At 46.4% G+C, this 72,089-nt stretch overlaps 1 protein-coding gene and 2 long non-coding RNA genes across 3 annotated transcripts; all 3 read right to left on the bottom strand.

The window, feature by feature from the left end:
- Nucleotides 1-31,755: 31,755 nt before the first annotated feature.
- On the bottom strand, nucleotides 31,756-36,702 carry LOC115402428 (NACHT, LRR and PYD domains-containing protein 12-like; the record flags this gene model as incomplete). Its single annotated transcript, XM_030110974.1, has 5 exons — nucleotides 31,756-32,268; nucleotides 32,352-32,525; nucleotides 33,814-33,996; nucleotides 34,219-34,392; nucleotides 34,922-36,702. Coding segments are annotated over 5 exons (2,523 nt in total), but the record flags the coding sequence as incomplete, so codon positions are not given.
- Nucleotides 36,703-36,821: 119 nt separating this feature from the next.
- Nucleotides 36,822-54,109, bottom strand: LOC115402460 (uncharacterized). Its single transcript, XR_003933107.1, has 5 exons — nucleotides 53,930-54,109; nucleotides 40,552-40,604; nucleotides 40,105-40,179; nucleotides 37,027-37,128; nucleotides 36,822-36,876 (listed from the first exon to the last, which is right to left on the bottom strand). It is a non-coding gene; the product is annotated as an uncharacterized LOC115402460 (long non-coding RNA).
- A 2,674-nt stretch (nucleotides 54,110-56,783) lies between these two features.
- LOC115402466 (uncharacterized) lies at nucleotides 56,784-62,664 on the bottom strand. Its single transcript, XR_003933115.1, has 5 exons — nucleotides 62,606-62,664; nucleotides 57,796-57,879; nucleotides 57,491-57,577; nucleotides 57,385-57,413; nucleotides 56,784-56,921 (listed from the first exon to the last, which is right to left on the bottom strand). It is a non-coding gene; the product is annotated as an uncharacterized LOC115402466 (long non-coding RNA).
- Between the last annotated feature and the right edge of the window lie 9,425 nt (nucleotides 62,665-72,089).

The following is a 72,089-nucleotide window of genomic DNA, read 5'->3' as shown; positions in this document are numbered from 1 at the left end:
AAACCAAAAAGAACAAAAACCACACCATCAATCACTGGGCACACAAACACACACACACAGAGACAGACAGACAGCCGGCTGCACACAGGACTGTGGGACAAACATCAGAAGAATCCTGTCCACTGCTGCTGTGCAGGAGACGTCATGAGGAGCGTTGTGATGTTTCTGCAGGATGTTTTGTTTTTCATATTGATACCAGCAATAACACTCGAGCGTCTAGCGCGGCGCAATTTTGTCGCGCAAATGAATTCACACGCCAGCCATAGAACTCACGCATCTAGTGCGGCGCAAATTTATTTGTCGCCTGAATGCAGTCGCGTTCACTGCGTCCGGTGGAAACAGCGTTAAAGCAGAGGATATAATCTGCTGTTGGTCCCTCCTTTGGAGCTGGAACACTGTTGTAGCCATTTTTCTGCTTTAATATAATTTGTAGTTATTGTAGTTTTGTGAAGTGATTAATGTATTTTGAAGTGAAGACATCTGCCGCTTTGGTGTGCACAAATCCAGACAAGTCTGCAGATCCATTGAACCAGCTTGTTGAGTATTACTCCAGCTGGCACAAGCTTAAAAAAGCCACTGCCTGGATCTTGCGCTTAAAGGAGATGCTGCAGCACCTCAGTGACAAAAGGAAAGAGTTTGAACAGCTCGTGCTGCAGACTGAAAAGGATCCTGAAAAACGCAGCTCTATGGTTGAACAGCAGATTGTGATGTGCAAGAGGAACCTGGACTAGAAACATCTTACAAGTGAGGCTCTTTCCAAAGCTGAGACAGAGCTCATCAAATACAGCCAGAGCCAGACTTATGCTGAAGAGATTAAAACTTTGAAGCAAGGTTCAACTCAAGTGAAAAGAAACAGTTCAACCTTCCAACTAGATCCATACTTGCATGATGGCGTGTTGAGAGTTGGAGGACGTTTGAGCAAATCAACTATGCCTGAAGAATCCAAGCATCCTGCTATTCTGCATAAACATCACAGAATATCCCGCCTCATTCTCCACCACATTCACCAAGAAACCGGACACGGAGGCCGAAATCATGTCTTAGCCAGACAACGACAACGCTATTGGATACCAAGTGCTAATGCGGCTGTGAGAAAGGTGATCTCAGACTGCATCTGCTGCCGGCGACTGCATGCAAAAGCAGGAGAACAGAAAATGGCAGATTTGCCAGAAGACCGTCTGCTCCCCGACAAACCACCCTTTACCAACACGGGTGTGGATTATTTTGGCCCATTCGATGTCAGAAGAGGGCGTGTCAAGGTCAAGCGCTACGGAGTGCTCTTTACACGTTTAACCACCAGAGCAGTGCATCTCGAGGTTGCCCATTCCCTTGACACAGATTCATGTATTAATGCCATACGGCGTTTTCAAGCCAGAAGAGGTCAAATGTCAGTCATGCGGTCTGATAATGGCACAAACTTTGTCGGCGCTGAACGAGAGCTATGAGAGGCTTTAACAGAGATGGACCAGTCTCGCATTAATGAAGCAATGATGAGGAAGGGAGTACAGTGGATTTTCAACCCCCCAGCTGCTTCCCATCATGGCGGCATTTGGGAACGCCAAATCCGCACAGTGAGAAAAGTGCTGAACTCCGTTCTGAAACAACAGCAGTTGGATGATGAAGGGCTTCAGACTCTCCTTTGTGAAGTTGAGAGCATCATCAATGGAAGACCCTTAACTGTAAACACAGACCACCCAAACGACTTGGAGCCACTAACTCCAAACCACCTGCTCTTATTGAAAGCACAGACCAGCATTCCACCTGGTGTGTTTGTCAAAGATGATGTCTACGCCCGCCGTCGCTGGCGACAGATCCAATATCTGGCAGATTTGTTCTGGCGAAGGTGGACTCAAGAATACCTACCACTCTTACAAGGGCGTCAAAAGTGGCTCAGCCTGAAGAGAAGTTTCAGAGTTGGAGATGTTGTTCTCGTCGCTGATTCATCCCTGCCAAGAAACAACTGGATGTTGGGCAGGATCATCAAAGTTATGCCAGACTCAAAAGGAGTTGTCAGGAGCGCTGAAGTCCAGACGAAGACCAGCGTTATTCATAGACCCATAACAAAGCTGTGTTTGCTTTTGGAAGAAGAATGAAGACTGAAGAATAGACCTGGACTAGTAACTGTTTGTTGAAGAGACTGTTAACTTATCTGTAAATTCCTGTAAAGAAAAAGAGAGACCTAGTTTAAAACTGAGAAGTTAAGTAGAAATGTTTTGATGTGAATGGCTCCAATTTAAAGTAAGTTAGTAATTGATATGCTATCGCCTACTCAATTAGGGGCTGGGATATGTTGTAGCCATTTTTCTGCTTTAATATAATTTGTAGTTATTGTAGTTTTGTGAAGTGATTAATGTATTTTTTGATATGTTAATATAGTTCTGTGTTGCAGTGCAGAGAGTATTTTGACCAGTGACTAATTACGTTTATTGTGCTTGTTTTCTGATTGGCTGTTAAATTGAGATTATTGAAGTACTGTGAAGATTTCAGCAGAAGCCACTGGACCTTGGAGCAACACAGTCTTTTGACCTACACTGCATTTTTTAGTTAGCCTTCAGAAAAGTCTAGAGACAAGTTTCTTTTTTGTATGTTAATTTTTGTTATTAAAAGATAAAAAGACAACTTCAGTTTCAAGACTTTTGCTTTCTGAGTGCACGTGTGGAGTGCAAAGAACTTTGAGGTCCACAGCTAGTGAGTCAGGCCTGCTGCACTCACAAACACCTTCAGGAGTGTTGATGGGAATGTTGGAGCGTTCTTCTAGAACAGGGCTCACTCTGACTCTGGATGTGGTTCCAACAGACTTTGTTAGATGGATCGGAAAGAAGAACCCAGGTGGAAGTTCAGAGTTTCTTCAGAAACATTCATTCATTAGGACCCATAGTTTAGGATAGAGATGAGACAGGAACCTCACAGAACAACCAGGTTCTCATCAGATTGTGTTGAACTTTATTATAAATAACATTTTTCTGTCTATTATGTTCACAAACATCCAGAAGTCTCCAGTAAAAGGAGCCCATACTATGGCACATGTTCAATCTTGGAAAGTTTATTCTTCTAAATTATTTATCAGTTCAATAAAAGATTTTTTTTCACCCTGAGAAACACTTGCTCGTATCATCACAACCATCCTGATGTCAAACAGAACGGTCACATGATCAGAAAGAGAAGCAGTGAACTGAACTCTGAACCATCATTGAGCTCTTCATTCAAGCTGCTCTGCAGACTTTTGGCCACCAGGTGGCACCAAAGAGGACGGTGTAGAGACGCTTCCATCCAGGCTTCAGAGCTTCAGAAAGCTTCATTTGTCCATCAGGATTAAAAAGAGCTTCACTTCCAGCCTCTCAGCAGACTGACAGACTCAGACTCTCAGTCAGACTCTCCTTCACTCAGTCCAGCTGAGACCAGACTGGTCCAGTCAGGACCGGCTGGGCTGGACCAGGTGACAAACCTTCAACGGGGATCAGAAGAGTCCTGTCCTCATCGTCTCCATCGTTGCTGACAAAGACTTGAGGAGGTTAGAAAACGTCCTGAAACTTAAACTGACGACATATTTACAAAGTGTTGGAGGCTCCGTCTGTGAGCCCTGCTGAACTCCACTGATGTTCTCTGATCTCTGATTGGTGCTGACAGGACTGCTGCCAGAGACAGAGACCGTCCTTCTTACAGAGGACACAGACTCACTGAAGAACCAGGGGTCAGGATTGTAAATTCAGCACAGAGAGGTTGAGAGAATGTGGTTTTCAAGGTGTAGAGGAGGATCAGAGAGTCAGAGGAGACTCTGAAGAAGGACAGAGAGCCAGCAGGATGGTCCACATACACTGCTACTCTACCAGAGGAGGAGGAGGAGGAGATGGAAATGGATGTTTCTTTGGAATTGTAACTGACATTGTAACCTTCATCAGAGTACTCCAGACTCCAGGACTGATTACTCTGTCCAAGCCAACACCCCATCCTGCCTCTTCTCCTCCTGATTCCTCTGTAACTCACTGATATATAAACACTTCCGCTCCACTCAACCTCCCAGTAACATCGACCACTCAGATCATTTCTACACAGCAGCTTAGTCTGGTCTTCAAATCCATCTTGATCATTTAGATCATCTAGATCAAGATACTCTTCCTCCACACGTGTCACCGTCCTGTCGTTGTTGGACAGTTTGAGGTTTGTGCTCATTGAGTTTGTGTCCAGTTCAAGTTGAGAGAAATCTGATGGAGAGAAAGAGAGAAAAGTCATCCTCTGACACATGTGATGGATTTCTTCTCTCTGGACTTCCTGACATGTTGTTCATTCAGAGAACGTTTCATGAGGAAACTTTCTGTCAGACTTCTCTTGTCAGTAATGTTAGAATGAATCAAAACCTTTGATTGAAAGACAAACAGACACTGTTTGGTCCTCATCAGTCCAACTTACACTTCCTCAGACCAGGTTTTAACCACTGCTCTCCACCATGGTCCACCCTGCAGGAAGAAAGACAGTCAGAAGGGTTTTCTCTCCAACAGGAGTCCTAACTGCTGCTCAACATGAAGCAGAGCTCCTCAGAAACAGGCTGAAAGAGCTCTGAGTCCACACTCTGGGACTGTTTCACTCAGGACAGCAGTCAGCTCTGGATGGAGGGATGAAGAAGATGAAGTGATGAATTAAGTCTCCTCTGATGTTTCAGCTCACACTGACTCATTTCAAAGGTTCAGACTTGGCTCAAAGTCTCTGTGGAGACTTCTGGAGGCTGAAAGTGTTTCTGCTGCTTTGGATCAGTGTGATGAAGATGAAACCTGTTGGCATGTTTCTGCTCCTCTCCTCCTAAAGACAGCTGGAAAAGCAGCTTTCAAAGGATCCTTCACACTTCTGGAGTTTTCACTGAAAGACTCCGTCTGACAGAGAAGAAGAGAAGTTGTGTTTCTCTTCATCAACCAGCTCCAACACACACATGGAGAAAAGTCTCCATTCAGCCAAAACACACAGACATCCCTGAAGATCATGTTGGAATGGAAAGTGGAGGAATTCTCATCAGGATTTGAAGAGTGAAGAGAAAAGCAGCAGGCTGATCAAAGGATTCAAACTCCAGGTCCAGATGTCTGAACCACATCACAGAGGCTTCAGACTCTCATTTCTATCATCAGGGTTCAGCTGTTCTTTGTCCTTGTGTCATAAAAATCACTGTTTACAGTCAGTGGAGACGTTTTGTAGAGCAGGGCTCGTTAACTCCAGTGTTCAGAGGCTCAGTTTGACTCTATTTCTTGAAGTAAAGGTCCAGAAGATCAGAATGTTGAACTATTTAGTGTGATATATATTTAAAGTCCTGCCAACATCTGCATCTAATCAACACCTGAGTGTCAAATCTAATTCATTGGGTCAAATTCACAAACTATCTGATCAGATTTATTGTCAGGAAACATGGAGCTGGAAATAAATGTTTGACTGTCTAAATAATGTTCTGTCATTTACTAAATAAAAGTCAGGCTCATTTTCAAAATAAGACTGAATCAAATGTTCAGCAGCAGTGCTGGACTTCAGAACAATAAAACATTTATCGGCCGGCCGATATATCGGGCCGATATTTGGACATTTTTCTCCAACGGCCATCGGCCGTATTTTCTTTTAAAAAGCCGATTTTTGATCTGTCGTATAAAATGACGCAATTTTTGATCAGGCACATGTGCGGGCAGCTAAAGCTGCCCCTCACAAAAGGACCCCTGTGGCACGCTGCTGCATTCATTTACGTCAGAGCGGAGTGTGCTCGGTGGAATCCAGGCTGTGAAAAAGCCTGAACCTGTTGCATCTGCAGTGAATAATGGAGTTGTTGAACATTTCAACATTTTTGTGGCTCTATGGCTCCAGTCTGCAGAATATCAGTGTTTACTGCAGAAAAAAAGTTTGGCCGGGGATCGCGTGGTGCCCCGGTGCTAACTCTGCCGTGTTCAACCATCGGAGTTTTTTTTTTTTTTTTTTTTTCTCTCTGTTGTCTGCACAATTTAGCGCGGGCAGGGCACCCGGACTGAAAAGGTCTGGCGGAAACCCTGCATATTGTTAACTTCAAATGCTACTTTGTGATAAGTTTAATTCGCAGTAAGAGATTAGCGTGGGCTAAGCTGACTTACTTGTGCGTGTTCAACCGTGTTGGTGAAAACACATCACTGCTGTAGTTAACAACAGAACAAAGTAAATAGGAGGAAATGGCGAGAGCAAAAGAGTAAATAATCAATCATGGGGCTTTTTCTGAAACATGTATTAGCCACCCGCAAATTCCTCCACATAATGCATGACCGGAGTTATATTTTTATTTGTATGTATGGCTTTTTTACAGCCTTGTTTCTGACTGCTTTTGCTCAAATTAAAGTTTAAATTTCTTTTTTGACACTTTCAGAAGATTGTGAATGTTTACTGCTGCTTGTTACATTGTGTTTCTACTTCATCCCTACTGACTGCCAGAGGCGGTGCTTAAAGCACTGGAATGTTCCCTTCGCGCGTGCGCAGTTCGAGTATGTATACTAACAAACGTCACTCGTGACTACCCGGGTAACCCCGGAACCGTATAAATACCGGTTCCCTGACCCGGTATCGGCTCCTTTTTTCTTCTCGCGTTCAGTTTGTATACACCTGATGGGACGAGCCTGTACAGCGTCGTGATGCACCGTCGCTGGGAGCCTTGTGACCTTCGAGGTTGGAGCTGTTTTATGCCCTCCAAAGGCTGTGACGTGTTGCGGTCCCGTTCATCTGATTCTGCGGCGCTGTGCGTCGCCTGTGGTGAGAGATTCAGTCATACATCCGGCAGACGGTAAGGCTGTTGAATCTACTATTCTTCATGGTGAGTGATGGGTTGAGCGGCTGCTCCCCCCGGGCTTGTTTACATGACGACCGCGGCCGTGCGGCGTCGTCGGTAGTAGCTTGGGGCGCAGGGACGCTGCTCGCATTCCTGGCCCGGCTTCAGGAAGCGATTTGGCTGGTGTGATGCTGTGCTTCTGACTGTTGTTGAGCCGCTTTGAGCCCCCGCCATGCGGGGCTCGCCGAGGCCGCTGTCTCGGCTTCTGAGTGCGCCGATGAGCATCGCTACAGCGTGCGGGGTGCCCCCGCCCTGCCGCCGCGGAGCGCGGCGCTACCCCGGTAGGCGGCTCGTCAATGAGGTGTGTTGTGTGTCGGGGGATCGGCCTCCTCTTCCACCGGCCGCTGCGTTCTTTCTGATTGTTACAGCTGCTCAGGTGGCGCAGCTGCTAGCAGGCGGGTGGGGCCGCACTGTCTGCACTCTTTGTGCAGTGGACTGCTCCGTGTACTACGTGAGCGGCGGCATAGCCTTGTGTTCTTGGTGCTAAGTGGCGGACGTTGCTCTGCGGCTGGCGTTCCGGCCTGCCGCCCTGTCCTTTTCCCCACACCTGTTGCTCGGTGTGTGGAGCCGCTCCTGCAGGAGCAGCTCGTTTCCCCCCCGCGCCCACTTGGTTTGCCGTGCAGGCTGCGTAGACGCCCCTTCCCTCGGCTTACTGCACCACCGTCCTGGGCACCTGATACTCTGACTGATGGCACCACTGTGGAGCAGTGAGGAGCAGGTGTCCCTGGTCAACTGTCTTTTTCCATTGTGGTGCTACACTCTGCGTTTGCCGTGCAGGCGGCGTATGCCCCCTTCTCTCGGCTTACCGCGCTAGCATCTCCTATTCCGGGCGCCCGGTCCTCCGACGGGCTCAGCTGCAGTTGCTGTGCAGGCGGCGTACACCCCCTTCCCTCAGCTTCTGCACTGCCATCATTCTGACCGGCGGCGTGCGCGCGGCAGTGTGGTCAGGCAGGAGGAGACAGAGAGCAGTCGCCTGGTGGCCGCTCTCTCTGCTGGTCGTGGATGGTGTCTGGTTTGGTTGCCCCTTCCCTCAACCTCCATGGACAGGATGTGATATGAGGTGGGAGAGCTGCGTGTTTGGACGGCTCTCACCGCGGTGTTGCCTGGGGAGCCCCGTACAGGCGGATGATGGCCGCGACCACTGTCCCAGTTGTCTTTGTCCTGTTCACGTCAGGGAGGCGCTGTTGTACAACCTGTGCATGGCCAGTGGCTACATGCCCTGGGCGCAGCGGGCTGGCTGGCTGGATGGCGCTGGTCTCTTCTGCTGCTGGAGGTGCCCCCCACCCTCCCCCCTTCTGAGAGCCGGGAGGTGTACTCTGGCTGCTGTGCCTGGCGCGGCTGCGGCTGGCCTGGAGCATATGCCAGATGTGGGGCTGGCTGTAGCATCCCTCAGCTGCTCATGCCATCAATGTGCTGGCCTATTGCACGCACCCGCCCTGGCTGTCGGGTGGCGCGGTGGCAGACGGTGGGAGGAGCTGTCGAGCTTCCCTTCCTGGATGGCCTGGTGTTCTGCGTTGCTTCGCAGGCAGCATATGCCCCTTTCCCCACAGTTTCCCCCCTTCACTGTTTGTGGCGGGTGTGCGATACACGCCCCTGTTGCTGTTGGGTGGTGCCACTTTGGAGGCTGTTGTAGGAGGGAGCTGCTGGGCAACCATTACCTCTCCTCGACGTGGCCTTTGCTGGGACCCTGGCCGGTGGTTCGCGTCTGCTGTGCAGGCGGCGTGGGCTGCCTTCCCTTAGCTTACTGCATCGTTGTTGTCCTACTGCCATCTGGGTGCTATTTGCCCCAGTGGCAGCTGATGGAGGGGGGCTGCCAGCCGTCCCTCTCCGGGATGCGATTCTGCCGGCTTGCAGGCCAATGATTGAGGTTGATTGTGCAGGTGACGCAGTCCTCCCTCTACTTCTTGTATGCTGCCGTTTCTTCTGGGCGGGCAGGGCCGAGAGCCCAAGGCCCAAGAGCCCAGGAGCCAACCCCCCACCCAGGCGGAGGGCCATGACCCACCCGGGAGAACCAGCCCATACGGGCGGCTACCCACCCCAGGCCAGTACAACCCCCAGCGCTCCGGCCACGCACCCCGAGATCCAGGGCATACCGCCCCCCCCCACCCCACGACCCCCACCCGGAACCCACCCCCCCGTCCACCGCCCGGGCCACCCCTCCCACCCCCTGTCCTCTCCCGCCTCACTCCCCCCCGCCCCAACCTAACACTCATACCCACTCACTCATACTGACACACACACATGCACACACGCACACACACACACAACCACTCATCCCTAAACCAAATGCACACACACACTCACATTCCAACACACTCACACACTCTCACGCACACGCTAACAAGCACGTGCGCGCGCACGCACACACACACACACACACACACACACACACACACACACACACAGTCCATCCTACCCCAAACACACTCACATTCCCACGTCATCCAACTGTCATATCCTGTGGGAGACACCCCCGGAAGGCAAGGGAACACCGAACCTCACATCCAGGACCCCCCACCACCCACAACTGCCGCCCTCACCCCCCAAACCCCACCGCCGCAGACAGATATGCACCCCCCAGAGCCAGCAGCCCCCCAAACCACAGCCGCTCCAAAACCCAGGCCTGTGGGGAAAACAACAGGCCCCCCCGCCCCACCCCCCACCAGAAGGAATCCGGAAACGGGGGCGCAGAAGACCCCATTGCCCCCCCCCCCCCGTCTCGTGAGTGTTGATGGAGTATATGTTGTTTGCGATTAAAATTTGAGGGGCAGTAACAACACCATGCCGCGAGTAAGGCCAAACGAGCAGTCTCATCCACCTGAACAGCCCCACCCCCGACACAGCGCGCCAAGACCCCCCGACGTGTGTGTTTGTATGTATTTGGTCGTGTTAGATGACTAAGTGCAATTAAGACTGAGAGGCGAGCCACCGAAGCGTGCAGTGATTGGGGCCACTTAGATGGCCCCCTCCACCACACCCAACTTGATAAGCCCGCCTCCCAAAGCCCTACGTGTGTGTGCATGAGAGCGGGGGGAGAGGGGGGTCCGGGGATGCCGCAGCACCCCCGTCACCCAGGAGCCCCCGGATGAATGACAGAGCCAGGAGCGCCACCCCCCCACCCTCCAGGACCAGGGCGGACAGCGACCATGGCCAGAGAGCCACCGACCCAAGAAGCACACACCCATCATGCATCAGGAGGAGTGAAGGTGAGGACAGACAGGGGGCAGCAGAAGGACCCAGATCCAGGGCCCACCGCCCCCAGGCCCACCGGGGCCCCCCCCACAGGACACCGCACTCTCTCATACATAGCTCCAATCGCCCACACATATACACCCACACGTACAGACATACATACATACTTACAGATACACACCCACACACACATACATACACGCTCACAGATACATACCCACACACACATACACACTTACACATACATAGTCACACACATACACATACATATCCAGATACACACCCACACACTCACATACACCTACATAAATACCCACACATATAAAAAACATACATACATACTCGCACATACACACCCACACACATATACACATACACGTACACGCACCTTCCCCAACCCCCTAACTCCCACAGCCCCCCCCCCCCCCCCCCCCCCCCCCCCCCCGTTTTCAATGATATGTTCAAGCTGGCTGATTCCTTTATTTCTCCACTGAGTGAAGTTTATCATCTTTTTGTTTTGCAGGATGTCCGGGTTGTTCCAGATGGGTGTGAGTTTACACGGGATCAGAGAAGATTTGGTTAGCTTTAGAAAGTCCCACCAAGCCACTAAAGAGGAACTGATGTTGACACTTTTAAAACACCGATGGGATTTGATGGTGGGACTGATGAATGGCAGGTCAGAGATGACTAGATCCTCACATAATGCTTGCTCTACATCCAGCCATGGCTCATCTAAATTGTTAGGTTTAAGCCATTTGGAGATATATTGCAGCTTGCTGGCTATGAAGTAATTACTGAAGTTAGGCAAGTCTAGTCCACCTCTGTCTTTAGTCTGTTGTAGCGTCTTTAAACTGATACGTGATGGTTTATTTTTCCAGAGAAATTTAGATATGTATGAGTCCAGTGATTTGAACCAGCCAGATGATGGTTTGGTTGGTATCATTGAAAATAAATAGTTAACCTTAGGTAAAGTCATCATTTTAATGGTGGCAACCCTCCCCATAAGAGATATAGGTAAGCGTCTCCACCGTAAGAGGTCATCCTCAGAGAGACAGATAGGATATTATATGTCAAACGAAAGATTTATGGCCCCCCCAATAAACCCCTCCCCTTGCCATTTGTCCACCATTTGTCCAGCGTATGTCCACTGCGCATTTGTCCCCCCCCCCCCCCCCCCCCACTTCCTTCCGTCTGAGGTCTTTTGAAGTTTTTACGACGGGTTAGGTGTTGACACATCTGAAGGGATGAGAAGGAGTCAGACAGTCGGTTAGAGGGGGTGAATTTATATTGTACCTGGAGATGGCGGAGAAACGTGTTATGAAGAGGTTATATTACAAGCCGAGTCATCATGGTAGTTTCGGCGGGGTAGAAAGAAAGAAAGTCAGGGTGGAAGATGTGAAAGACTTTTTATCATCTCAAGACTCCTATACTCTGCATAAACCGGCTAGGATACATTTTCCAAGGAACAGAGTTTTTGTTACAAGACCTCTCAAACAGTTTCAGGCAGACCTTTGCGATAGGAAGACGGGCTCACCTTTGAGCGTGGTTGAAAGATTTAACCGAACGCTAAAGACTAGAATTTCACTGCTAAGAACACTAGACGGTGCGTGGAAGTCCTACCAGACTTAGTAAAAAGCTATAACAACACTCACCACAGCAGTATAAAAATGCGCCCGGCTGATGTGACTAAGGGCCTTCAAGTGTTTCACAATTTGTACGGTACACCTACACCGCGAGACAAGAGAAAAAAATAAATAAAGACAGGATTTAAGGTCAGCGATGTTGTCAGAATATCCAAGTTGCGAGGGGTCTTCGATAAAAAAAAAAAAAAAAAAAAAAAAATACGAACAGAGTTTCACGGATGAAGTATTTACGGTGTCAGAATGCATTCTGCGTACTCCGCGTGTATAAGATTATGACGGCGAAGTGATCAAAGGTTCATTCTGTGAGCCGGAGCTGCAGAAAGGGAAAAAAATAGACTCATTAACATTTAACTCATTAACATTTCTCAATCATACAATTTTCAAACAGTCTGTTAGATATTACATTTTACTACAAACAGGTATGTCCGGGTGTCTGTAGCACTTTAGATGGTTATATGACCTTTTTAAAGCTCTCCAGAGGTGAACCTAAAAATTATGATCTAAACAAGAAACTCAGGTTTCATCTTAACATGTAAAGCAAATAATCAAAAGTGTTACTATTTGTGACCTGAAGATAACCAAATCTGCTCCTAACTTGAAATTTTAAGTTACTGCTCTCAAAACTCTGAAACATGTCGTGTCCTTTGTGATAAGCATCGTGAAATTCTCTGATATTTCCCAGTTAACGTGATCACTGGAAAACCTTCACATCCACCCAAGTTCTAATATATAGATCTGAAAATACAACTCAAAGGAGGTAAGGTTTTTAAAAAAGTGTATAAAATACAAGAAAAGGTATAAATGAATAGTAAAATCATTCAAAGACAGAGTCTCATTCTAAATATTCAAAATAAAGCCACACAAACTTAATCAGGAAGCGTAGACACGCGCTTGAATAAAAACAGAATAACTGGTTGATAATTTTCTCAAACTCAAATTCAATTTTCTGTATAAGAGACAATAATGATGTTGTCAATGTACACCAAACAAAACCGAGTCAGCAGGTCATGTCAGCTTTGAAAGCTGCTGTCTCACAGCTGCAGCGTCGACGGTTGGACTGTCCGAAAAAAACACAAACAACGTTAAACTTGTAAAGCGATATTGTTGGTCACAGAAGGTGAAACTAAACAAATCCTATGTATTCCTGTGTACAGCAGAATACAAATACACAACTGTGTACCATTTCACTCTGGCTGCTACTGATACTAAGATAGCATTAACATCTGGTACAACCGGAGTTAAAGGAATGACGCTGAAATTTATTTATTTTTCCTGTGCAAATCTGTACTTCTTTGTTCCTGGTTTCAAAAATGGGGTTTATTGGTGTGTTGTTTGGAGACAGACATGACACTCTGCGGTTCAGCAATGATTGAACCACTGGTCTGATCCCCAGTTCTTTTTCCTTTGATAAGAGATACTGTTTAACTCAAACAGGATATTTCACATAGTTAATTGTTGCTTGATAAGGTTCCACAGCCAGCAATCCTACATGATTTTCTTCCCCTTTCTAACAAATCCACAGAAACACTACCAAAGAACAAAATATGACAACCCCTTGTAAGAACAGCATTATATAAGAACAAAGAAAGAACAAAATAAAGTGCTTAGTTTAAGAAACAAATACAATTATCAGCTTTACATACCTTTTTCCTGTAGCAATTTCTTTTCTGATCAGTCTCAACCAGCTGCACAAGAAACAGAATTTCAACTCAATATACATTTTGTCACTCTTTTTCTACTCTGACAGACAGTAATGCGCACAGCTTTACACACTCCGTGCTGCAGTTTGCACCACTGTTTTACATGATTTGCAAATACAGATTTTCTTCCCCTTTCTAACAAATCCACAGAAACATTACCAAAGAACAAAATATGACAACCCCTTGTAAGAGCAGCATTATATAAGAACAAAGAAAGAACAAAATAAAGTGCTTAGTTTAAGAAACAAATACAATCATCAGCTTTACATACCTTTTCCTGTAGCAATTTCTTTTCTGAACAGTCTCAACCAGCTGCACAAGAAACAGAATTTCAACTCAATATACATTTTCTCACTCTTTTTCTACTCTGACAGACAGTAATCACTCCGTACTGCAGTTTGCTCCACTGTTTTAGGTGGTGAAAAAGATTAGTTGTGCGTCAACTCTTGCCTGTATCTTGTTTAAAGCACTCCCTACATATAACGTGACTCTGTTGCCCGTCTGATACTTTAAAACTGAACCATCTCTGAATTACTGAGCCACTGTTTTTCTGTTTTACTGAATGGGGTTTTTATTGGGGTGTTGTTTGGAGACACACAATGACTCCCTGTTTTAGCAGTGTTTGAACCACTGGTCTGATCACCATTTCTTTTTCCATTTGATCAGGGATACTGTTTTAACAAACAGGATATTTTGCATAGTTAATTGTTGCTTGATAAGGTTCCATACCCAGCAGTCCTACATGATCTGCGTGCTGCGTCCATAATTTAGATGGAACAGACGCTCAAACTGACGGAGGTTGCAAAAACACATCCAGCTGAATGAACTTCTGCTTTCATTGTATTTTGCAGGATTTTAATGAACAAAAATGCAAAGTGTCCTCATCATACGACCAAACAATAACATTTTAGTTGCTATCTTCATCATCTGGTTGTCTATGAAGAAACTGGTAACAAATGTCAAGCATTTTAGTCCCCGTACTGTCCCAGTGATCACTTGTAACTGCACTTTGAAGTTTTTACGATGGGTTAGGTGTTGAGGAGATGAGCAGGAGCAAGACAGACGGATAGAGGGGGTGAATTTATATTGTACTGAGAAAAGCGTGCCATGAAGAAAGTTAGGGTGGAAGATGTGAAAGATTTTTTTATCATCTCAAGACACCTGTACTCTGCATAAACCGGCCAGGGTACATTTTCCAAGGAACAGAGTTTTTGTTACAAGACCTCTAAAACAGTTTCAGGCAGACCTTTGCGATAGGAAGACGGGCTCACCTTTCCTCCTCTCCTCTCTTTCATCCTCTGGTTGTCTATGAAGAAACTGGTAACAAATGTCAAGCATTTTAGCTACTGTCCCAATGATCATTTGTAACTGCACAGATGAATGGTTCAATGTTTCCGTGCACATCTTTTAATAATAACATCAGTCCCTCTGGAGAGAGAGACAAACAGTATTTGTGGACTTTGTCCGAGAATGGTTTATCTACTGGTCTGCTTGATAGGACGCTAATATTCCCTCTATTGGGAACAGTCAAGTCACCACATCAACATTTAGAAAAACAGAGGCTGCTTTTTGCCAAACAGTGAAATACTGTCCTACCATCTGATGTATGTTTGGAATGTTTTACTGTTACTCACTCTGGAGCACAAACGCTATATAATCTTAATTTTGATAGCATATCTTTTTCTAATATTGAAAACATTTCTAAATCACAAACACATGTTGAAATTTCCAGCCATCTCTCTCGACCGATAACAGTTTTGACAGCGGTTCTCTTGGTGGGACACCAGAAATGCTGACAGTTTGAACAGTGTCATTACTTCATGGACATTATATCTCCTGTTGACGAATACAAGAGAGAAATGCACCTACATTTCCGAGAAACTTTTTTGGTTTCCCTTTAATGTTTAAACAAATCTTTGGTATTTTCTACCGGTGTATTTGAAACTTGTGCCTGAATAACCATCATTATTATTATTATTTGATCACCGCCAGCGTCCCAATACCGTCGGCCGCTTCATTGTGTAGAAGTTTTTCTCCACAGAAAGGAAACTGCTCTCTGTTCTGGTGTAATGTTTGTCTTTGGTACTTGTTGAGTTTTGGCCTTGATTCAACACTTGTGGCACTCTGGAGGGTCTAGCTACTTTAGCTTCGTCTCTTTTTCTTTCCTTTGCTCACAGTCTCTGGTAATGGCATGCATCATTGAGGTTTCTTCACCCTTGCCAGTGTTTGATCATTAGTATTATTATAATAACCCCGGCCCCTAAATTGTCGTTGATTTGGTCTCATCCTGTCTCGTCCTCATCCTCTGAAGCCTGGTAGTGTTGATACAAACGGTCTATACTCTCCCAGAGTTGTGTATTGTACAGCACGAATCTTAGATTTTTTTTTTTTTTTTTGCAAACAATCCAGTTGCATCTAATTCTCTAGTCCTTTTTTAGTAATTCCACAGGACTCAATGAAAACACGTCAGGGGCTGCTAATTCTTTAAAGTATCAGCATCCTGTGTTCCCAGTCCATTAACGATCATTGACACAAAGAAGGGTTCAGCTTTATGCGGCACTTTTAATTTTGCCTTTTCTTTCCAACATTTAAGAAATCTTTCTGCATATTCAGACACCTGTTCATCAGTCCGTTTCTTACAGTGAAGTACCCGTGTTATCACATCTGCTAAAGTAAGAAGCTTTTCCTTAACTTTGTCATGTATCGTTCACCATAAAGTCCACTCATTTGAGAACAGGAATTCCAGAGCAGTTTCTCAGCATGATCTATTTGCACAGGGGGGTTACTGACTCCATCGTAAGAATAAAGATTTGCTTCACTAAGGAGCAGGAAATGGCTGTAGTACAGGCCTGCAAGAATGCCCCGGAATACAACTGGCCCCAACAAACAGCAACACGGGTCGATACTCAGACGCTTTAAAGAACATTCTATGAGAAGACACGGAACGAGGGAATCTAATCTAACTTATTTCTTTCATCCGTTTGTCAACTTCTCTGATTGACCTGACCGTACTAAATACACATTGGGAAAAAACTCTGTGGAAAACCACAAAAGCGTCAACTGACGCAAACAAATGGCTTTAGCACCTCTGCATGGTGAGGCTGTAAGGCCTTATTTGTACTCACTTCCAGAATCAGCACCTGTAGCGAGCTTCAAACACTCACAGCCAGACTGAGCGTCTCTACAGGCCTGATGTGCTTCTCACCTCCAGAGAATCATCGTCAGCGTCCAAGTTCCTTCAACTTCCTTAAATCAGACACAAAATACGCGTCTCTCTGCTTTTCTTCACCTAGACAGGACGCCACACTGTCAAATGACTTCCTCAGATCAGAACACACACACACACACACACACACACACACACACACACACACACACACACACACACACACACACACACACACACACTTACGGTTGGGTCGTAAATGGTTCGTCAGATGAGGGCAGGTCGATGAAGGGGGGTAGAATGCTTTTTTCAACCACCGTTTGTCAGTCATGTTTTTTTTTAGAAACACTGAAAGAAAACCAGATTCTTTTTTTTTGTTGTTTTATTTAAAAACACACACACAAAGCAATTTTTCTACCAAGCAGGAGGGAAGAAGGATTACTATTGCAACAACACATCATCAGTAGGGTAAAACTAACCTGTCTCATGACGGACATGAAACTGAAAAGGTACAAGAACACACAACTTAAAGTTTCTTTAAAATTAAGAACAGTATGCCCAGCTACAAAGAAATGATGACATGCAAAACTAAAAATAAGATTAGATGGAAAAAACAATACTGAACACGTCAGGACAGCTCCAGGCCTGCCTCAGTTCTCATTCCAGCATTCTTTCACAATTCCAAGCTCACCAATTTTCACAACATCCAGCCCGATCAGATTGTCGTACACATCTGCAAAAGTTTCCACAAACTTTTCTTTGGATCTCATCTCTCTCAGCAACGTCTCTGCCACAGTTTTGACTCGCATATCGTCAATTTTAATGTTGCGCATGAATAACAAACATTGAATAGCAGGAATAAAACGGTCGGTACACAGTTTTTCCATCAGACGGCAAAAGTGAGTTTGATAGAAATATTCGTCCACCTGCTGTAAACAAGGATGCTGTTTCTCATTCGGATGTCTGATCTGACACCCGTAGCAAAGCTCTTCCCGGTACTTGTGAGTCACAATGTCCAGCAGATGGATGACCGCTGTTTTGACGGTTTTGATGATGGCCGAGGGCATCCAGCCGTCCAGCTCATCCTCGGATTCCTCAACCTCTGGAGTGTCAGGAGGCGAAGATGCTGGTTCCGGCTCCACAAAATCCTCAGAGTCGGGGATTTGGGATTCATCCACTTGAAGGTCTCCACCGTCAGCGCTCACCTCCCTGCTTTGATCCTCATCATCTCCCAGGGACCCTGGATCCGGGTCACGCGTCTCAGGAATGGTGTACAGCGATCGAGAGGGACCCGGCTGAGAGTCAGGGTCCGGGGAGATCAAATTCAATGATTCATCCACGAACATGTTGATGGGGTACTCCACCAACGGAGTTCTGCTCCACAGCGGATCGATGAGGACGCGAGAGCTGGTTCTCCGGATACTCCTGATGTTCTCCATATCTTCTTGATGTGGAATGATCGATCGCAGTCTTTATAATGTGTACGGGTGGCAGGAAGGTCCGTGGGGCGGGGTTAAGCAGAAAAACTGGTAGGATCGTGGACGTGGTGAACTAAAAGCTGGAGGATTGAATGGAGGCCGAAGGAAACAGGGTTTTTTTAACGGCTAGAAGATCTTTCCAGTAGCAGCAGCTGCGAAAAAGTGAGCCGATTTTATCGTCCGGTCCTCCAAACCTTTCCTTCCATGCGACCAGCGGGACATTTAGCAGTGTATGGAATACGCCGCAGCTGGTATTAAAGGTCTCCAAAAAAAAACTCCTCCGAGCCTTTTTTCCCTTCGTAGCAACAAATGCAGGCGCGAAAGCACATAGTGCCTGAAACACCCGCTCTGGACTGCCACGCAATGCTGTAAAGCACTTTTTTTTTCCAAGAAGGAGACCCCGTTTGTGCATCACCCTCCAGGGACTCACGCTTCAGAGGCCGACCTGGTGTCAGCGTTGGATCGACGGGCCTCGCGCCACCTTCATCAGGGTTTGCCCGAAAATGTCGAACAATCATGTGATACAGTACGCCCAGTCGTTGGAGTTCAGCATCGCTATAGAAGGTACAGCTCCCTGCTTTTCACCCTCGCCTCGCTGATAGAGGCAAAGCTCCCCCGTCGTATATTTGAACACGTAGCCCCATGCACCACGCCGCCCGTACGGTTTCAGCGGCCATTCTTCCTTCAACGATTCCGATGGACGGAGCTGGGTCCGAAGCAGATGCATCACATGCTTCTTGGGCGCATTCGGGATGATCGGCGTCTCTTCGTACACCATGATCGGTGTGTCCCGGATGATCGGTATGTGAATTCTTTCCTGAGCCATTTTTCTTTTTCTTCCGAACTCTGTATTTTTTAATTGGAGTGATCCAACACGGGCTTGATGTATTTAACGACGCGTATAAGTAGAGACCCTTCTATAGGGAGCCCCTTCTATAGGGAGGGCGAGAGGAGGGCCCACAGGACTTCAGCGTTTTTATTTTTTCCTCCTTTCCCCCACCTCCACTGAGTCAGCATGGGGGAGTGTGTGTGTGTGTGTGTGTGTGTGTGTGTGTGTGTGTGTGTGTGTGTGTGTGTGTGTTCTGATCTGAGGAAGTCATTTGACAGTGCGGCGTCCTGTCTAGGTGAAGAAAAGCAGAGAGACGCGTATTTTGTGTCTGATTTAAGGAAGTTGAAGGAACTTGGACGCTGACGATGATTCTCTGGAGGTGAGAAGCACATCAGGCCTGTAGAGACGCTCAGTCTGGCTGTGAGTGTTTGAAGCTCGCTACAGGTGCTGATTCTGGAAGTGAGTACAAATAAGGCCTTACAGCCTCACCATGCAGAGGTGCTAAAGCCATTTGTTTGCGTCAGTTGACGCTTTTGTGGTTTTCCACAGAGTTTTTTCCCAATGTGTATTTAGTACGGTCAGGTCAATCAGAGAAGTTGACAAACGGATGAAAGAAATAAGTTAGATTAGATTCCCTCGTTCCGTGTCTTCTCATAGAATGTTCTTTAAAGCGTCTGAGTATCGACCCGTGTTGCTGTTTGTTGGGGCCAGTTGTATTCCGGGGCATTCTTGCAGGCCTGTACTACAGCCATTTCCTGCTCCTTAGTGAAGCAAATCTTTATTCTTACGATGGAGTCAGTAACCCCCCTGTGCAAATAGATCATGCTGAGAAACTGCTCTGGAATTCCTGTTCTCAAATGAGTGGACTTTATGGTGAACGATACATGACAAAGTTAAGGAAAAGCTTCTTACTTTAGCAGATGTGATAACACGGGTACTTCACTGTAAGAAACGGACTGATGAACAGGTGTCTGAATATGCAGAAAGATTTCTTAAATGTTGGAAAGAAAAGGCAAAATTAAAAGTGCCGCATAAAGCTGAACCCTTCTTTGTGTCAATGATCGTTAATGGACTGGGAACACAGGATGCTGATACTTTAAAGAATTAGCAGCCCCTGACGTGTTTTCATTGAGTCCTGTGGAATTACTAAAAAAGGACTAGAGAATTAGATGCAACTGGATTGTTTGCAAAAAAAAAAAAAAAATCTAAGATTCGTGCTGTACAATACACAACTCTGGGAGAGTATAGACCGTTTGTATCAACACTACCAGGCTTCAGAGGATGAGGACGAGACAGGATGAGACCAAATCAACGACAATTTAGGGGCCGGGGTTATTATAATAATACTAATGATCAAACACTGGCAAGGGTGAAGAAACCTCAATGATGCATGCCATTACCAGAGACTGTGAGCAAAGGAAAGAAAAAGAGACGAAGCTAAAGTAGCTAGACCCTCCAGAGTGCCACAAGTGTTGAATCAAGGCCAAAACTCAACAAGTACCAAAGACAAACATTACACCAGAACAGAGAGCAGTTTCCTTTCTGTGGAGAAAAACTTCTACACAATGAAGCGGCCGACGGTATTGGGACGCTGGCGGTGATCAAATAATAATAATAATGATGGTTATTCAGGCACAAGTTTCAAATACACCGGTAGAAAATACCAAAGATTTGTTTAAACATTAAAGGGAAACCAAAAAAGTTTCTCGGAAATGTAGGTGCATTTCTCTCTTGTATTCGTCAACAGGAGATATAATGTCCATGAAGTAATGACACTGTTCAAACTGTCAGCATTTCTGGTGTCCCACCAAGAGAACCGCTGTCAAAACTGTTATCGGTCGAGAGAGATGGCTGGAAATTTCAACATGTGTTTGTGATTTAGAAATGTTTTCAATATTAGAAAAAGATATGCTATCAAAATTAAGATTATATAGCGTTTGTGCTCCAGAGTGAGTAACAGTAAAACATTCCAAACATACATCAGATGGTAGGACAGTATTTCACTGTTTGGCAAAAAGCAGCCTCTGTTTTTCTAAATGTTGATGTGGTGACTTGACTGTTCCCAATAGAGGGAATATTAGCGTCCTATCAAGCAGACCAGTAGATAAACCATTCTCGGACAAAGTCCACAAATACTGTTTGTCTCTCTCTCCAGAGGGACTGATGTTATTATTAAAAGATGTGCACGGAAACATTGAACCATTCATCTGTGCAGTTACAAATGATCATTGGGACAGTAGCTAAAATGCTTGACATTTGTTACCAGTTTCTTCATAGACAACCAGAGGATGAAAGAGAGGAGAGGAGGAAAGGTGAGCCCGTCTTCCTATCGCAAAGGTCTGCCTGAAACTGTTTTAGAGGTCTTGTAACAAAAACTCTGTTCCTTGGAAAATGTACCCTGGCCGGTTTATGCAGAGTACAGGTGTCTTGAGATGATAAAAAAATCTTTCACATCTTCCACCCTAACTTTCTTCATGGCACGCTTTTCTCAGTACAATATAAATTCACCCCCTCTATCCGTCTGTCTTGCTCCTGCTCATCTCCTCAACACCTAACCCATCGTAAAAACTTCAAAGTGCAGTTACAAGTGATCACTGGGACAGTACGGGGACTAAAATGCTTGACATTTGTTACCAGTTTCTTCATAGACAACCAGATGATGAAGATAGCAACTAAAATGTTATTGTTTGGTCGTATGATGAGGACACTTTGCATTTTTGTTCATTAAAATCCTGCAAAATACAATGAAAGCAGAAGTTCATTCAGCTGGATGTGTTTTTGCAACCTCCGTCAGTTTGAGCGTCTGTTCCATCTAAATTATGGACGCAGCACGCAGATCATGTAGGACTGCTGGGTATGGAACCTTATCAAGCAACAATTAACTATGCAAAATATCCTGTTTGTTAAAACAGTATCCCTGATCAAATGGAAAAAGAAATGGTGATCAGACCAGTGGTTCAAACACTGCTAAAACAGGGAGTCATTGTGTGTCTCCAAACAACACCCCAATAAAAACCCCATTCAGTAAAACAGAAAAACAGTGGCTCAGTAATTCAGAGATGGTTCAGTTTTAAAGTATCAGACGAGCAACAGAGTCACGTTATATGTAGGGAGTGCTTTAAACAAGATACAGGCAAGAGTTGACGCACAACTAATCTTTTTCACCACCTAAAACAGTGGAGCAAACTGCAGTACGGAGTGATTACTGTCTGTCAGAGTAGAAAAAGAGTGAGAAAATGTATATTGAGTTGAAATTCTGTTTCTTGTGCAGCTGGTTGAGACTGTTCAGAAAAGAAATTGCTACAGGAAAAGGTATGTAAAGCTGATGATTGTATTTGTTTCTTAAACTAAGCACTTTATTTTGTTCTTTCTTTGTTCTTATATAATGCTGCTCTTACAAGGGGTTGTCATATTTTGTTCTTTGGTAATGTTTCTGTGGATTTGTTAGAAAGGGGAAGAAAATCTGTATTTGCAAATCATGTAAAACAGTGGTGCAAACTGCAGCACGGAGTGTGTAAAGCTGTGCGCATTACTGTCTGTCAGAGTAGAAAAAGAGTGACAAAATGTATATTGAGTTGAAATTCTGTTTCTTGTGCAGCTGGTTGAGACTGATCAGAAAAGAAATTGCTACAGGAAAAAGGTATGTAAAGCTGATAATTGTATTTGTTTCTTAAACTAAGCACTTTATTTTGTTCTTTCTTTGTTCTTATATAATGCTGTTCTTACAAGGGGTTGTCATATTTTGTTCTTTGGTAGTGTTTCTGTGGATTTGTTAGAAAGGGGAAGAAAATCATGTAGGATTGCTGGCTGTGGAACCTTATCAAGCAACAATTAACTATGTGAAATATCCTGTTTGAGTTAAACAGTATCTCTTATCAAAGGAAAAAGAACTGGGGATCAGACCAGTGGTTCAATCATTGCTGAACCGCAGAGTGTCATGTCTGTCTCCAAACAACACACCGATAAACCCCATTTTTGAAACCAGGAACAAAGAAGTACAGATTTGCACAGGAAAAATAAATAAATTTCAGCGTCATTCCTTTAACTCCGGTTGTACCAGATGTTAATGCTATCTTAGTATCAGTAGCAGCCAGAGTGAAATGGTACACAGTTGTGTATTTGTATTCTGCTGTACACAGGAATACATAGGATTTGTTTAGTTTCACCTTCTGTGACCAACAATATCGCTTTACAAGTTTAACGTTGTTTGTGTTTTTTTCGGACAGTCCAACCGTCGACGCTGCAGCTGTGAGACAGCAGCTTTCAAAGCTGACATGACCTGCTGACTCGGTTTTGTTTGGTGTACATTGACAACATCATTATTGTCTCTTATACAGAAAATTGAATTTGAGTTTGAGAAAATTATCAACCAGTTATTCTGTTTTTATTCAAGCGCGTGTCTACGCTTCCTGATTAAGTTTGTGTGGCTTTATTTTGAATATTTAGAATGAGACTCTGTCTTTGAATGATTTTACTATTCATTTATACCTTTTCTTGTATTTTATACACTTTTTTAAAAACCTTACCTCCTTTTGAGTTGTATTTTCAGATCTATATATTAGAACTTGGGTGGATGTGAAGGTTTTCCAGTGATCACGTTAACTGGGAAATATCAGAGAATTTCACGATGCTTATCACAAAGGACACGACATGTTTCAGAGTTTTGAGAGCAGTAACTTAAAATTTCAAGTTAGGAGCAGATTTGGTTATCTTCAGGTCACAAATAGTAACACTTTTGATTATTTGCTTTACATGTTAAGATGAAACCTGAGTTTCTTGTTTAGATAATAATTTTTAGGTTCACCTCTGGAGAGCTTTAAAAAGGTCATATAACCATCTAAAGTGCTACAGACACCCGGACATACCTGTTTGTAGTAAAATGTAATATCTAACAGACTGTTTGAAAATTGTATGATTGAGAAATGTTAATGAGTTAAATGTTAATGAGTCTATTTTTTTCCCTTTCTGCAGCTCCGGCTCACAGAATGAACCTTTGATCACTTCGCCGTCATAATCTTATACACGCGGAGTACGCAGAATGCATTCTGACACCGTAAATACTTCATCCGTGAAACTCTGTTCGTATTTTTTTTTTTTTTTTTTTTTTTTTTTATCGAAGACCCCTCGCAACTTGGATATTCTGACAACATCGCCGACCTTAAATCCTGTCTTTATTTATTTTTTTCTCTTGTCTCGCGGTGTAGGTGTACCGTACAAATTGTGAAACACTTGAAGGCCCTTAGTCACATCAGCCGGGCGCATTTTTATACTGCTGTGGTGAGTGTTGTTATAGCTTTTTACTAAGTCTGGTAGGACTTCCACGCACCGTCTAGTGTTCTTAGCAGTGAAATTCTAGTCTTTAGCGTTCGGTTAAATCTTTCAACCACGCTCAAAGGTGAGCCCGTCTTCCTATCGCAAAGGTCTGCCTGAAACTGTTTGAGAGGTCTTGTAACAAAAACTCTGTTCCTTGGAAAATGTATCCTAGCCGGTTTATGCAGAGTATAGGAGTCTTGAGATGATAAAAAGTCTTTCACATCTTCCACCCTGACTTTCTTTCTTTCTACCCCGCCGAAACTACCATGATGACTCGGCTTGTAATATAACCTCTTCATAACACGTTTCTCCGCCATCTCCAGGTACAATATAAATTCACCCCCTCTAACCGACTGTCTGACTCCTTCTCATCCCTTCAGATGTGTCAACACCTAACCCGTCGTAAAAACTTCAAAAGACCTCAGACGGAAGGAAGTGGGGGGGACAAATGCGCAGTGGACATACGCTGGACAAATGGTGGACAAATGGCAAGGGGAGGGGTTTATTGGGGGGGCCATAAATCTTTCGTTTGACATATAATATCCTATCTGTCTCTCTATCCTCTATTGATTTCAGTAACGGAACATAACTTAGTTTTAAAAGTTCTGATATCCTTGGAGAAATGTTTATGCCTAAATATCTAATGTTTCCAGACTGGATTGTAGCATTGGGTATACTTTGTAAATCACAGTTTATAGGCAAGGCTGTAGTCTTAGACCAGTTGATAGAATAGTCAGATATTAGTGAAAATTTGTCAATAAGTGTGATTGTCTGGGAGATAGAAGATGGAGAGTTCTGTAGGAAAAGCAATACATCATCTGCATAAAGACTTATTTTATGTTCTATCTTATTGCTAGCCAGGATCCCTCTGATGTCTTTATTTTGTCTTATAGCAGCTGCCAGAGGTTCGATAAAGATGGCAAACAGTGAGGGAGAGAGTGGACAGCCCTGTCTGGTTCCTCGCTGCAGACAGAAGCTTGGAGAAGTCTGCTCGTTAGTCTTCACACATGCAGCTGGGTTGTTATATAAGATTTTAATCCAATCTATGAAAGACGTTCCAAACCCAAATTTGGTTAATATTCCAAATAGAAATTTCCAATTTACTCGGTCAAAAGCTTTTTCAGCATCTAAAGCAGGGGTGGGGAACCCTGGTCCTGGAGGGCCGCAAACCTGCATGTTTTCCATGTCTCCCTGCTTCAACACACCTGAATCGAATCAAGATTCATGGCCAAGTCCAGCAGAAAGCCAGATAACGAGCCTCATTGCAATCAGCTGTGTTGAAGCAGGGAGACATGGAAAACATGCAGGTCTGCGGCCCTCCAGGACCAGGGTTCCCCACCCCTGATCTAAAGAGATAATTATGGATTCCAGATTATGTATTGTAGAGTAATCTATTATATTAATTAATCTGCGCATGTTAGTGGATGAATGTCTACCTTTAATGAACCCTGTTTGGTCAGGATGTATTGTGAGAGGGGTTATCTTTTCTATTTTTCTGGATAGGGCTTTGCTGATTATTTTGAGATCTACATTTATTAATGAAATAGGACGATAACTGAACGGGAGTGTGGGGTCTTTCCCTGGTTTAAGTATTAAAGTTATTTTGGCTAAGTTCATATTTGAGGGTACTGTTCGTTTATTTTTTAATTCCATTACCATTTTATGAAAAGTGGGAGCCAACATGGTCCAGAATTCTTTATAGAATTCTGCTGGATAGCCATCTGGACCTGGAGCTTTATTGTTGGGCATATCCTGCAGAGATTTATGGAGTTCATCCACTGAAAAAGGAGAATCCAACACTATTCTATTTTCATCTTTCAATTTTGGAAGGTTAATATCATTAAAAAAAGTTTTAATTTCCTCATCTGTTGTGTCTATTTGTGATCGGTATAATCCTTGATAGAAATCTCTAAAGATATTATTGATCTTGTCTGGGTCATGGCTGATGTTTCCTTCTGAGTCTTTAACAGCTGAAATCGTGTTTTTCTCCTTGTTTGTTTTTAACTGATTCGCCAGGAATCTTCCAGATTTATTACTATGCTCAAAGTTCTCTAAACGGAGTCGTTGGATCAGGAATTGAGTTTTTTTATCTAGAATTTCATTCAGTTCAAGTTTAGCTTTCCTTATATCCTTCAGTATGTTCTCTTGTGGGGAGACATGATAAGCCTCCTCCAGCGATTTAATTCTTAATTCCAATTCTAAAGTTCTTGAAGCTTCTTTCTTTTTCTTGTGTGAGGAGAAGGAAATTATTTTTCCCCTCATCACCGCTTTCCCTGCCTCCCAAAGAACACATGCTGAAGTATCTGGCAAGTCGTTATTTTCTAAATATATAGACCATTCTCTTGTTAGATAGCTAATAAACTCTGGATCTTTAAGTAATGATGTATTAAATCTCCAGTTTCTAGTTGGTGGTTTATTCTTCTTATTTCTGAGAGTAAATGAAACTGGTGCATGATCACTTATGACGATGGGATGAATTTTGATTTCTGAGATGTCATTCATCAGTGTGCTGCTCGTTAAGAAATAATCTAATCTAGGGTAGGAATGGTGAACTGAAGAGAAGAATGTGTATTCTCTTGCAGTGGGGTGGTGAGAGCGCCAGGCATCGCAAAGACCAAAATCCTTCATGTACTGTTTCACAGTTTCTGAGGATTGCCAGAGTCGTTGACTTCCTGTGGTGCTCAGTCTGTCCAATTGTGGGTCAGAGACCATGTTGAAATCCCCTCCTATAATCAATATGTGACCTGAGTGATCATCCAGTGAGGAGAAGAGGGAGTGAAAGAAGGAGGGGTCATCAACATTAGGTCCATACACGTTAGCAATGCAGAATTTAACATTCTGGATAGATAATGTGATAATAACAAATCTGCCTTCTGGATCTATGATTGAACTGTCAGTAGAGAAGTTTAACCTTCTACTGATAAGAGTTGCTACTCCTCTTTTCCTGGAATTGTAACAGGCTGAGTACACCTGTGGAAACTGTGTTGATCGGAGAAGATCTACTGATGAGTTTGTTAAATGAGTTTCCTGTAATAAGACAATGTCTGCCTGCAACTCCTGAAGCCGATGGGTAATTTTTAATCTCTTTTCCCTTGTACCAGCCCCACGGATATTCCAGGAAACGAAATTGAGAGTGTTCATGACTAGACAGCTATGAGTGTTACATGCATTTCACTAAACCTGGTGTCTGAATGGAGCCCGTTGTTTATTGGTGTGCACCCTGCATGTCAGCTGAGTGTGCGTTCTGAGTCTGTTTATCAACATGCTTAGAGTGCGCGTGAACCTGTACAGTGATGTGTGTCAATAAGCCGATGTCCCGGTGCGCCCCGCGTGTCGGGTTACTATGGTAACGGGTGCAGCTACAGTGAAGCGTGAGAGGGTGAGAGTGAAAAAGGGTGAAGAGAGAAAAAAGTGAGAGTGAAAAAAGAAACAAATGCTTAAAAAAACACATCCACGGTGAGCAGTGCAGTGGAGACGGGCAATGACTTACTATTAATTAATTTATGGCTGTTTTATGTATCAATATTTACGGAGTGATTATGGGACAGTGAGAATACAGCACCTGAGATCAGTAGAGCCACGGAGTGATGTTTGGGTCACGGAACAGCTGGCCGTTGATGAATAATTTATCCACGGTGATGACGGCGCGGGAGCCCTCCAAGATGGAGCCCGAGATGATTGTATCGACTTGTTGCGTGCACCCACCATTCCGGGCGGGTGGCACCACGGGGCAGGCAGACGGTGCAGGCGGCTGCTGAGACCTCCCGGGTTGGTTCTCTTAGCTGCTAACCCGGTGATTTGCGCTGCGCCTCCGCTCTGGTGGGTGGCGCTACTGTGGGGGCTGATGGAGGAGGGGGCTGCTCAGCAGCTGGTCCCCCTCCTGGACGGAGCTCTGTTCGTGCGCGCCTTGCTTGGCTTGTCGGCATGATCTTTGCTGATTGCAGTAGGGCTAGCATTGACTGGCTCTTGGTTATGGGCCGCATGTGCTGTTTCCCCTGCTGTAGGACCCTGCGGTGGCAGTCGCCACGCGATGAGAGTTGGTTGGGCGCTGCCGGTGGAAGCACTGTGGTGGTCTTCCGGCTTATTGGTGCCTGCTTTGGAGCAGGGCACCTCTGGTGAGGGGGCAGGAGGGAGAGGGCACTGCTGTGCCACCGTTCCCTCCCCTGAGCTTAGTGCAGCTACCCCCTGTTGGCCTTGCCGTCGTGCGCCGGGTGTGTAGGCGGCGTATGCCCCCTTCTTCAGCATATTGCACTGACCTTGTCTCCTGATCCTCTGACCGACATTGTGGGGGTCGGTTCAGCTGTATCCGCCCCCTGCCTCATTCCCAGCAGGTGCCGTCTTGTGAGACGGAGGGGAATGGGGGCCGCCATGCGGCCGCTCCCTCTCCCAGATGTGGCTCCGCTGCTTGCTGTTGTGGTGATATTGCATCGGCTGTGCGGGTGGCGTGCGCTCCCTCCCGCAGCTTATCGTCCTGGCCCCGTCTTGTCCTACCAGGCCGCACTCCTGGTGTCGGCCTGGAGCCTGTAGCAGGTGATGCCGTGCGTCGCCTTTTCCTAGGCTTGTACGGACCCTGCTTGTGGTGTTACGTGGCCAGCTTAGGGCGGTGGCCGCAGTGCCCGCCGGGGGGTCCATTCCCCTACTGGGCGTAGCATCAACCGGGCTTCGTGGGCAGGCCCGTCTGGTGATGGCAGGCCTCCCAGTGGCGTTGTGGACGGTTGGCGTCCTGTCTGGCCGGCCTGCAGGTCGTGTGCCTGCAGGGGCCTCAACGCACTGATGGACTCCCTCCCATGTTGGAATCCTCCACCAGTGGGGTGGTGCCTCCATGGGGAGATATGTGCACTGGGGGATGCTTAGGAGGTGGCCACTTTCCTCTTAACCCCCTGAGAGCCGCTGGCCTCTGGGCCATGAGGCGCTCGTGCACTCTTGGCCGCAAGCCCTTCGGTGGACATTCCCGCCGGCCCCTCTCCTTGGTCGACGCCCATCAGGGTGCTTCAGAGGGGCACATGCACACAGTGCTGCGGGTGGCCCCCTACTGGCAGGCGTGGACTTGGGTTCCTCTGCTCCGCCGGTTGCAGCCCATGGTGCCTTCTCAGCAGGAGGGTTCTGCTGGGGCACCCCCCGTCCTCACCGTCTCTGCCTTGCGCCTGGCGACTGAGGGGCCCGACTCGCTGCTGAACAGCTGTTCGGAGCCTGTTGGGCGAGCCGCCTCGGATGCTAGGGTGCCCTCTACCAGCGGCTGTCTGATAGTGGTGGAGGTTGGCTGCACAGTGGTGCAACAGCCATGGGGAGGACCTGGTACCCTGCCCAGTCCCCGTGATCCTGGACTTTGAAAGTCTTTGGACGTAGCCCGGTCCCCATTCACCCTGGGGGTGTATGTGGCGGTGGGCAAGCCCACCATGCATGGTTGCAGGCGGTGTGATTGGGGACCACACTCTGGTGTGGTCTTTCCTCAGGGGGGCTCTGAGGCTTACTCCCCCTGGAGGCCACGGGCACCCACCTCGGATCTACGACTGGTGCTGGAGAGCTTGTCAGCCTCCCTTTGCACCTCTGGCAGCAGCAGAGCTGCAGTATGTGTTGCGTAAGACGACGTTTATGCTGGCGGTTACCACGGCGTAGCGTGTGGCTGCGCGCTCTGTCTATTCGCCCGGCATGCCTCCGGTGGTGCCCGGATGGAGCGGGTGGCACGCCGGCCAGGGCTCTTGTTTCCAGTCAGAGCTCTGAGAGGCGACATGGATGCTGTGGCAGATGTGTGGACATCTGACCAGTTTGTTGCCCACTACGGTGGCCCGAGTCGGGGCTCTGCTCTTTCAAGGCAGTGCCTGTCCCGCTGGGTTGTGGACACCATTTGCCGTTCTATCGGGCCGCAGGGCGGCCTCTGTCCAAGGGTCTGCATTGCCACTCCACCAGGGCGGTGTCCACGCCAGGGGTCGCCCTGATGGGGGTGCTCCTGTGCGGGCTATGGGCTGTCGCCGTTGGGACGATGGCTGACACCTTTTCCAGGTCCTCCAGGTTGGCCATTGTGCCTCCGCATCCACTGCGGTTGGTATTGGGCCCTGCAGAGGCTTTTCAGTCTCTGGGATTCCTCGTGACCGAGTTGGCATATGTCATTCCAGTGCTTTAAGCACCGCCTCTGGCGGTCAGTAGGGATGAAATAGAACGAAAGTTACGAATGTAACTACGGTTCTATGAATCCCAGATGACCGCCAGAGCACTCTGTCACTTGGAATCCTTGTGGTTACGCGAGGAGATTCCGTAGGAGCCGATTCCGGGTCAGGGAACCGGTATTTATACGGTTCTGGGGTTACCTGGGTAGTCACGAGTGACGTTTGTTGGTATACATACTCGAACTGCGCATGCGCGAAGGGAACATTCCAGTGCTTTAAGCACCGCCTCTGGCGGTCATCCGGGATTCATAGAACCGTAGTTACATTCGTAACTTTCGGTTTACTCAGACAAAATATTTCATTGTTTTGAAAGCTGAATAAATGTTCAGAGGACTGGACACGACTTGTAATAGATTTCTTTTAGTTGCTCAGAAATTGTTGCGTTTCACAAAAATGTGATATATATCTATATATATATGTGTGTGTGTGTGTGTGTGTGTGTATGTATGTATATATATATATATATATATATATATATATATATATATATATATATATATATATATATATATATATATATATGTATGTATGTATTTATTAAAAAATCGGCCTAAATATCAAATTGGAAAAATCGGCTATGCATATCGGCATCGGCTGCCCAAATTTGGAAAACATCGGCATCAGCCCCCAAAAAACCCATATTGGTCGACCTTTAGACAGATCATCAGTGTAAAGACAGGCTCACTTGTGGAGAAATGCTCTCCTTGTCTTTATTTTTATGTTTGCTGGTGAAGTAATCTAAAAGTAACTAAGTGTATTCTGGTACGTTCGTTTTTTTATTGAAGCAGTAAAAATTACTGATTACTTTATTTGAAAAGTAACTAGAAACTGTCCCGGACTCCATGTGTGAAGCAGCCTCCCATCCCTGATCACCTCCTACTAAAACTCCCTGTCCAGCTGGAGAAAGCCTGTGGAGGTGAGATGACGAGTCCACATCTGTTTCCTTCCAGATCCAGATTTCAGATGAAGCCTCCTGGACTCTGAGGAGCTGCAGTTTGAGGTCAAGGTCAGTGAAATGAGATCTGATCCTCTGCTTTGTCCCACTGGGGTTAGTCCTGTGTGGATTCATCAGTTAGTTCACTAGATAGAGAACAAACCAAGTTAACTACAATACTTGACCAGTTACAGAAGGTTTTCCAGCAGCAGTAATCCTGACAGATTGAGTAACTTTATTTCTTTACTCTTTTTAACTCAGCAATTCTCCCACTGTCTGATCCGCTGTAAAGCCTGACGATGGGACTCATCTGACTTGATGCTGGAGTTCGTGGGAGTTCATCTTCAGGGTCTGAATTCTATGTTTGGTTGTGAATCAACAGAGAACAGAGTAAACAGAGCAGAGTAACTGTCCTCCTGTCAGTTCAGGTGTGTTTCAGCAGGAATCTCTCAGGACCGGCAGCAGATTCTACCAGTTTTTATTCCTCAGCTTCAACCAACAGCTCAGTCCATTCAGGAGATGTTCCAGTGGTTTGATTGTGTTCATTCATTGTGGGAACAAAGCAGCAATGTTGAACATTCACATGAAAATGTACTTTATTACTGAAGTATTTCCAGAAGCAGGTACTCCAGTACTGTAACTGAAACAATCTGACCTCACAGCTTTCTCTGGTACTGCAGTAATATTTGACCAGGAGGATCAGAACTTTCCCTCCAGTCATGGAGCGGAGGACTTTGTCCACCACTGAGGGTCTGTATGGGACGGCGTCTGGGTCCAGACTTGGACCACAGTCCACCTGTTGAGGACCGCTGCTGTGGACAGTCTCAGTGTCCATGAGGAGCTCTTGCTGTGTGTTCATACCTGAGAGTGTCCAGACTGCACTGTGGATCCTCCACTGCAGCAAACAGCTTCTCCACTCCTGAGGCTCCTGGATGGTTGTAGCTCAGGTCCAGCTCTCTCAGATGGGAGGACTTGGAGCTCACAGCTGAGACCAGAGAAGCACAGCCTTCCTCTGAGACCAGACACCCTGACAGACTGGAGGCACAAACATGGCTGCATCAAGTCAAGCAGGAAGAAGGAAGATCCTCCACATGATCAAGCAGCAGCTGGATCCTGACCTGAGAGCTTCCAGTCTACAGTGAGGACTCTCCAGTCCAGAAGACAGTAGCTTCACTCCTGAGTCCTGCAGGTCGTTGTTACTCAGGTCCAGATGTGTCAGACTGGAGGACTGAGAGCTGAGAACTGAGGACAGAGCTCCACAGCTTCTCTCTGACAGACCACAGCCGCTCAGCCTGGAGAAGAAGAAGATCAGTCGGGCCCAATCCCAATTCTCTGCTTAATCCTCACTCCTCAACCTTGATCCTCAATCTCAAATTAAGTGATTCCTAAAAACAAGTGTAAAGGAATATAATGTCACTTGGAAATGGGACAGCCCATAAAGACAGTTACGTCCTTGGACCACAGGGGGCAGCACTGCGCAAGAAGGTAGAGGAGAGCCGGGAGTGGAAGAGCAACAGTAATAATTTTGGTCAATGATCAATAACAATGGCCTTTATAACTGTAAGTAATGTGCCCTCAATTAAAATGTTTAGCATTTTGCATGTGTGACCTCGTTAATAAATGCATTCAAATGAATTTTCTGGATTTCTTTCTAATAGCCTTTGTAAATATCATCTGTGATAGAAAGTTAATACAATTACTCCCAAAGTAATATACACAATTTTTTATTAATAAAATAACAGCAAAACAAACTATTTAACAAGCATTCTGGGTTATCCTTAACTCCAAGGTAGGTCTCGTAGAATCTCAAAATTAAGGGAGATCGCGTCCCTTAGCCTCGCTCCTTTCCTCAACTTGTTTAGGAATGGGACAGCACTTAACTTCACGGGAGTGCACATTTTGAGGAATGAGGAGTAAGATTGAGGATTAAGCAGAGAATTGGGATTCGCCCTTAGTCATGTGGAAAACAAAGAAGACCACAACGTGAGACCATCAGTCCAATCAGGGAGCTGGACCTCTGTGCAGACCTGGACTTTCTCTGAACGGTTTCATTAAAGAAGTTCTGTCTCCACTGACTGACTGGTGATTCCTTCATGTTGAAGTCAGCATCAGTAAAATCTTTGTCCAGAACCAGCAGGACCAGATCCTGTGTCGACCCAGAGAGCAGTGTGTGGATCTGTGACGGAGCAGCTGGAGCCACAGATCTCTGAAGAACCTCCAGAGCTGCTGAGGGTCTGGAGCTCCAGCTGGGAGAGCAGTGACAGCTGGATCCAGGAGAGATCCGCTGGATCCAGGAGAGATCTGCTGGATCCAGGAGAGATCCGCCTGCTCTGAAAGCTGAAGGTCAACATGGAGCGTGTCAGAGGTTCACAGTCAGTGATCCACTGCAGCTCCTTTCTTCTTCTAGAAGCTCTGAAATGTGGAGCTGCACACGGCTCTGCTGCCATCGCAGGACTACAGACCAGAGAAGGAGCTCCGGTCCTCATGGAGGTCCTCAGTGTGGATCACTCTCAGACCAGCCTGATGTCTGACCTTTAGTGTCAACACTACTTTACTGAAACACACAACATGGAGTCTGACCTCAGAGTCTGCAGACCACAGAGTGGACTCTGCAGAGAACCACACAGTTGAGAAACTCCTGGATCCTGAAGAGGGTTCAGGCTGAGGTCCAGATGTTCCAGATGTTTCTGGAGGGAGGGGTTGGACTTCAGAGCTGAGGCCAGAGAAGAACAGCTGATTTCTGACAAACTGCAGCCCCTCAACCTGAATAAAGAGAGAAGGAAGTGAGATTAGAGGACAGAGTCTGATGCTGAAGAAGGTTCAGACTGGAAGAGTTTAGACATGTAAAGTCCAAACAGCTGAAGCCTCCAGGAGGAGAAGAGCTCTCCTCAACATGCTGCAGAGCTCAGTTCACTCTCTGTCCAGACCACATCTGGAATCCTCCTCATCTCCTCTCAGTCCTCCAGCTTCAGACAGTGAACTGACCTCAGAGTCTCCAGGGTACAGTTTGGACTCTCCAGTCCAGAACACACAGTTTTCACTGATTGATCCTCCAGGTGGTTGCTACTCAGGTCCAGAAGTTTCAGATGGGAGGGGTCAGAGGTCAGAGCTGAGGAGATCACTTCACAGTGAGGACCAGAGAGTCCACAGCCAGAAAGACTGTAATGAGAGCAGAGAGGACAGGACGTGAGGAGAGAGGACACTGTGTTGGACTGTTGGACATCAGAGCTGCTCTCCTGTAGAAACAGCATAACCTGCCCCGCTGCACCGAGCTGCAGGGCTTTAGTCCTGGTCCTGCTGAGTCTGACAGGAAGTAGTTCATCAGATGAAGCAGTCTCAAGAAGATCAGAGAAGACCTGCTGCTTTATTCTCACTCTGTCTGAGGCTGAGGACAGGAATTCAACCAACTGGAATATATCTGAACGTTCCAGACAAGAAGAGATGGGATGTGGATTAGAAGATGGAGGAAGACTGACAGCCTCAGTCTGAACAGATCCTGAGAACTGAGCCCACCTCTGGAGGGGACTGTTGACACTGAGGAGCAGCAGTGAATGTAGGGAATCATGGGACGAGTGGACTGATGGATTCTTCATGACAGATCATTGAGGAACATCTCCACAGAGGAACTACAGGAACTACGTTCTACAAACATCACTGAGACATGGATCATGAAGACTTGTGGACTCACTCAGCCTTCCTGCAGTTCTTCACAGCTGGGATCAGTCTCCGTCGTCCCTCCCATGATGTCTTGTAGTTCTTCAGGTTCAACTCCTCCAGGACCTGGTCTGACATCTGCAGCATGTAGACCAGAGCTGAGCAGTGCATCCCAGAGAGTCCCTTCTCTGATCTGGTCTCTGACTGCAGGAACTCTTGGATCTCCTGATGGACTGAGAGGTCCTTCATCTCAGTCAGACAGTGGAAGATGTTGATGCTTCTGTCAGGAGACATTCTATCACTGTTGATCCACTTCAGGTTCTGGATGACTCCCCAGATGGTTTCTGGACTGATCTCTGTCCGACCCAGCAGATCTTCTAAGAGTCTGTGGTTGGATTCCAGAAAGAGGCCATGAAGGAAGCGGACAAACAGGTCCAGGTGGCCGTTCGGACTCTTGAGGGATTTCTCCAGGATGACTTTCAGGAAATCATCAAGAGATGTGAAAACATGACCCTCTCCAAAGAAGGTCTTCAGCTGGTCTGTCTTCTTGCTGGTGAGACAGTGGAACATGGAGACTGCAGCCAGAAACTCCTGAACACTCAGATGGACGAAGCTGTAGACGGCTTTCTGGAAGATCACAGACTCTCTTCTGAAGACCTGAGTACAGATTCCAGAGTACAGCGAGGCCTCAGTCACATCCAGACCACACTGCTCCAGGTCTTCTTGGTAGAACAGGATGTTTCCTCTGTCCAGATGTTCCAAGGCCATCCTGCCCAGCTTCAGAAGAAGCTCCCTGTCAGCCTCCGTCAGCTCCTGTGGACCCGTCTCAGGTCCTTCATGGTACTTGAGCTTCTTCCTGCGAGTCTGAACCAGCAAAAAGTGGGAGTACATGTCAGTCAGGGTCTGGGGCAGCTCTCCTCTCTGCTCGCTGCTCAACATGTGCTCCAGAACTGTAGCAGTGATCCAGCAGAAGACTGGGATTCCACACATGACGTGGAGGCTCCTGGAGGTCTGGATGTGGGAGATGATCCTGCTGCTCAGCTCCTCATCACTCAGCCTCCTCCTGAAGTACTCCTCCTTCTGGGCGTCAGTGAAGCCTCGCACTTCTGTCAGTCTGTCCACACATGTTGGAGGGATCTGATGGACTGCCGCCGGTCGAGAAGTGATCCAGACCCGAGCCGAGGGCAGCAGATCCCCCCGGATGAGGTCAGTGAGCAGCTCGCTGACTGAAGACTGCTGGGAGACGTCCGGCAGCCGCCGACCGCCGCTGAAGTCCAGAGAAAGTCTGCTTTCATCCAGACCGTCCAAGATGAAGAGCAGCCTGCAGACAGCCAGCTGCTCTGCCGTCAGCTTCTGGAGCGTGGGATGGAAAACAGCCAGCAGCGAGAGGAGGCTGTACGGCCGCTCTCCCAGCAGGTTCAGCTCCCTGAAGGAGAGCACCACCAGCACCCCCACATCCTGGTTCTCCAGGCCCTTGGCCCAGTCTAGACTGAACTTGTGCACCGAGAAGGTTTTTCCACTGCCGGCCACGCCGCTGGTCACAACCATTCGGATGTGTCTGAGCTGCTGGGCTGAGGCTTTGAAGATGTCCTGAACCCTGATGGCAGAGTGACGGAGGCTCTCCTTCCTGGAAGCTGTCTCCAGAAGCTTCAGCTCAGGCTCCCTCTGAAGCTCCTCACTGAGTCCCTCTGTGATGTGGAGCTCAGTGTAGATCCTATTGAGGAGGCTTCCTCGTCCTGGTTCATCACTCCCTTCAGTCACACGTTCACTTCTCCTCCTCACACTCTTCTTATGTTCTTCTAGAAGCTGCTGCAGACCCACACCTGCTCAGAGACAACAACAACAGTCAGACTGCACACAAACAACCAGCTCTCATGTCTCTACAACACAACAACCAGTCCCCGTCCCTCAGCAGACACATGTCCTCTCTTACTTCTGGATCTTTCTGGCTGCTCCTCACAGACTTCACTCCTCCTCCTCTTCCTCTCTCTGTGGACACCAAGCAACATTTCCTCTGAGCAACACAACACACAGCAACGACACAAATATCCAGCTTCACAATCCTGGAGCTGGATCTAAAAGTGAGCTCAACATCTCTCACTCTGGTTTGGAGGAAACAAAAGAAAAACAGTTTCTTACTTTGAGCCTGAAGGTCCAGGTTCACCACTGAAGTCTTCTCCAACACCTTTGGACCGGTTACTCTTCAGAGACACACAGCTGGTTTTAGCTTCAGGCTTTGACCTGATACAAAAATATAAAGGTATCACACACACACACACACACACACACACACACACACACACACACAAAGGATGCCGATCTGGTTTTCTCGCCGTCACACTTTTTTTAACACAACAAATATGATCAGACATTACAAAGACGGCCCCCCGCGGAGTTCGGGATGTATAAGGAAAAGGCAGTGAAGCCACAGCAGCAAACTTTGGCGGAGGTGTTTCAAAGACGAGAAAAGCTACCTCGGAACAGCGAGAAGTCCAGGACATCAACACAAAAGATCGTCGAATTCATTGCATTGGACGACCGACCTCTTTCTGTGGCGGAAAACAAAGGATGTCGTCGCCTGATGGACTTTGTGCAGTCAAGATACGAACTCCCATCTCGGGACTATCTGACGGACGCCGCATTACCGGAGCTACACGAGAGGCTGAGTGAACGCATTCCATCCCTCACAGCTGCTGCAGGCAGCATTTCCTCTCCAACAGATGTGGAGCTGTGATGTGCGTCCAGTGTCTCTGTTCAGTCCTCCTGCTCACTGGACTGACGCCTCTTTCAGCCTCGGTCATGTTGTGCTGCATGCTAACGAGCTCCGCGGCTCACACACAGCTGAACATGTGATAAACATTACTGAAGAAATTTTGAAAGGATGGCAAATACAGAAAGAATGTGTGTATGTGGTTTTAAGAGACAAAGCCAGGGCTGACATGGGGGCGGAGCCTGAGCTGTGCTGCACCTCATGGTGCACCAGGGTTTACTCTCACAGCGCAGCGGGAATGACACTTTGGTCACTGCCAGGAAACTCGTGGCTCATTTCAAGCATTCAGGACATTCAGACGGACCTTCAAACGCCCAGAAGACGTCTGCCGCAGGACGTGGCAGAGAGACGGAACGCCACTCTGCACATGCTGCAAAGCCTCCCGGAGCAGAACCGTCTCCTCAGCGTCTCTGTTGGCGAGCACCGCCCAGCTCCACTCCGGCTGCAGACCAGAGGCTGCTAGCAGCGAAGACTAACTGTCCTGGCCCCGTTCGATGAGGTTATATAGTCAGAGAGAGCAGAGACAGCAGCATGTGAGACCCGCCGTCACAGTGCTGGAGCCAGTTCTGTCTCCAGGAGACCAGAGTGAAGCAGGACTCAGAGCCATGAAGAGCGCCTCCTGCAGGCTGGAAACAGGAGCTTCTCCATGTTGAGAGGGAGCCGCTGCACTGCATCGCCACTTTGGTGGACCAAGATACAAAGATTGGCAAGTCTTAACATTGATTTTGCCAACATTTTTTCATTACCAAGGGGACACGTTGTGTGGTCTGCAGAGCCAGCAGTGGACCAGCGAGTCTAGCCCCACGTGCAAGACCAGCAGAGGCCAGCAGGCCCAGCAGAGGCCCGGCAGAGGCCCGGCAGAGGCCCGGCAGAGGCCCGGCAGAGGCCCGGCAGAGGCCCGGCAGAGGCCCGGCAGAGGCCCGGCAGAGGCCCGGCAGAGGCCCGGCAGAGGCCAGCAACAAACTGGGAAGCCTCTTTGATGACATTTCGGAAGAAAGTGAGGTTGAAACGAGATGTGCCACCTCATCTTCAGTTGTCACTTTATGTGGAATAATGCTTTGTTTTCAAAGTTCTCAGGAACACAGTGTGAAGGCCGCTCTGTTTTGTCTGAAGTCACTTGGAAACAGCGTCTGCTAGTCTCGTGAGATCTAGCTATATGAGATGACGTGGCCGGAAGTCATGCCAGAGTCGGGTTGGATTCTCCTCAGAGCAACAGCCTTGCTCTCAATCAGCTGATTTGTGTGTGCTTCCTCTGCAATCCTCAATAAATCCTCCTTGTGCAGCGTCAACACCTTGACTCGTCATCTTTGGCTCTGATTCAAAATTCCACAACAACTGAAGTGCATAGCTACTTCTCTGAACAAGCCATCCCCAGGTCCGTCAGTCCACCGGAACACCGGAGGGCGCTACACAGAGACCCCCCCTGGCTGCTGTTGCCACCAAGTTCCTGTCTGCCCCTTGCAGGAGTGTGGACAGTGACAGACTTTTCGCTGCTACCTCAAAATGTACTGGATGAGAAGCGAAACCGTTCATCTGCAGACTGACAGAGAAGCTTGTCTTCATTCAGAAAAACTTTCACCTCATTATTGACGGTTCGACAGATAAACTGAGCCCTGGTCCCCCAGACAGAATGGAAGACAGGGAGGGTTTTACACTCCGTTTAAAAGTACTGTTTTACTCCCTACACTCTGCACTGTTTTGTTCAGTATTTGTCTGCAAGTTGAGCAGGAGCACTTCTGAAGAGAAAAAAGGCTCATTTTCATTCTCTCAATGCATGAATCTGTGCATGTGCACAATTAAATTTAAAGTGTAAAAGTTTACACATACTGCTCATGAGTTCTCTCTTCTTTTACTCCCTGTTTTCTTCTTATGAATAAAGAACTTTTTGGGTGAAATTCAGCACCAGCATTGGAAATAAGAGAAAGCATTTTATTTTTGCATTGAATATGAAGCTCAGCTCACTACTGGGTGATTTATTTTTCTATTTCTAAGAATCTAATTTTGTGTAAAGCGAAAGTTTTAGTTTTGTTACGACTTTTGAAATCGAACTATTCTGCAGAAATGGTTTTAAACTATTTTTGTTTATTGCATTGTTCTTCATAAAGTAAAATAAAATGCATCTGTAATTTCGATACTGCTGCCTTATTTTTAATGCTCTGAGAATGTAGGTATCAGATTGGATCGGAAGTCAAAAAATCTGTATTGGGACATCCCTAACACACACACACACTAACTATAACTGCAGCAATGTCCGTCGCCCCCATCACCACCACCAGCAGTCAGTCAGTCAGTCAGTTCACATCACATTCAGGAGTTTCTCCGTTCTCACTGCTTCTAAATCCATCATCACACACTGAACTATCTGAACTGTATCATTGACCATTTCTTGCCCAAACACAGTCGATACACACTGGAATGGAGGAAATGAAATAAAAACAGTTTCTTACTTTGAGTCTGGAGGTCCAGATTCACCACTGAAGTATGGCCATCCATCTTTGGACCGGTCACTCTTCGGAGACGAGCTGAGAGTGAAACAAGAGGATTCAGAAACAGCTTGAATGGTTCAGTCAGTTCACTGTAAACTCAGCGGTTGGAAAGAGATGAACCATGACAGAGGTCAAAGGTCACTCCCACACAGCTCAGTCAGGAGTTTGACAGCAGGTCCAGATGTTCTGTTGGCTCGTTGCCAGATCAGGGAGGTTCTGACAGTTTACACACATTCATTCAACATGAGGGACGGACATGTCCAACCTGGACAGGAAGGTTCACACACCTTACACACACACACACACACACACACACACACACACACACACACACACACACACCAGAAGAGTCCGTTTACTCTGTGGTGGCAGGAAGACACGCTGAAGAGGACAGCTGACGGCTCTTACCTGTCCACACCTGATCTGTCCTCCTCTGTATCCACACCAGACATCTTCAGTCCCTGAGACACACACACACACACACACACACACACACACACACACACACACACACACACACACACACACACACACACACACACACACATTGCGCTCCAGCTGACCATCAAAGAAGCACACACAGCAGCAGCACTTTCTGTGGCGAAACACGGTCCATTCCTCATTATTTGCTGTAATGAACTCAGCCGAATTATCAGAAAACTCACGAGGAAAACGCTGGTATGAGGCACAAACTGAAATGAGGAGTGCAAATATGACGAAAATGAAAGTGAAACTTGAATCGCGTCTTTTACCGGCAGAACGCTTCGGCCCGCTGGGCGGTCTTCAGGCGCTGAAAACACGCAAAATAAAGTACATTTCCCTTCAACACACCATCTGGCTTAATGAGGCACAATTCGGCGTTACTGAATTTATCCTGTCTTCTCTGTATTAGGGTGAGAGACAGAATGAAGTTTGAGGAAGTGTGTACTCATAACAAACTTTGTTTTTCATCTGCTCTGCTCTTGCTGGTGTGTGTGTGTGTGTGTGTGTGTGTGTGTGTGTGTGTGTGTGTGTGTGTGTGTGTGTGTGTGTGTGTCTGTTGGGGGGGTCGGGGGTGGCAATCTTGGTAAAGACTTGGTATTTTAAAGCTCGTGTCCGGAGTTTTGAAAGAGAGAGGTTTTTTTTAATCCAACCCTCCCTCTGCTTTCATGAGAGACCAAGCCACGCCCCTTTAATTGTGCGCGCACATTATCGGGTGAAAATGAGAGCCTCTGAGTCCTACAGCATCCTCCATGTTTAGCTGTTTACGGTGGATGTTCAGCAGACAGTGGATATATTCGAGGTAAGCGGGGCGGCTGCATAGTTAACTCTCCTCTGCTGGGCGAGCGGCCGTGCTCTCTGGCTGCGACACACTTTGATGGACAACACGAGAATGCGGAAGCTCGAAATCTATTAGCTGAAGCTGACAAGCGCTTTTTCGGATAACATGGGGGTCTATGAGACGAAGGCGGGGCTCATCAATAAATTTTTATATTGCTTTATGCTAATATTATATTGTAGTATCGAACCAGACTGACACATTTAAGCTCTGTTGAAAAATTATACATACATTGGAAACGAACGGAAACTCCGGACACGAGCAGAGTGCTCCGCGGAAGGATGTACCAGCGCACAGCAGCTGAGTCTATGCTTCTACTGCTGTGCGCCGGTATATCCTTCCGCGGAGCACTGCGCACGCGCAGGTCTGTGTGTATCAAAACCTTATTTTAATGGATTAAAAAGGAAAAAACATCTTTTAGAATGTTTTTTAACCATTCGGATTTACTTCACATGCTAATACGCCATCCCCTGGATCACTGGAAGGAGTATTTTGCCCACTTTTGTCAGTCCGGCTCTGTTTCCTCGTCACCTCCCGCAGTTGAGCTAAGCGAACTACGATGCTAACAGCTGGTAGCCCGCGGCTGGACGAAAGGACACAATAAAGGTATTTATGAGCTTATCTCACTGTGTAAATGATCGGGATAGGGCGTGGGTCCAAAATCTTCAGAGTATTCCTTTAACATATTTGTAGGAGCCATTTATCATTTTCTTTCTTGACCACCAGGGGGAGCAGTACAGGGAAGTATAGAGGGACAGGTAACAGTCTTTCACCGTGTCCGAGCGGCGTGTGGGATCTTGTTTGTGATGGTGAAAATTGTATCGGTGAGCTTTCCGGCTCCAGTTTGATTGAACGGTGGATTGTGTGTGCACCAAAGGAAATAAATGGGTCGCAGCACCCAAACGCAGAAAGAGCGTGAACGTGATTGATTGACTTGCCGTGGGGGCACGCGTTAGAGACGATTCTCCCTCTACACCTCAGGAGCTCAAAGTGTAGCAGCCCTATAGGGAAAGGGCTCTACAATGTTCCTGCTGCTTACAGCTTCTTAATGGAGAAAGAACTAACTTGAGAACCTCTTTTGGCTGAAATATATTAAATACACGAATTACTTAGTTCTGCTGATCATGTCTTCTAACAAACCATGAAAATTATCAGTATAAAAGCTGATATTAAATCACCACGTTATTCATTCTGATACATTTTGAGCTTTAAGATATTTTATTTACTCTGTTTCAGTGCGTTCCTGCCGTAACCTGTCCTCAGCGCTTCATTTCTTCGTTTTTCTTTATTTGCACTACGCCACGTTATGGCGCACTCAACGGTAAGTAAACCCCCAAACATTCTTCTCCACGATTCAGCAACGACGCTCCGTCCTTCTACGCGCGCACTGAACCAGGGTCAGTGCACGCCATTCACATGTACGCGCAGGGGGCAGGTCGAACGGCGAAGGGATTTGATTGGTTTTAAAAAACAGTGTGCCGGAAAGGCTATTGGTTGCTGTTTTTCCCGTTTTACTCCTGCTGTAGATAGCGGATATTTTCCAAACTACTTTAAAGGTGCCTTAAGGAGTTTGCACGTTTTATGTGAAACAGCGCCCCCTGCAGGCCTTGGGCGTAATGCAGCTTAGTGAAAAACTCGTCCCTGTGGCTCGAGTGCACGGAAGAGGGGAACTCCGTCTTCGCTCGTTTAGAAGCGCTCAAGTAAGATTTAAGTTCCTTCTACCTGGTGGAGTCTGTGTGGAGCTGTGGCAGTGCTAGAAGCCAGTCTGTTCTTACTTTCTGGAAGATCCTGCTCAGTTGTTGCTCACTAAGCATCTGGCGGAGTAATGGCGGACAAAGCAAAACTTATCCAGCCGGAGCGCGCATTACGTCATTCCTTTCAAATTCTCCCCAAAAAAATGCTGGAGCCGGACCGGCACTGCAACTTTCAAGTGACAATTTAGCGCTGTTAGAGGTACTTGTAATGAATATGTCAGGGCACATTGTACACATCTTTAAAAATGTGTAACATATTTATGGTGGAAAATAAGTATTTTTAAGGTTGTAAAACTCCTTAATGCACCTTTAAGAACACGCTATGAATTGCTTCCCATCGGGTCTTAAAGATCATTTTAACCAGTATTTTAAAAAAATGTGTCTCATTCAGATCGCCAACCCCAGCTTTAAATATAATAATAGTAATTATAATAATTGTGATAACAATAGATATAGCAATGCAACATAATAATGATGATCAGAATCATACAGTCATAATATCAATAACAATGAAGTACAATATTCATCCTTTAATCATTTCTCTCAATAAAAATCTCAATCACACTGAACAGTTCATGAGTTTATTTCATTCTGTGTGTGTGTGTGTGTGTGTGTGTGTGTGTGTGTGTGTGTGTGTGTGTGTGTGTGTGTGTCCTCCATGTCTGACCTTTATAATAATCTACAACAGAAGCTGAAAACTGATGGATTTATGATCACATTTCCATTGAGACATTTCATTCCTCACTGTGCTGCGGAACCGAGCTCCACCCTGCCAAGATGGCCGCCAGCGGGCATGTTGGCTCCACTTCTCAGCAGCGTGAATGGGGCGCCTACGTATATGACGTCTGTGCCCACAGGGACCTCAGCAAGATGGCCGCCCCTCAGGCACGTGACCTCCAGCTGCGTCATGATTAGAGGTCAACCGATATGGGTTTTTTGGGGGCCAATGCTGATGTTTTCCAAATTTGGGCAGCAGATGCCGATATGCATAGCCGATTTTTCCAATTTGATATTTAGGCTGATTTTTTAAAAAGTATTTATAAATATTTATCACATTTTTGTGAAACGCAGCAATTTCTGAGCAACTAAAAGAAATCTATTACAAGTCGTGTCCAGTTCTCTGAACATTTATTCAGCTTTCAAAACAATGAACTATTTTGTCTGAGTAAACTCACAATGTAACAAGCAGTAGTAAACATTCACACTCTTCTTAAAGTGTCAAAAAAGAAATTTAAACTTTAATATAATTTGAACAAAAGTAGTCAGAAACAAGGCTGTAAAAAAAGCCATACATACAAATAAAAACATAACTCCGGTCATGCATTATGTGGAGGAATGTGTGGATGGCTAATACATGCTTTAGAAAAAGCCCCATGATTGATTATTTACTCTTTTATTTACTCTCGCCATTTCCTCCTATTTACTTTGTTCTGTTGTTAACTACAGCAGTGAAGTGTTTTCACCAACACGGTTGAACACGCATAAGTAAAGTCAGCTTAGCCCACGCTAATCTCTTACTGCTAAATCTTATCACAAAGTAGCATTTGAAGTTAACAATATGCAGGGTTTCCGCCAGACCTTTTCAGTCCGGGCGCCCTGCCCACGCTAAATTGTGCAGCGCCCGGACAACAGAGAAAAAGAAGAAAGAAAAAAAAAAACTCCGATGGTTGAACACGGCAGCGTTAGCACCGGGGCACCACGTGATCCCCGGCCAAACTTTTTTTCTGCAGTAAATAATGATATTCTGCAGACTGGAGCCATAGAGCCACAAAAACGTTGAAATGTTCAACAAATCCATTATTCATTGCAGACGCAACAGGTGCAGCTTTTTTCACAGCCTGGATTCCACTGAGCACGCTCTGCTCTGAAGTACATGAAAGCAGCAGTGTGCCACAGGGGTCCTTTCTTGAGGGGCAGCTTCAGCTGCCCGCACATGTGCCTGATCAAAAATCAAAATTTTATACAACGAATCAAAATCGACTTTTCAAAAGAAAATACGGCCGATGGCCGATGGAGAAAAATGTCCAAATATCGATCTGATATATCGGCCGGTCGATAAATTGGTCGACCTCTCGTCATGATGTCATGATGTCTGTGGCCCCGCCCCCCGCTGTGGGTGAGGTCACAGAAGTTTGGTCCCTGTTTCCATAGACAAAATAAAGAGTAGACCCCGCTTGGGCGCTGCGCAACGAGAAATACGACCGCCATCTTGGTCGAGAGGTGCAGACGCTCCAGTCATTCCTACGGGGATTCAGCCAGAGCTGTGTGACACCTGTGTGTGGGACGGTAGCGAGAAGGGCTCAAGGAATAACTTTTCACAGATAGGATTAAATGTTTTTTCAGAATTACACCGTCATTTGCAAACAGCTCGCTCATTAACAATTATAGGAACTTTTAGGAACAGATTTGCATTAACTTGAAAAATGAGAACCAAGTGGTTCTAAGAAACTTTAAAGGTGCATTGAGGAGTTTGCACGTTTTATGCGAAACAGCGCCCCCTGCAGGCCTTGGGCGTAACGCAGCTTAGTGAAAAACTCGTCCCTGTGGCTCGCGTGCACGGAAGAGGGGGACTCCTCCCTCGCTCGTTTAGTAGCGCTCCAGTAAAATGTAAGTTCCTTCTACCTGGTGGAGTCTGTGTGGAGCTGTGGCAGTGCTAGAAGCCAGTCTGTTCTTACTTTCTGGAAGATCCTGCTCAGTTGTTGCTCACTAAGCATCTGGAGGAGTAATGGCGGACAAAGCGAAACTTATCCAGCCGGAGCGCGCATTACGTCATTCCTTTCAAATTCTCCCCAAAAAAATGCTGGTGCCGGACCGGCACTGTGACTTTCAAGTGACAATTTAGCGCTGTTAGAGGTACTTGTAATGAATATGTCAGGGCACATTGTACACACCATTAAAAATGTGTAACATATTTATGGTGGAAAATACGTATTTTTAAGGTTGTAAAACTCCTTAATGCACCTATAAGGAATAAAATAGAATGAAAAAGGAAGAAAGTGAGCTCTTTTTTAAGATTATTTTGTGGTGATCTCCTGTTTCGTTTTGCATATTTGCTAAAGAAAGAAATGTGAGGAAGAAGTGGGAGATCGCTCCAAGGACTGGAGAAATTCCGAGCAAGTGACTCATCTGTATAGTGAGGCTTCAGAGAGCAGGATTTCCACAGGACAGGACCGGACAGGACAGGACAGGACAGGTTGTCCGCCTTAGAGATGGCGTTATTCCATCCACCTTTTTTTTTTTTTGCACATATAGTCAAAACAATATGACTTTGTGCATGGGAACGAATAAAAAAAAGCCAAAAAGCTTGTACAAATGCTGCTCCTGCACAAACTCAAAGTGAAAAAAAATGAAATGGCCATGTAAAAGTCATACATAAGATAAAATTCAGCAGAAAAATAGAAAAAGAAAAATAAAGAGAAAAGAACAAAGAGAAATCTTACAAAAATATAAACAAAGAAAAAAAAGAAACAACCTAAAGCAATTCCCATGTATCTCATGTATCTGTCATTGTGTTTAGATTAGGTCAGATATTGCAATATTAAACTGTTCTTTAACCCTTTAAGCTCGGGGCCATTTTCGCCTAAAAGTTCAACTGAAGACATACCCAAAGTAAAGTGAATGCTGTTCTTGAACTGTTTGGAGTACATGCATGGTTGGGGTCTCATTTGAAAGCTGACAACCTGTATTTTCACCCAGTGCAGTCAGAATTACTCTTGGTGCTACTGGCACAGAGTTATTTATGTTGCAGCACACTGAATTAGGATGAATTTCATTCTCGCCTGAATTTTTTTCCTCATAAAACACCTGGAAATAAGTGTGGAAGCACTGTGAGAGCTTGAAAACACAATTTTGCTGAAGCCTGGGGTCTTACATAGTTCAGGTCAAAATGTCAGAGCAGTAATACAAGAAATGAGTGCTTCACACATGTATTTGTACTGCTATGCCCCGGCGGCGTCAATTTTGGACATCCTCTGTATACCCTCTGGATGCCCTCTGTACAATGGTATATGTTGGTTTTTGGCCCATTTTTACATTATTTTCACTCCAAAAACTCATAAAGTACTCAAAAAATCACTTCAGATAGGCTTCAGTGTGGGATAAGGCCCTCAGATTGAGAGGAGCAGGGACAGACAGCAGGTGCATCCATCAGCAGATGTCTGAGAAGTCACAAAACCCCGCTCGCGGGCCAGCCAGCCATTCAGCAAGCTCATTGGCTACCAGCCCTGTCAGGCAAACGTTTCTACCAACGTGATTGGCTCAGAATACGTTGATGACGAGTGATGACGACCGATGACGTGGGTCCATCAGTCTCGGCAGCGGTTGGCTGGTTAGCCATCGGAGGGAGGGATGAGTCACTTGATTGGTTGAAATATGACGAATAAGCAACGGAAACAGATCAGTCGCCATATTGGATATCCTCAGCACGAGGGAGAGACGTCTGGATGTTTTTATCTGATAAAAAAATGGATTATTATCGGACGCGCACGCGGAGAGACGTGCCGCCTGCGCGCGCGCGGTGGCACGTCTAATTCTGGATTATTTGCTTATTTCAAGACATGTTTTGGACAAAAGGCTATACTTTCTAGCTTTGTCTGGATGCATACGTTTGTACTGTGGCAGTTTTTGCTGGATTGTCTGGATTATGGATCATCATATTGCAATATTAAACTGTTCTTTAAAGGAGCACAGCGCAAGTCACTCACCAACTCACCGCCAAGCCGCGAGGCAGTCACAACAACAATGCTGCTTCCGTAGCTCCGGCTTTACCTAGACATAGATCTATAGACATAGATTTCTAGACGTATTATCTAAACACGCATGCACTTACCGAACATATATCTGCATATATGACATATCTGTCGACACTGGGCTGTCGTGGAGGAGAGGCTGAGTGGACCATGATGAAATATTGGTGAAACTAATGAGCTTTTGGACAATTGAAGCCGTTTTAGGAGTGGCTATATATAAATCCCCCTCTGCTAACAGTGCTAACACTGCTAAAGGCCTCAGTATGCTCCCCCATCGCCGCAACGGCGTTCCTACGATGTCTACGCCGTAGCCCTATGACGGGCTACGCCGGGGCTTGACGTGCGCCTCCTAAAAATTGTGACTTCGCATTGAGACGATGCGTGATGACGTGAACGTCGAGGGCTGTGATTGGTCCACTTTCGCGTTGTTTATAGAATAAAGTAGAACTCACCCCGAATGCTTTTCTGATCCGAACAGTGCTTCAGGAGGAATTTAGATTGCAACACCATACATAATCACACAACATTGTGATCGGGGGGGTGATCGGAGCGGAGCGCTGCAGCGTGCGGTCCCTCTGTCTGTCGCCCTGTCACCCTCTCTCCCTGTGTGTGTGTGTGTGTGTGTGTGTTTATCTGAAAAGGAAAACCGAAAAGCAACATAATTTATGTTATTTTACTTCATTTTAATTTGAAAATTGAACGGATTCTCTCGTATTTTCCGTTCCCGACTTCCTGTGAGGTGCAATCTGCTCTGTCCAGCTTTACAACTGGTGGTGCACGGCGCGCGTGGCTCGCGGAGAAAATAGAGAGGAGCGGAGTGGCTGTGCTCCACGGCGCGAGCCGCTACGCACGCGGTGGTCCCCTGTGTCTCCTGTATGAACCGTCAGATAGGTTAACAGGGGCACCGATCTGACAGTTGGTGCTTCCCACTTCCACGTCAGAAGCGGCGCGTCCTGTGTGAGCCAGGTGTTTGTCGCCCCTTGTTGGTGGGCCTGCCCAACCATGTGAAAGACTCCCGATCTCTCAATGATAAAGAATCCTTTAAAAAATTCCTGGATCCAGACAGTGATCCAGATCATCACCAAAATTTAATCAATTCTAAGTTAGCCCAAGATCCACCTTTCCACAAAGTTTCATTGCAATCCGTCTATTACTTTTTCTGGGATCTTGCTAACAAACCAACCAACCAACCAACCAACCAACCAACAAACCAACAAACCAACCAACAAACCAACAAACTGACATGATTAAATAACCTCCTGGCGGAGGTAATAAACCAAGCAAGGAAATTCAGAGCAGATGTGAAGCATGAAGCATGAAATCAGTCCATCGTCCAGTTTCCAGCTTTGAATGACTCTAAAAGCAGCTGAATCTCAAGACACAAGGAGACAGAGAGGCCATTAAAACGAAAGTTACGTATGTAACTACGGTTCTATGAATCCCGGATGACTGCCAGAGGCGGTGCTTCAAGCACTGAATGATCATTCTTGCATATGCACATGTCGAGGCTAAATAACAACAATGTCACCTGGTGACCTCTGGTGAGTTTATAAAGTCACGTGACACCGGAGACTCAGTCCCAAGAACCTTCTCGCGCTGCACGAGGATTCCGAGGGACTGAACGCTCTGGCGGTCATCCGGGATTCATAGAACCGTAGTTACATACGTGACTTTCATTCTATTTCATCCCTCCTGACGCCAAAGGCGGTGCTTCAAGCACTGGATGACAAGAGTCAACAAGGTCCCGAGGAATCAATGGACCCACTCATGCACCGACCTCAGTCAATTGAAGGGCGATGCTGGCGCAGAACGCCGTCCAGCGGTTGAGCAGCAGCCATGTTGACACAGTAGAACCTGGTGAAGGTGTTGACTGACGTCCACGACGCAGCGGCACACGCAGCCTCCAGCGGCACCCCGGCTGTCACCACCCAGGAGATGGAAACGCTCCTGGTGGAATGGCACCTCACCCCCGGAGGCAGCGGCTGACCACAAAGAGCATAGGCTTCCGTGATGACACCCACCACCCAGTGTGACAACCGCTGTTTAGACAGTACCTGACCCACCCGTGGCCCAGCAAAGCACACAAAAAGGCTGTCAGACCTCCTAATAGACGCTGTCCTTCGCAGGTAGATGGACAGAGCACGTACAGGGCAAAGATGTTCCCAGGAAGAACCCGAGTCAAAACGGGCCAGGTTCAGTGGCCCCACAGCAGCTGCCGAGGGCACCTTAGGAACAAAGGAGGGGTTAGGCCAGAAAGTAACCTCCGAACCATCAGGATGCCACCGACAGCAGGACTCATGGGCCGAGAGGGCCTGCAATTCCCCGGCACGTTTAGCCGAAACCATTGCCCGGAGAAACGCGGGCTTCATCGACACCCGCTTGAGGCCCACCTCAGTCAGCGGTTCGAACGGCGGAGAGCGCAGTGCCTCGAGCACCAATGAGAGGTCCCACGGAGGAACCACATGATGGGTCGGAGGCCGCAACCGCCGGGCACCTTTCAAAAACAAGGACACTAACTTATTGCCCCCAACAGTAGCACCATCCACCTCAATGTGCTAACATGAAATGGCCGCTACATATACCTTCAGGGTAGAGGGAGACCTCCCCTTCTCCAACAGGTCCTGCAGGAACAACAGGACTGACACCACCGGACAGTGTTCAGGGTCCAGTCCTCGCTCTTGGCACCATTCAGCAAACAACTTCCACCAGTTGGCGTACAATGATCGTGTGGAAGGTGCCCGTGCACAAGTAATAGTGTGACCCACGCCCCTGGTGAGCACAGAAAAATCTACCACAGGCCATGCAGCGGCCAAACCCAGAGCTGGAGGCGACCGGGATCGGGGTGCCAGACGCGGCCGTCCATCTGGGACAGGAGGTCTGCCCTGCAGGGGAGGCGCATCGGAGAGGCGCAGCAGAGCCTCAGCAGCAATGGAAACCAGGTCCTCCCCGGCCAGAACGGGGCCACCAAGAGAAGTATGTGGCCCTCCTGGGACACCCTGCGGAGAGTCGGAAATATGAGGGGCAGAGGAGGGAATGCGTACAGGAGCTGCTGAGGCCAGTCGTGCACCAGCGCATCCTGACCAAGCGGACTGGTGCTGTCCGCCAGGGAAAACTAGAGTGGGCGTCGCAACCACCAAAGAGATCCACTTCTGCCCTGCTGAAAGACCTCCAAATCAGGGTCACGACCGCGGGATGCAACTTCCACTCCCCCGGCAGCAATGACTGTCAGGAGAGGAAGTCCGCCACCTCGTTCTGCGGCCCCGGGACGTGCGCCGCCCGCAGCCCCGCCAGGCGCGACTGTGCCCAGGTAAGCAACCGAGCCGCCACCTGAGTCAACCGCACGGACCGCATTCCACCCATGTGGTTGACGTGATAAGACCACAGACGTGTTGTCCGAGCGGATTAAGACGTGCCTGTCCCGCAGACACGGAAGCAACCACCGCAGGGCAAGAAAAACCGCGAGCAGCTCCAGTACATTGATGTGCTCGCCTCGGAGCTGAGGGGGCCACCTCCCCTGCACCACACGGCCCTGCCACGTCGCACCCCAGCCCATGGACGAGGCTACCGTGTACACAACCTCGCGGCACGCCTGTGGGGCCCCCAACCGCACGCCTCGGTTGAGCCACAGGCTGTCCCGCCACGGAACCAGGGACAGGAGACACCTCTGTGACACCAGCACCCGCGTGCGCCTGTGTGTGAGCCGCGTCGGATCCAGCCGTAGGCCATTCATCCACATCTGCAAAGGCACCGGTAGAGCAGGCTCAGAGGAATAACAGCCGAAATTGAAACCAGTTTCCCCAAGAGGCGCTACTCCGGAGTAAAACACCCCACCGCCGGCCCCCCCGACTCACGGATGCCCCCTGCAGTCCTTCGAGGACCTGGGGGGGCGGCGCCCCCTGTGCCCTGGTTGCGGTGAACGGGAAGCCGGGGCTCCCCGCCAATCACCCCACAAGCCCTCCAACCTCGAACTGGGAAGCCAAGGAACGGCGAAAGGGTCAGAGGAAGGGGTGCAAACCCTGGGGCCAGGCCCCTGCGAGCTGACGCGTGGAGGAGCTCGCCGATGAAGGCCCACCAGCTGCTGCCACGTATGGGTGGCCTGCGCCATACGCTGCAGAGCCTCCAGTGCAGCAGAGTCAAAAAGCTCACCCGGGAGGACAGGCAGACCTTGCAGGGTTCTCCTACAAGATTCCGTCAGGGGGGACTGCGCCAACCAAACCTGTCTACGAGCCTGAACCAAGGTAGACAGAAGGCGACCTAATTCCCGGGACATGAAGGCAAAAGCCTGTAGGGAAGCGTCAACAAGGCCCTGCGTAGGGGAGTCCACCTACACAGCTTCCAGAGAAGACGCCAGGCCCAGTAGCAGATGGGACATAGAATTAGCAATCAGCCCCATCCAAGCCCCGCCTCATAAGCCCTGCAGAGCAGCTCATCAGTAGCTCGACATTGAGGACGCGGGCACCTAGCATCCGTCCGCAAGGCCTCATCTGGGGGCACGATAAGGGAGGCCACGGCAGGCTCAACAGCCGGCATACAGTCCAACCCAAACCTAGCAGCTTCCTGCATCGAGGCAAGGGCTATGCCATCAGCGGTAGGTTTAGAAAAGGCCCTCATATCGGTCCAGCAGGCATGAAGCTGACCGATATATTCTGCCGACGGCGGCACCAAAAAAGCCGTGGCAGCAGCCTGCTGCCGGAAGAAGGCACAGGTTGCCGCCGACTGCGTGGGAGGTGTGTCGAGATGCAGACGTGCCAGCGCCGTGCGAATTGCGGAGACGGCGGCATTATCCTCGCTCTTCGCAGAAGAGGCAGACGCCCGAAAGCCCCCCTCAGAAGCCTCCGGGCTCACATCCGGCGGCCCAAAAAACTGCGAGTCACATTCCTGAAAATGTGAATCTGACGCTGCAACAGAGATGGCATCCTCCTCACAAAGAGAGGACCTGTCTGCAGTGTGAAGTGCAGGGGCGTCCTGGTGCCCCTCAGCACCCTGAAGGGCCTGGAGGAGGGCCTTCATCTGAGCCAGTTCAGACGTCAGATTGTCGACCTTCACTGTCAGTGCAGAAGAGTGGTCCGCCTTGGACCGCTTCCGTGGAGCCGTAGAAGCATCCCCAGCAACGAAGCATTTACGTGGGGCGGAAGAAGCGTCTCCAGCGGCGGAGCGCCGTACCGCAGGCGCAGCGGGAAGCAGAGCAGAGGACGATGCCGGCGCCCGTGCCGTCGTACCCTCCAATGCGGCTAGACGAGCTGTACGTAGAGAGAGGGGCATAACGCTGCAGTTCAGACAAGCATCGTCCGTAAGGCCCTCCCGCAGGTGAGCCATTCCCAGACAGGAAGGGCACAGATCATGCCCGTCGTCTTGTTGGAGGGGAGCCACACAGTCCCGGCAACAGGGTGAATCCAGCATAGTAAATGCTAACTGGATGCCAGATCAGGCGTAGGCGCGACTGACTGCAAATTACCCAACAAAAAGAGCCACATGAGCGAACACGCTGCCGGTGGAGATCCGAAAAGGGAAGGAAAAAAAGGCGAGCAGGCAAGAAAAGAGAAAAAAAAACAAAAAAAAAACAAGAAGGAGCCGGACACGGCAATAACCCAATTAACACTGCACAACAAGCCGGAACGGCTGCAGCAAAAACAGAAAGTCATGCCAAAAACGGCAACAGACAAACACAATGAGCTTCCAAACCGTGAACGGCAGTAGGAAATACTCACCCACGCTGAGACAGGACGCACCACGTTGCCGCAGACAGCTCACGTAGCCCCGGACCGCACGCAGCTAGGTCACGGGCCAACAGCAGGGGAAAAAAGGGACTGAGTCTCCGGTGTCACGTGACTTTATAGACTCACGTGGGTCACGGGAGGTCACCAGGTGACGTTGTTATTTAGCCTCGACATGTGCATACGCAAGAATGATCATTCAGTGCTTGAAGCACCGCCACTGGCTGTCAGGAGGGATGAAATAGAACTCACCGTTTGTCCTCTGGACCAGTCAGATGGAGCAGAGGTCCGAGACCCAGACCAGGTTTCACTCTGATCTCTGCAGTCAGAACAGCGGCTTCATGTCAGAGTTGCGATGAAAAAGAGAAGAAAGCTGTAAAGTGAAGGAGCACACTTCTCTCCAGCAGTGGAACAGGGGGTGGTTTGACAGGAGACGCAGTTCTGCTCAGGTGCGGAAATGCAAACATGGCGGGTTGCCAGGTCTGACGAGAAATCAGCCCACAGTTCAAAACAGACGCACCAAGTCCAGCAGTGCTGCTGCTGCAACGCAGTGGAGTCTAATGCTAAAAAACACCATGATCATTCAGTGAAGGTGTGTGTGTGTGTGTGTGTGTGTGTGTGTGTGTGTGTGTGTGTGTGTGTGTGTGTGTGAGTGAGTGAGTGAGTGAGTGAGTGAGTGAGTGAGTGAGTGAGTGTGTGTGTGTGTGTGTGTGTGTGTGTGTGTGTGTGTGTGTGTGTGTGTGTGTGTCCAAAGTGAGAGCTGTCAATGAGCAAAAGAAAGACCACAATCTGAAAAAGTTGTTTGGAATCAGGTTTTCAAAAGTGTAAAAAAAAAAAAAAAATCAGAATTTGTAAAATTGCTGAATGTAATCAGACTCATTGATGAGTACAAAGATATTCAGAGTTGTAAAATTGACACATTCAGTTTGACAGCTCAGACAGCATTAAAGCTCATGTCCGGAGTTTCTGTTCGTTTCCAATGTATGTATCGTTTTTCAACAGAGCTGAAATGTGTCAGTCTGGTTCGATACTATCATATAATATTAGCATAAGGCAGGGGTTTTCAAAGTGCGGAATAGCGAGCCTCCCCAAATAGAAGTCAAAAGGATGGGGGCCCCCTTTACCCGCTTACTCATATCGTCTGAGCGCGGGGGGGCACGGGGGGGGGGGGGGGGGGGGGGGGGGGGGGGGCTATCAATACTGCTTATCAGTACAATTCCTTATCAATTCTCTTAGCGATTCTCATTGAGTGAGATATGAAACAATACAAATGGGGGTTTGCATTAACTCTTTAATATCTTCATCCTGAACAGAAGAAAAAAATATCCATGTCATGAAAACTTTTCAAGCTGCAGTCGCCCCAGTTTCATCTTTTGGTGTGAAATCCAGCCAAACTCTGGAGCTGCTTCCTGACGCCAGGCTGGAAAGCTCCAAACAAACTACATGCCTGTGCCTGTCTGGTCCAACTCTGCAGCTCTGTCACTCACACAGAGTGTCACACAGACACACACTCTCAGTGTGTCTGCTGTTAGCTGATGGAGGTTGCCAGATCTGCCCCAAATATAATGTAAATTCCATCCAACAATAGAAAGCAATCCAGACCTCCATCTCTGAAGAAAATCATTGTTAAAACCATAAAAACTGGATTTTCATTTAAAAAAAAAACACACACATCACAAACATATAGCATTCCATCAGCCCACCTCGGGTTCAAGAGAAGCTTGATTGTGCAGAAACCCGTCCAATCTGGCAACACAGCCGCTCCAGTCATGGAGCTCTGATTTGTGCAATTTCTTGTCGTTTGAATTTCCTACAATGAGTAAACCTGTACCTGTATGAGTAAGTAACCTGTTTTAATGCATAGAATGATAAGATCGCGTTGTTTGTCATATATTCTACCAGAAGAATTACAAAAAGCAATGTGAAGGCAAAAACACGACACAGATTTTATTTTGAAATCACCGATTTAGGAACACGTATCTACTTTACATCTGGCACCGACTTGTTTCTGTTCAGGCTGAAGCAGCAGGGCTCCGGAGTGAGGAAAAATAGGGTCCTTGCTGAAAGTTTCCGGTCCGCGGCTCTGTGGCGGCGCCCGAGCGGACCACAGCTGCGCTGTGAGTCACGCTCACAGCGGAAACGACAAGCAGAACCGTTAAGGAGACAGCCAAATAATTCCTTGGAATCGAGACATGAGGAACCGGTTCTACAAAAAAACCGGTTCTCAACTCCAATCCCAAGGGGGGGCGGGGGGTGGGGTGAAGAATCACACAGGACACACTGCACACAGCGCGTGGCTGCTGGAAGCATAGATATCTTATATAACACTAGATACCTCGTCTCCGCTGCTGGCCAATGAAGTCGGACGTCTGCAGAGGTCAGCCATCTTTGTACGGGAATCTGGCTCACTCATAACATTGTGTTGATGAGACATGAACTGCTTAACAAGCTGTAACTTGCTCAAATTTTTACCGATTTTCAAACGGTTTGGTTTGTAATAAACATCAAATCTCTGTTAATGACATGACATATGTTTGATGAGTATGGCATGCCTTAAATATATATCATAAATATATATCATATCTGTGAGCAACCAGCCTGTCAGTTTTCCGCCCGCCAGCTTTCCTCCTGCCATTTTTCATGGAGTGAGCACGGAACTGGATCGCCGGGAGAGTTGTCAGGCCGGCGGGTTCACCCAATCAAGGTGAAGACGTTTGGCCATCAGGCGTTGGTCTTAGGTCCAGTGTCGACTCTTTCTGTGCTTGTCTGTGGCTCAGTTTCGTCCCGTGTCTTTATGGTCACGTCCGCGTTTATGTGTTGAGATTATTAATAGATTAGAAGTGGATTTACATGAAATTGCATCAATTTTTTCCCTCCTTATCTATTTTGTAGATGTGTTTTGTAGGTGTTCTCAACGTGTCTGAGATGAATAAAGAAAAAAACACTGTTGCTGTTTCACCAAGCTCCTGTTTAGTGGAGGCAATGTGATGAGATTTATTTATACGTGTCTAACGTCACTCAAACTGACACATGTAGAAAGAGAAATTGAACAAAAATAGAGAGAGAGAAAAGATAAAAATGAGAACAGCTTCATTTAAAACAACATCCTGAATTTAGAGAAAACAGTGAAAGTGCTGACTCAGCAGCAGTGGACTGGTGTTGTCGCTCAGTGGAGTCGGACAGAAACAGACGGCTCTCCCAGGTTCTCGTACGTCACTGCAGCCTCGTCTTCTTCACGCCGAGTCTGCAAACAGCGCTGGGTTAGGTAAACCTCCTGCACACACCGGGTCCAGGTTGTCTCGTCAGGTCAATGGATCAGCTTTTTTTTTATTAAAACTCCTCTTTGTTGTCTTAAAATGCTGTATTTCAAGATAGTGTGAGCATTTTCCACCGAAAATAGAAGAGATGTCCACCATGTTTGTCATGGGAGCAGGCAGAGAGACGGCAGACTGACCTGAAGATGTGTCCAGAGGACAGACTGGGACGATCAAACACACATCTTTCCTGACATGTCTACAATATGTCCTGTGGACCAACGGAGCTGTTACACAGTCTGGAGTGAGACTGGGCTCCAGCTACACTTTAACCATCCAAATGTTTCTGATCTCTCTGAACATCATTGAACAACAAATCCAACATGACAGAGATGTGAAGGAAAGATTCTTTCTCTGTAGACAGAAACATGTAGAACTCAGCTTTATACTCACTGTGGTTCCATCTCGTTGAATCTGTTGTTCTGAAAACAAAGAAAAAGTCAATTGAAGATTGAATCAACAGTAAAAAACTGGAGCAACTTGTTGACCTGAGACTCACCTTTAATTCTGGCCCACATGTTAACCGTCACAACACAAATGACAAGTGCTGCTAATCCCAGAGAGACGGCCAGATTTCTGCTCAGACCTGCAGAGAGAATCAAGACATGGCTTCAACAGTCTGACTGGAAAACGTCTTTCTTTACAACTGGTGAAAACAGAGAAGAAGTGGAGCTGCTGAGCTGCTCCTCCTCGTCTGAAACTCCTCCTGGAGCTCCAACAGGGATCTGGACTGGATCTGAACCTCTGCAGGTCTCAGCCTGGTTTTGCTCTTTAAACATTGTGATCAGAGTCAGGAGTCGTTACCTTGTGGATCTGCTGAAGCTCCACTGGTTCCAGTTGTGGTCGACTTTGACAAGGTTTCTGGTTTTACTGTTGAATTTGGGTCTCCTGGACAAAAAATAGAAAATAATAAAATCTACAATAAACAAGATTTAGACCTTGTTTTTAAATCAAGCCTTGTTTTCAATCACCATCCAACAAACAAATGTTTGCTTTTTCGCCTGCTGATTTGAGTCTCTGTTTCTGACTGGGCTCACCTGAGGGTCGAGGACTGAAACGAAGTTTTTCTCCTGTTCTGCTGTCAGTCACTTCACAGCTCAGGAAGTGTGATTGTGGGTGAAGATAATGTGACTTTTTAAGAGTCACAGTGGCAGAACATCTATTATGTCCTGTCTTGATCTCTTTGTTAACTTCATCAATATCCTGATCTTTGATCGTCCACTTCACTTCCAGTTCACAGTTTTCCTCTGAAGACGTCACGAAGCATTTCAGTGTCTCCTCGTCATCGACTTCATTTTCAGTCACTACTGAAAGAAAAACAACACAATGAGACAAATTAGCCTATTTTCTGTGATCACAGTGATAGTGAAAGTTCAAACATATTATAAATACTCACTGGTTGCTACCGACAGATCCGTGAAAGACCGGTTAACTTGAATGTGTCCCAATGATCCGTCTGATTTGTATTGATCACAGACATAACGACCAACATCCTGAACTGTGACTTTCTTTATCATCAGAGAACAATCTTCTGTAAATCTCATTCTCTTTGGTTTTATCTCTCTGTATTTTTCAGTCTTCCCAAGTTGAACAAGCTCCACTAAGGCAGTTTTTCCAGGAGTATAGTACCACGATGTCCCATTACAGTCCCGCTGACCCTCCAGCTCATGTTCACAGGTCAGAGTGACGTCCTCACCTGCTCTCTGAACAACTGCAGCCACTGCTGAGGAGGAAGAAGAAAACTCAGCAGAAAAAACTATTTGTTCTGTAAAAAGAAAGTGTTGATAACAGTCACTACTGAGATTTCTCAGAACTTTAGGAAACACTTTACTTAAAGCACCCGGTATAACACATTATAAGTAGTTATAAACACTCATAAATGATAACAATGCTTTATAACCCACTATACAGTATAGGAGTAGGGTTAGGTCCTGATGTTATAAAGCATTGTGATCATTTATGAATTTTTATTACTATTAATACAGTGCTTTAATGTACTTATAATATGTTGTACCGGGTGCTTCAAGAGAAGTGTTGCCAAACTTTTCATTTGCATTTTCTAGTTCAGTAACGCAATGAGTTTGCAAGGAAACAGAGTAACTGTAACAGATTACATCAGGTCCTGTTCTGAAACAGTTTTCTTTTATTTCTGACAATTAAACTAAATTCAGTCTAAACTTAGTGTGGTAACAGGTCTAAATGTAGCCTGAGAACAGGTCCAAACTTCATTTAAAACTGTTCAATACTTATTACCCTTCCAGTTGAAGACATACATTATCAACCAATCCGTAACTTTTGATTCAGTCCAGTTTGTAAAGTAACTCCACTACTTTTGGAAGAAGTAACTAATAAGTGGTGGAGGACTGATTCTCAGTCACTTCTACAGAACTGAGTGTTGAAGTTTTCTGATTGAAACTGACCAGATTGAACAAAAACATGTTGGTGTCCTGAAATACATCAGAAGTGAAAACTAAAGTGGTGTTTGAGAGATATTTTCCAGTAATCCGAGTCCTTACCTGCAGAGTGAAGCACAACGAGGCGATATAGAAACATTTCCACAGGTCTGACTTCAGTCGTCGTCTCACTGGAGTAGTTTTCTAACTCTGCTTTTAAAGATGATCTGTCCACTTCTTGCAGTTCACTGATGTCACTTCCTCACCTTCACCTCACGTTATTTTTAGCTTGTGATCAGCGTTCACACCTTTAGCAGTGTGAAATACAATAAAGCGGCTGATAAAAAGTGTGACCTTCTGCATGAGAGAAAATCTGAATGATCAAAACTCTGTGAGCAAAGTTTGAAACTGTTCCTTGAAGCCCCAGGGGCTCACCCAGACGCCCCGTTTCAGAAAGCATCCTTTATGTTTCAGAAAAGTTTGGCGTTCAGGCGGCAACACCCTGAACCTTCATGGAACAGACCTTTCATTCCGTGTTCTTCTGGGCGTTGATGTCAGCTGCCAACTGAGAGCTGATATCTTCATCAGGGATATTTAAGAGATGAATGTGTGAGTCGTCGTACATTTTGTGCAACTCAGGCAGCCGAAGTGAAGATGCACCCTAGGCATTATGGGTAGTGTAGTAAATGTTCACTGTTCTCAAAACTTGCAAAATGTTCTGGACACACCGGGGCGCAAGCGCGGCACACCTGGTCTGCGCCACACTTTCATCTGGTCTGTAAAAATAGAGCCCCAAGACTTTAAGGAGCGAAGACCAAGTCAAGACCAAGACGATGAGGGGCCAAGACTCACTCAAGACCAAGATCTTGAAAATGTGGTATCAAGCATGATCAGTCAACCCAAACTAACATACTTATTTACCAACTTAATGCAGCTGAAATAAAATAAACCAGAACAAGCCAACACCACAGCAGAACACGGTGAAGGTGATAGAAGCCTGTGTTCTACAGAGGAGGTCAGAAGTGGTGTCCAGCTGCCACCAATCTCCTGATCAGCTGACAGACTTCACACAGTCCAACAACCAAGACCCTGGTGTCTTGTTTCCATCCGTCACAGCTTTCTGGTTGCCTTTCCAGGACCTCTGCCGTGATGACAGCTGGTCTTGGTCCAGCACCACGGGGAGCGGGTGCCGTGTGCTCGCCCTCAGTGGCCCTGCTCAGTCCAGCTTAGTCCCGGGTCAGGCTCGGTCCCGCGTCCTTCTCAGTGGGACCGTCAGTGCTCTGGGAAGGAGACCTGGTCGCCATGCTGCTGCTGTCTGACTCTGAGACATCGTTCAGTGAAACAATGAAAATGTCACCTGTTTAACGTGTAAACCTAATGACGGTATTGGCCCGAATACAAGACGACTCTGATTATAAGACGACCCCTATTTTTCAAATATCATTTTGTGAAAATAAAAGTATGTTGAAGACAATCAGGTCACTCATTAAACAACGTTTTATTGGACAATTATTCTATGAAAACTCACAACAGAGAAAACATTTCATGTGATTGAAGATAAAGAAATATTACTGCAGTATTAAATAAAAAACGATCTTCTCTTTCTCGAAATCTGAGGCCAGCTCGGCCATTTTCTGGCCAGCTGTTCTGCGAGGAACCAGACCCCTGAGAGTATTGGGGTGGGGAGTTTACAGTTCAGTTCTGTGTCTGTGAGCAACCAGCCCGTCAGTTTTCCGCCCGCGAGCTTTCCACCTGCCATTTTTCATGGAGTGAGCACGGAACTGGATCACTGGGAGAGTCGTCAGGCCGGCGGGTTCACCCAATCGAGGGGAAGACATTTGGCCATCAGGCGTTGGTCTTCGGTCCAGTGTCGACTCTGTTTGTCTGTGGCTCAGTTTTGTCCCGTGTCTATACGGTCACATGTTGAGATTACTAATAGATTAGAAGTGGATTTACATGAAATTGCATCAATGTTTTTCCTCCTTATCTATTTTGTAGATGTGTTTTGTAGGTGTTCTCAACGTGTCTGAGATGAATAAAGAAAAAAACACTGTTGCTGTTTCACCAAGCTCCTGTTTAGTGGAAGCAATGTGATGAGATTTATTTATACGTGTCTAACGTCACTCAAACTGACACATGTAGAAAGAGAAATTGAACAAAAATAGAGAGAGAGAAAAGATGAAAATGAGAACAGCTCCATTTAAAGCAACATCCTGAATTTAGAGAAAACGGAGAAAGTGCTGATTCAGCAGCAGTGGACTGGTGTTGTCACTCAGTGGAGTCGGACAGAAACAGACGGCTCTCCCAGGTTCTCGTACGTCACTGCAGCCTCGTCTTCTTCACACCGAGTCTGCAAACAGCGCTGGGTTAGGTAAACCTCCTGCACACACCGGGTCCAGGTTGTCTCGTCAGATCAATGCATCAGCTGTTTTTTATTAAAACTCCTCTTTGTTGTCTTAAAATGCTGTATTTCAAGATACGGTGAGCATTTCCCACCGAACATAGAAGAGATGTCCACCATGTTTGTCATGGGAGCAGGCAGAGAGACGGCAGACTGACCTGAAGATGTGTCCAGAGGACAGACTGGGACGATCAAACACATCTTTCCTGACATGTCCACAATATGTCCTGTGGACCAACGGAGCTGTTACACAGTCTGGAGTGAGACTGGGCTCCAGCTACACTTTAACCATCCAAATGTTTCTGATCTCTCTGAACATCATTGAACAACAAATCCAACATGACAGAGATGTGAAGGAAAGATTCTTTCTCTGTAGACAGAAACATGTAGAACTCAGCTTTATACTCACTGTGGTTCCATCTAGTTGAATCTGTTGTTCTAAAAACAAAGAAAAAGTCAATTGAAGATTGAATCAACAGTAAAAAACTGGAGCAACTTGTTGACCTGAGACTCACCTTTAATTCTGGCCCACATGTTAACCGTCACAACACAAATGACAAGTGCTGCTAATCCCAGAGAGACGGCCAGATTTCTGCTCAGACCTGCAGAGAGAATCAAGACATGGCTTCAACAGTCTGACTGGAAAACGTCTTTCTTTACAACTGGTGAAAACAGAGAGGAAGTGGAGCTGCTGAGCTGCTCCTCCTCGTCTGAAACTCCTCCTGGAGCTCCAACAGGGATCTGGACTGGATCTGAACCTCTGCAGGTCTCAGCTTGGTTTTGCTCTTTAAACATTCTGATCAGAGTCAGGAGTCGTTACCTTGTGGATCTGCTGAAGCTCCACTGGTTCCAGTTGTGGTCGACTTTGACAAGGTTTCTGGTTTTACTGTTGAATTTGTGTCTCCTGGACAAAAAATACAAAATAATAAAATCTACAATAAACAAGATTTGGACCTCGTTTTTAATTCAAGCCTTGTTTTCAATCACCATCCAACAAACAAATGTTTGCTTTTTCTTCTGTTGATTGGAGTCTTTGTTTCTGACTGGGCTCACCTGAGGGTCGAGGACTGAAACAAAACGTTTCTCCTGTTCTGCTGTCAGTCACTTCACAGCTCAGGAAGTGTGTTTGTGGGTGAAGATAATGTGACTTTTTAAGAGTCACAGTGGCAGAACATCCATTATGTCCTGTCTTGATCTCTTTGTTAACTTCATCAATATCTTGATCTTTGATCTTCCACTTCACTTCCAGTTCACAGTTTTCCTCTGAAAACGTCACGAAGCACTTCAGTGTCTCCTCGTCATCGAGTTCATGTTCAGTCACTAAAGAAAAACACAAATGAGCAAAATTAGCCTTTTTTTCTGTGAACACAGTGATAGTTAAAGGTGCTGTAGGCAGGATTTTGCTCGTCAATGCCAATTTTTCTGTTTTCTTTGGATTAAATGTTAGAGTATCCATTGATAATCCTTTAGGAGTGTAGTATAACTGCACTACCGTGAGGGCGCAGCGTTTCCATCTGTCTTTGTTCTAAGCTGAAAAGGATTCTCGACCGCTCCCGGTATGTTTGACCAATCAGAAGAGCCCCTGAGGCTCTATCCTGATTGGTCGAGGGGCGGCGCTTCAAAGCTCTGCTTCTCCTGAACGAGCATGAGGAAGTCCAGGCCTGCATATTTAACTGCCTCGTCGGACGTAACATCACCAAAACACCACGGAGGACACTGTCTGTTTCTCCTGTAATTCTTAAAAAAAGGTGTTGACCCCAGGCCCGCCATGAAAAGGTCAGAGGTGAATCAACCCGCCGGCACAGACGGACGTGACACTGCTGGCACCCCGAGTTGGGCTCGACTCCGGGTTTCAAATCGCCATCTTGCAAAGGTAATCCTGCCTACGGCACCTTTAAGGTTCAAACATCTTATAAATACTCACTGGTTGCTACCGACAGATCCGTGAAAGACCGGTTAACTTGAATGTGTCCCAATGATCCGTCTGATTTGTATTGATCACAGACATAACGACCAACATCCTGAACTGTGACTTTCTATATCATCAGAGAACAATCTTCTGCAAATCTCATTCTCTTTGTTTTAATTTCTCTGTATTTTTTAGTCTTCCCAAGTTGAACAAGCTCCACTAAGGCAGTTTTTCCAGGAGTATAGTACCACGTTGTTCCATTACAGTCCCGTTGACCCTCCAGCTCATGTTCACAGGTCAGAGTGACGTCCTCTCCTGCTCTCTGAACAACTGCAGCCACTGCTGAGGAAAAAGAAGAAAACTCAGCAGAAAAACTATTTGTTCTGTAAAAAGGAAGTGTTGATAACAGTCACGACTGAGATTTCTCAGAACTTCAGGAAACACTTTACTTAAAGCACCCGGTATAACACATTGTTAGCAGTGATAAACACTCATAAATGATAACAATGCTTTATAACCCACGATACAGTATAGGAGTAGGGTTAGGTCCTGATGTTATCAAGCATTGTGATCATTTATGAATTTTTATAACTATAGTAATACAGTGCTATAATGTACTTATGATGTGTTATACCGGGTGCTTCAAGTAAAGTGTTACCGAACTTTTTATTTGCATTTTCTAGTTCAGTAACGTCATTAGTTTGCAAGGAAACAGAGTAACTGTAACAGATTACATCAGGTCCTGTTCTGAAACACAGTTTTCTTTTTTTCTGACAATTAAAGTAAATTCAGTCGAAACTTAGTGTGGTAACAGGTCTAAATGTAGTCTGAGAACAGGTCCAAACTTCATTTAAAACTGTTGAATGCTTTTTGCTGTTCTAATGGAAGACATATTTTGTGAAACATTCAGTAACTTTTCATTCATTCCCGTTTGTAACGTAACTCGCTACTCTTGGAAGAAGTAACTAAAAAGTGGTGGAGGACTGATTCTCAGTCACTTCTACAGAACTGAGTGTTGAAGTTTTCTGACTGAAACTGACCAGATTGAACAAAAACATGTTGGTCTCCTGAAAAACATCAGAAGTGAAAACTAAAGTGGTGTTTGAGAGATATTTTCCAGTAATCTGAGTACTTACCTGCAGAGTGAAGCACAAAGAGGCGATATAGAAACATTTCCACAGGTCTGACTTCAGTCGTCGTCTCACTGGAGTTGTTTTCTAACTCTGCTTTTAAAGATGATCTGTCCACTTCTTGCAGTTCACTGATGTCACTTCCTCACCTTCACCTCACGTTATTTTTAGCTTGTGATCAGCGTTCACACCTTTAGCAGTGTGAAATACAATAAAGCAGCTGATAAAAAGTGTGACCTTCTGCATGAGAGAAAATATGAAAGATCACAACTCTGTGAGCAAAGTTTGAAACTGTTCCTTGAAGCCCCAGGGGCTCACCCAGACGCCCCGTTTCAGAAAGCATCCTTTTTGTTTCAGAAAAGTTTGGCGTTCAGGCGGCAACACCCTGAACCTTCATGGAACAGACCTTTCATTCCGTGTTCTTCTGGGCGTTGATGTCAGCTGCCAACTGAGAGCTGATATCTTCATCAGGGATATTTAAGAGATGAATGTGTGAGTCGTTGTACATTTTGTGCAACTAAGGCAGCCGAAGTGAAGATGCACCCTAGGCATTATGGGTAGTGTAGTAAATGTTCACTGTTCTCAAAACTTGCAAAATGTTCTGGACACACCGGGGCGCAAGCGCGGCACACCTGGTCTGCGCCGCACTTTCATCTGGTCTGTAAAAATAGAGCCCCAAGACTTTAAGGAGCGAAGACCAAGTCAAGACCAAGACGATGAGGGGCCAAGACTCACTCAAGACCACGATCTTGAAAATGTGGTATCAAGCATGACCAGTCAACCCAAACTAACATACTTATTTACCAACTTAATGCAGCTGAAATAAAATCCACCAGAACAAGCCAACACCACAGCAGAACACGGTGAAGGTGATAGAAGCCTGTGTTCTACAGAGGAGGTCAGAAGTGGTGTCCAGCTGCCACCAATCTCCTGATCAGCTGACAGACTTCACACAGTCCAACAACCAAGACCCTGGTGTCTTGTTTTCCATTCGTCACAGCTTTCTGGTTGCCTTTCCAGGACCTCTGCCGTGATGACAGCTGGTCTTGGTCCAGCACCACGGGGAGCGGGTGCCGTGTGCTCGCCCTCAGTGGCCCTGCTTAGTCCAGCTTAGTCCCGGGTCAGGCTCGGTCCCGCGTCCTTCTCAGTGGGACCGTCAGTGCTCTGGGAAGGAGACCTGGTCGCCATGCTGCTGCTGTCTGACTCTGAGACATCGTTCAGTGAAACAATGAAAATGTCACCTGTTTAACGTGTAAACCTAATTACCGTATTGGCCCGAATACAAGACGACTCTGATTATAAGACGACCCCTATTTTTCAAATATCATTTTGTGAAAATAAAAAATATATTGAAGACAATAAGATTACTTATTAAACAACTTTTCATTGCAAAATTATTTTGGGAAAACTCACAACAGAGATAACATTTCATGTGATTTAAAGGTGCATTAAGGAGTTTTACAACCTAAAAAATACTTGTTTTCCACCATAAATATGTTACACATTTTTAATGATGTGTACAATGTGCCCTGACATATTCATTACAAGTACCTCTAACAGCGCTAAATTGTCACTTGAAAGTTGCAGTGCCGGTCCGGCACCAGAATTTTTTGGGGGAGAATTTGAAAGGAATGACGTAATGCGCGCTCCGGCTGGTTCGGTTTCATTTTGTCTGCCATTACTCCGCCAGATGCTTAGTGAGCAACAACTTAGCAGGATCTTCCAGAAAGTCGGAACAGACTGGCTTCTAGCACTGCCACAGCTCCACACAGACTCCACCAGGGAGAAGAAACTTAAAACTTCCTTGAGCGCTACTAAACGAGCGAGGAAGAAGTCCCCCTCTTCCGTGCACGCGAGCCACAGGGACGAGTTTTTCACTAAGCTGCATTACGCCCAAGGCCTGCAGGGGGCGCTGTTTCGCATAAAATGTGCAAACTCCTTAATGCACCTTTAAAATAAAGAAACATTACTGCAGTATTAAACAAAAAACTATCTTCTCTTTCTCGAAATCTGAGGCCGGTTCGGGCATTTTCTGGCCAGCTGTTCTGCGAGGAACCAGACCCCTGAGAGTATTGGGGTGGGGAGTTTTCAGTTCAGTTCTGTGTCTGCTTGCATCCAGCCTGTCAGTTTTCATGGAGTGAGCACGGAACTGGATCACTGGGAGAGTCGTCAGGCCGGCGGGTTCACCCAATCGAGGTGAAGACGTTTGGCCATCAGGCGTTGGTCTTCGGTCCAGTGTCGACTCTTTCTGTTTGTCTGTGGCTCAGTTTTGTCCTGTGTCTTTATGGTCACATGTTGAGATTACTAATAGATTAGAAGTGGATTTACATGAAATTGCATCAATGTTTTTCCTCCTTATCTATTTTGTAGATGTGTTTTGTAGGTGTTCTCAACGTGTCTGAGATGAATAAAGAAAAAAACACTGTTGCTGTTTCACCAAGCTCCTGTTTAGTGGAGGCAATGTGATGAGATTTATTTATACGTGTCTAACGTCACTCAAACTGACACATGTAGAAAGAGAAACTGAAGAAAATATAGAGAGAGAAAAGATAAAAATGAGAACAGCTCCATTTAAAACAGCATCCTGAATTTAGAGAAAACAGTGAAAGTGCTGACTCAGCAGCAGTGGACTGGCGTTGTCGCTCAGTGGAGTCGGACAGAAACAGACGGCTCTCCCAGGTTCTCGTACGTCACTGCAGCTTCGTCTTCTTCACACCGAGTCTGCAAACAGCGCTGGGTTAGGTAAACCTCCTGCACACACCGGGTCCAGGTTGTCTCGTCAGGTCAATGGATCAGCTGTTTTTCATTAAACCTCCAGTGGTTACTCTTTTTTCTCTTAAAATGCTGTATTTCAAGATAGTGTGAGCATTTTCCACCGAACATAGAAGAGATGTCCACCATGTTTGTCATGGGAGCAGGCAGAGAGACGGCAGTCTGACCTGAAGATGTGTCCAGAGGACAGACTGGGACGATCAAACACACATCTTTCCTGACATGTCTACAATATGTCCTGTGGACCAACGGAGCTGTTACACAGTCTGGAGTGAGACTGGGCTCCAGCTACACTTTAACCACCCAAATGTTTCTGATCTCTCTGAACGTCATTGAACAACAAATCCAACATGACAGAGATGTGAAGGAAAGATTCTTTCTCTGTAGACAGAAACATGTAGAACTCAGCTTTATACTCACTGTTTTTCCTTCTCTTTGAATCTGTTGTTCTGAAAATGAAGAAAAAGTCAATTGAAGATTGAATCAACAGTAAAAAACTGGAGCAACTTGTTGACCTGAGACTCACCTTTAATTCTGGCCCATATGTTAACCGTCACAACACAGAGGACAAGTGCTGCTAATCCCAGAGAGACGGCCAGATTTCTGCTCAGACCTGCAGAGAGAATCAAGACATGGCTTCAACAGTCTGACTGGAAAACGTCTTTCTTTACAACTGGTGAAAACAGAGAAGAAGTGGAGCTGCTGAGCTGCTCCTCCTCGTCTGAAACTCCTCCTGGAGCTCCAACAGGGATCTGGACTGGATCTGAACCTCTGCAGGTCTCAGCCTGGTTTTGCTCTTTAAACATTCTGATCAGAGTCAGGAGTCGTTACCTTGTGGATCTGCTGAAGCTCCATTGGTTCCAGTTGTGGTCGACTTTGAGAAGGTTTCTGGTTTTACTGTTGAATTTGTGTCTCCTGGACAAAAAATACAAAATAATAAAATCTACAATAAACAAGTTTTAGACCTTGTTTTTAAATCAAGCCTTGTTTTCAACCAACATCAATCTAATAAATGTTTGCTTTTTCTTTGTTTGATTTGAGTCTCTGTTTCTGACTGGGCTCACCTGAGGGTCGAGGACTGAAACGAAGCTTTTCTCCTGTTCTGCTGTCAGTCACTTCACAGCTCAGGAAGTGTGTTTGTGGGTGAAGATAATGTGACTTTTTAAGAGTCACAGTGGCAGAACATCCATTATGTCCTGTCTTGATCTCTTTGTTAACTTCATCAATATCTTGATCTTTGATCATCCACTTCACTTCCAGTTCACAGTTTTCCTCTGAAGACGTCACGGAGCATTTGAGTGTCTCCTCGTCATCGACTTCCTGTTCAGTCACTACTCAAAGAAAAATACAAATGAGACAAATGAGCCTTTTTTCTGTGATCACAGTGATAGTGAAAGTTCCAACAGCTTATAAATACTCACTGGTTGCGACAGACAGATGTTCGACAGAACGATTAAATAGAATGTGTCTCCATGATCCGTCTGATTTGTATTGATCACAGACATAACGACCAACATCCTGAACTGTGACTTTCTTCATCATCAGAGAACAATCAGCTGTAACTCTCAGTCTGTCTGATTCTATGTCCCTGTTTTCTTGAATCTCTCCAAGTTTAACCAGCTCAAATGGAGATATTCTATGAAGGTAGAACCATGATGTCCCATTACAGTCCTGTTGACCCTCCAGCTCATGTTCACAGGTCAGAGTGACGTCCTCTCCTGCTCTCTGAACAACTGCAGCCACTGGCGAGGAGAAATGAAAGAGATTTGTTCTGTAAAAACAAAGTATTGGTAAAACAGAAACAGAGAGTAACTGTAATAGAATACATCAGGTCCTGTTCTGAAACACAGTTTTCTTTTATTTCTGACATTTTAAGTAAACTGAGTCTAAAACTTTTGGTTGTAACAGGTCTAAATGTAGCCTGAGAACAGGTCCAAACTTAATTTAAAACTGTCCAACACGTATTACCCTTCTAGTTGAAGACATGCATTATCAACCAATCCGTAACTTTTCATTCAGTCCAGTTTGTAAAGTAACTTCACTACTCTTGGAAGAAGTAACTAATAACTAGTGGAGGACTGATTCTCAGTTACTTCTACAAAACTGAGTGTTGAAGTTTTCTGACTGAAACTGAGCAGATTGAACAAAAACATGTTGGTCTCCTGAAATACATCAGAAGTGAAAACTAAAGTGGTGTTTGAGAGATTTGCCAGTAATCTGAGTACTTACCTGCAGAGTGAAGCACAACGAGGCGATATAGAAACATTTCCACAGGTCTGACTTCAGTCGTCGTCTCACTGGAGTAGTTTCCTAACTCTGCTTTTAAAGATGATCTGTCCACTTCTTGCAGTTCACTGATGTCACTTCCTCACCGTCACCTCACGTTATTTTTAGCTTGTGATCAGCGTTCACACCTTTAGCAGTGTGAAATACAATAAAGCAGCTGATAAAAAGTGTGACCTTCTGCATGAGAGAAAATATGAAAGATCACAACTCTGTGAGCAAAGTTTGAAACTGTTCCTTGAAGCCCCAGGGGCTCACCCAGACGCCCCGTTTCAGAAAGCATCCTTTATGTTTTTGAAAAGTTTGGCGTTCAGGCGGCAACACCCTGAACCTTCATGGAACAGACCTTTCATTCCGTGTTCTTCTGGGCGTTGATGTCAGCTGCCAACTGAGAGCGGATATCTTCATCAGGGATATTTAAGAGATGAATGTGTGAGTCGTTGTACATTTTGTGCAACTAAGGCAGCCGAAGTGAAGATGCACCCGAGGCATTATGGGTAGTGTAGTAAATGTTCACTGTTCTCAAAACTTGCAAAATGTTCTGGACACACCGGGGCGCAAGCGTGGCACACCTGGTCTGCGCCACACTTTCATCTGGTCTGTAAAAATAGAGCCCCAAGACTTTAAGGAGCGAAGACCAAGTCAAGACCAAGACGATGAGGGGCCAAGACTCACTCAAGACCAAGATCTTGAAAATGTGGTATCAAGCATGACCAGTCAACCCAAACTAACATACTTATTTACCAACTTAATGCAGCTGAAATAAAATCCACCAGAACAAGCCAACACCACAGCAGAACACGGTGAAGGTGATAGAAGCCTGTGTTCTACAGAGGAGGTCAGAAGTGGTGTCCAGCTGCCACCAATCTCCTGATCAGCTGACAGACTTCACACAGTCCAACAACCAAGACCCTGGTGTCTTGTTTTCCATTCGTCACAGCTTTCTGGTTGCCTTTCCAGGACCTCTGCCGTGATGACAGCTGGTCTTGGTCCAGCACCACGGGGAGCGGGTGCCGTGTGCTCGCCCTCAGTGGCCCTGCTTAGTCCAGCTTAGTCCCGGGTCAGGCTCGGTCCCGCGTCCTTCTCAGTGGGACCGTCAGTGCTCTGGGAAGGAGACCTGGTCGCCATGCTGCTGCTGTCTGACTCTGAGACATCGTTCAGTGAAACAATGAAAATGTCACCTGTTTAACGTGTAAACCTAATTACCGTATTGGCCCGAATACAAGACGACTCTGATTATAAGACGACCCCTATTTTTCAAATATCATTTTGTGAAAATAAAAAATATATTGAAGACAATAAGATTACTTATTAAACAACTTTTCATTGCAAAATTATTTTGGGAAAACTCACAACAGAGATAACATTTCATGTGATTTAAAGGTGCATTAAGGAGTTTTACAACCTAAAAAATACTTGTTTTCCACCATAAATATGTTACACATTTTTAATGATGTGTACAATGTGCCCTGACATATTCATTACAAGTACCTCTAACAGCGCTAAATTGTCACTTGAAAGTTGCAGTGCCGGTCCGGCACCAGAATTTTTTGGGGGAGAATTTGAAAGGAATGACGTAATGCGCGCTCCGGCTGGTTCGGTTTCATTTTGTCTGCCATTACTCCGCCAGATGCTTAGTGAGCAACAACTTAGCAGGATCTTCCAGAAAGTCGGAACAGACTGGCTTCTAGCACTGCCACAGCTCCACACAGACTCCACCAGGGAGAAGAAACTTAAAACTTCCTTGAGCGCTACTAAACGAGCGAGGAAGAAGTCCCCCTCTTCCGTGCACGCGAGCCACAGGGACGAGTTTTTCACTAAGCTGCATTACGCCCAAGGCCTGCAGGGGGCGCTGTTTCGCATAAAATGTGCAAACTCCTTAATGCACCTTTAAAATAAAGAAACATTACTGCAGTATTAAACAAAAAACTATCTTCTCTTTCTCGAAATCTGAGGCCGGTTCGGGCATTTTCTGGCCAGCTGTTCTGCGAGGAACCAGACCCCTGAGAGTATTGGGGTGGGGAGTTTTCAGTTCAGTTCTGTGTCTGCTTGCATCCAGCCTGTCAGTTTTCATGGAGTGAGCACGGAACTGGATCACTGGGAGAGTCGTCAGGCCGGCGGGTTCACCCAATCGAGGGGAAGACATTTGGCCATCAGGCGTTGGTCTTCGGTCCAGTGTCGACTCTGTTTGTCTGTGGCTCAGTTTTGTC

The sequence above is a fragment of the Salarias fasciatus genome, chromosome 15 (assembly GCF_902148845.1).
Source record: "Salarias fasciatus chromosome 15, fSalaFa1.1, whole genome shotgun sequence".
NCBI lineage: Eukaryota > Metazoa > Chordata > Actinopteri > Blenniiformes > Blenniidae > Salarias > Salarias fasciatus.
This window is presented reverse-complemented; position numbering and strand designations above follow the sequence as displayed.